The sequence below is a fragment of the Electrona antarctica genome (assembly GCF_951216825.1).
Source record: "Electrona antarctica genome assembly, chromosome: 14".
In the NCBI taxonomy this organism is placed as follows: domain Eukaryota; kingdom Metazoa; phylum Chordata; class Actinopteri; order Myctophiformes; family Myctophidae; genus Electrona; species Electrona antarctica.
Genome location: NC_136795.1, coordinates 43,718,188 through 43,790,276, shown reverse-complemented (window position 1 = coordinate 43,790,276; position 72,089 = coordinate 43,718,188). Strand labels below are relative to the sequence as shown.

Here is a 72,089-nt window from a genome sequence, read left to right as displayed (position 1 = left end):
TGAAGGGGGTTCCAGGGGGCCCCCAGCAAAATGAGGAACAGTTTAAACCATGCAGGTCTTCAACAGGGGGTACTCGGAGTTACTTGGGGGACCAAATATTTGTGTGATAGGAACTTTTTTTTTTGTACATGAACTAACAGCATATGTAATTTGGGGAATGGCGAATGGGCATTCATGTAGCAGATCTACAAGCTCACAACAACTTGTTGCTGCACAATGTGCTGTGAGGTTGTAGATCGCTATTGGTGCATACAGGTTTGGTGTAGAGGGAAAAATAGAAGTTCAAAGTCAGGTTTCTAAATAATAATAATAATAATAATGTATACTTAAGTTAGAGTACTTTAAAGATTATTATTATCATCAATGTATGATTATTTGTCCATTTTTGTTTTACGTCATCACACTCATGTCACCGTGACTCAGCCATACCAATATAAGGAGTTCCCAAAGGAGCTATGCCCAAATATGGAGTGTGTCTTCTAACATTATCATCAATCACAAACAAGTCACTCAGCTCCATATGAGTGATGTCACAGGGGCACACAGACAGCCAGTTGGTGCAGGGAGATCCTTTCACTTTACAGTCTACTCCAGACCAACAGTGTGACATCCAAACAGACACGGAGCTCAAACTACTTTGTGATTGATTTCCCTACTCGAGCTTGCACAGACAACCTCTTTTTGTCTCCACCAGGCCGAAGGCATGGGGAGAGAGTATGTTTTGCACTCCGTCCGTCCGTCCGTCCGTGTGTCCGTCCTTCCTTCCGTCCGTCTGTGTACAGCTAATCTCCGGCACCGTTAACCCGGTCGATGCCAAACTTTGCACACACACTCCCTGGATGGCAACGATGAACCTCTGCCCCGCATTTTCCAGAACGGCCTGTTATAGCGCCACCATGAGGCAGCTTTTCACATTTTTACCTAAAACTGCACCGATCTGCGTGAAACGTTGCATGCACACTCCCTAGAGGCCAAGGACAAACCTTTGACCTGCAATTTCCGCATCTGCCTTTTATAGCGCCACCAGGAGGCCGACTTTTGTAAAACACATTTTTTTACATTACTCCTCCAGATTCTGTCCAAAAATCTCACAAATCGTTACACAGTATCTCTATGGTCATGTGCTCAAGTTGGATCTGTCCCATATTTCATATTCCATCCTAATTGGCTATAATTGGCTTTCACAGTTTGCAAGATTGCCCCGTTTTGAACAATAGCCTCAAATCATGAACGCAGCATGCAATTTACGTGAAATCTTTCACACATTTTCTTACTAGGCTGAGGAATATATCCCACCCTTTTCACATTGGCCTGTTATAGCGCCACCAACAGGTTGATTTTTGCAAAACACATTTTTGGAACAAAATGCCTCAAATCATCCAATTTCCATCAAAGGCAAACATGTTTATATTACTCCTAAACATTTTGCCAAACATCTCACACAGTCCTATCCTCCTGGTGGAGACCTGTGCCCAGAAGGGCACTTCTTCTAGTTTGCTTTTGTGTTTGTTTTGAAGTTGTTCTTCTGGAAATTGGTCTTGCAAGTAAAGACTTGAGTGGGGTTTGAACCCACAACCGCCAGTGTGCTAACTCACTGAGGAACTTGCTACCTGCCACAACACAAACTTCCTTTGCCTTTGAGTAACAACATTGATACAAAAAATAAAAAATAAATATAAAATAACAGGAGATTTGTCTATTGTTTCTTGTGCTGTTGTTTATCTAGACGTTTGAATGTATGAACCATAAGACGATTACGAAAATCATGAAAAAACGGCACACTATAGCCCATGGCCTCCAACGGCATACTACAGCACGCCGTTTTTATACATTTGAGTTTTTGAAAAAAGACGAAAATCACTCCAAGGCCATGGACTATGGTCTCGGAGTGATTTTCGCCCTTGTCTCTGGTCCCACGTGGAAGAGGGAGGTCTGTACAGGGGCAGGTGTTAAACGCCCAATGCATTCTCTATGGCAATAGCACAAACTTTGGCACGCTACTAGTCCTACATACTTACACCTAGAAACCCCATTAAAACCTATTTAGGTTCATCTTACGGTGGAGATGTTTGCCTGAAAAGGAATCTTTGAAATGTTTCATAGTTTTAGAAATATAGTGCTTTCAAATTTGAGACATTTATAATGGGGCTCAATGGCAGCTCTATGGCACGTCAAAAAATCACTTTCACCTAGAAGCTCCATTCACACTTTTTATAATTCAGCTTACTGTGGGTACACATGTGGGTACATATGTATAGGCATATTTGGCAAATTGTCCTTGACTTGCATCGTTACCAATAGGCCGGTGCAAGACAATGAAGTCCCTGCTGGCACACTAAATCTGCATTCAATTTGCACCATGTCTCAGCTCAAACACATTTTCCTATATACAGGTTTAATGTTAATTTTTAGTTCAATGTTTGCTTTAAAAACGCCATTGACAAATGAAGGGAAAATGTACGTCATGTTGTCCCTAACACAAACATTAAATGCCATTAGCAATAAAGAGAATGTATTGTTTGTTTTGACACTGTTTGTTTTACATCACCATTACATCACCTAATCAACATGAGTTAGACTTCACGCGCCCTTCACTTCACACGGGTGTGATTTTTGTGTTCTATATTTAGTTAATACTAGAACAGTACCCGTTGGGGGTGATCAGGTGTGATCAATTGGCTAATAAATAAATATATATATATATATATATATATATATATATATATATATATATATATATATATATATATATATATACACACTATATAATATACACTATATACTATATATAGTGTGATACACCCCCCTCTGTGGGTCACATGTGCAGTGACTGCAGAAGCCATTCCAATCATATAGTAGGAGACTCACACTTCATTTGCTATGGCTTGGTATAAATACTGGTGCAACGCCGCTCACAGCTCATTTATTTTCAGTCCATTGAGAAAGAAATAACGATGCCTAAAGTTGCCACGCCAGCGCTCCAAGAAAGCCGTCAGCAAGACCGCTGCTAAGGGCGGCAAGAAGCGCAGAAGGTCCAGGAAGGAGAGCTACGCCACGCCATGTACAAGGTCCTGAAGCAGGTCCACCCTGACACGGGTATCTCTTCCAAGGCCATCGGCATCATGTCAACGACATCTTTGAGCGCATCGCCGGTGAAGCCTCTAAACTGGCTCACTACAACAAGCGCTCCACCATCTCATCCAGGGAGATTCAGACCGCCGTCCGCCTGCTGCTCCCCGGTGAGATTCAGACCGCCGTTCGCCTGCTGCTCCCCGGTGAGCTGGCCAAGCACGCCGTGTCTGAAGGCACCAAGGCTGTGACGAAGTACACCAGCTCCAAGTAAACGGCATAGTCTTCTATAAAAACACAACGGTCCTTTTGAGGGCCACCCATTTTATCAAGAAAGGGTTGGTTCACATCACTATGCTGCAGGCTCACTTAATGTGAAATACAAGTGCATTACTGACGGAGCATGACATTTTATAACGTATCTGTCTGCAACGAGAAGTGCTCGTCATGAGTTTGTGTGTGATCCGTGTACTTGAGAGTGTGTGTAGGCTAATGGTAACAAAATGTGATCCATTTGCGTTTCACATCGTAGCCGCCGGCAGCCAGAGCCTTCTTGACCGCAGCCAGGGACACGCCGCTCCGCTCCTTGGAGGCGGACACGGCATTGACGACCAGCTCAGCGACGCTGGGGCCGGTCTTCTTTGGTCACGATATCATAAACTATATTATTGTTTTGCAATCAGTTTAGCTATGAATAGAATGCTTTCTGACCGCAGTAAACTAATTCCAGTTCAAGGAAGCATGATGGTGGAGTTGATCTCAACCTCCAATGACAGAATTCCATGCATGGCAGCTGTTGGCAAACTTAGTTAACATATCGCCACTGTAACGGGACGCGGTGGCCGCCGCGCTCATACGAGCTGCCTTGGTGGCGAGCTGCTTCCTGGGCACTTTTCCACCAGTGGACTTAGAATCCCGCTGCATCAAACTTGCAGCGGGCTTTGCTCTCAAGAGACCAAGCTCACTAAAAAAATGGACTCTTTAATGGAAATCGTGGGTGGCTCTTAAAAGAGCCTTTGGTTGGTGGGATTGATTTGGGAGAGTCTATCTGGGATGGTAAAACGGTTGGTGAAACGGTTTTCGTTTGGGCGCGGTATGTTTCATCTTCTTCACGTGCGAGCGTAGAGTCTTGTATTTCTGGCTCTTCCTCTTTTTGGAGGCGGGCGACCTTTTGGTACTCCTTAGGTCCTCTCTGACAATCCGCGCTAGTTGGGCTCTGATCCTCTCGGCATTCTCGATGACTTTGGGGTCTGGTACGGGCTTCCGATTTTCATCATCTATAACGGCGGTCTGAAAGGCGATACCTAGAATCAGACGCTGGGCGTTCTCCTTCACGGTCAGGGGCTTCTCCTTCACGGTCAGGGGCTTCTCCTTCACGGTCAGGGGCTGGGCAGCGGACATCTCTGCAGCCAGGTAAAGATCTGAAGAGATGGATGGTTAAGTCCATGAAGCATTGAAGCCTATGAAGGTGTTCTGAGGACGTAAGGGGGAACACCCCTGGAACAGACGACGCCTCCTGGTGGCAGGAATAGCCAATCTTATACGGGGTGTCACACACTTCATTTGCATTGGCTATGTATAAATATATGTGCGAGCTATCAAATCTAGCTCACAAATAAATATCAAACAGGCAGCTCTTAAACTCGCGTCACCATGCCTTCCAGCCCACCGGCGCCAAAGTGCTCAGGTGTAGGCATTTTGGGGTACATGTGGGGAACCAGGCCATTTTACATAGGCTAATTCAAGGGTGCTGAATCAGAAAAACATGGTTCCCAAGTGAAATCTTGAGTTCTATTCTTCAATAACCTGTAACAAGGCAAGTGAAAAAAAGTAAAGTGTCTATAGCTATTTTCTGAGGGTTAGACAATATTACGTAATTAGTGCCAAGCCTACTCCAAAATGTGCAAATTAGTGGCCACCATTAAAGAAAACGGTTTAGTTCTCAAAGGTGTCCACACTCCCCCTAATTATCTTTTTCTTTTATACTTATCTGTATATTTGGCATCCCTAGCAGATCTAATATAGAAATGTATATGATCTGATGTACAATTCCTGTAATTAGTGGTAAGCTTACTCCTAAAAATAAGAGGCCACCATTACAGAAAACGGTTTATTACTCGAAGGGGTTCACATGCACCCCCCTTATTTTATTTTATACTCATCTCTATTTTTGCCATCGTTAGGACATACATGTATTGTACCTGTACTGTACACAATTACTGTAATGTACCTGTACGGTACTGTACACTAAATGGTCATTTATAGGCTATAGTGCCTTAATTTATCCAAGGCGCTTTACAGAGATTGTGCATTACATTGACCGATTCACACACACATTCACAGTTTCACACACCGATGCTGGAGGAAACCATGCAAGGCACCAACCTGCACATCAGGAGCCGCCAAGAAATAGATCTACTTCATTTTGACCGAACAAAGGCTCTTTTAAGAGCCACCCAATGTTTCTGATGTAAAGAATAATTTCCAATGTCCTTAGAGTTAATGCTATTGAGCTTAGTATTGTAGTGTAAATAAGGTAGGCTACTGACCTCATGTCTGCACTAACATCACAGCAGGCCATTACATAAGTTCTTACAATGGAATATAATGGTGACATGAGTCTACAGTATAATGAATGATGGTAAACATTGTGAGGGTCAAATGGAGTAAATGTGTAATTCAAATCACGTTTTGATATTGCATTGATCCTGCGTGCCATGCTTACTGCCCTTGCTACATGATGAAGGTCTAACTAGTTTAATGCAGTTTGTCTTGCTATGACACCCACATTTCCCATAAATAGTTTAATGCAGTTTGTCTTGCTATGACACCCACATTTCCCATAAATAGTTTAATGCAGTTTGTCTTGCTATGACACCCACATTTCCCATAAATAGTTTAATGCAGTTTGTCTTGTTCATCTTTTTTATCAGCATGATCGTATTAATCAATGATAGAATACAGATGCACTATATGTAATCATGTATTCACAAAAACACCTTTAGTAGTTAACTGTATAAAAACTTTGGTTATAATATTTTAACTATGTGCAATATGAATCTGGAATCATGGACCCCATTTACAGCAGTCATAATTGTGTTGCTTATGAATTAAACCCAATTAAATGCCCATTACTTTGCCTAATTTGTAGTCTCTGCACTGCTATTCACATTAATGTCATATGACTGACCTGGACAAAACTAGTTTACCTGGCTGGCAGGCTCTGTAATGGGCGGCCACTTGGTTATTTGGATAAACTCTTGGAATAGATGGGTCACATGGGTGGTCCTTAAAAGGACTGTTTGTTTTTAACCTAACACGAACACTAGAGTAGGCCTACACCATATTGGACTGTAGAATAAAAGAGACCCGCTATGATAAACATGATTCATTATATGAATTATATGTGGTTGAAAGTACCATGCCGAATGTGCAAAATAAATTCATGCAGATTTCAGACCGTTGGTGAGAACAAAGACAGCAGAACATGGCTGCTATTGTGTGAATGGGGAGGGGGTCTGCCGCTTTGGCACTGCCCAGTGTGCGAGAGTGCGAGAGAGAGAGAGCGAGAGCGAGAGCGAGAGAGACCCGTCCAAATCTACTAGTGGAATATAATTCCAAAATGGATTACAAACCTTATAGACTCAGTGAACACAGTCTTACGACTGAGAAATTCCCCCATAGGCAGACCTGGCTCCCAAGAGAAGACAGACTATGCAACCCTGCACACAAAACGAGGTAGAGAGACTGAGCTACACTACCTAACCGTCTGTCCATTGTACCAGGACATCAGAGACATGTACTTCCCACGGATTACAATCACCCAAGGAGTGTTTGAAAACCACCAAATGTTTAAAACATTGAAATACTGCTGTCAACTTTCAAAAGTATAAAACGTCTCCTCTCTGACCTCTCCTCTGTCCTACGACAGAGGAGTCATGAACGCATAATTTACACATGTACAGTGTACATTATACTGTACATTAATATGACACGCTGAGCTGAGGAGACATAGGAACACGTAGTCTGAAAACTCACCATTTCAGGCTCCGTCTTAGCATAGCAAAAGTGGAGCTTGCGTCTTGAATACATATACATTATCCAACATGCCAGGTTTCTCATCACAAAACAAAAGCTTAGCAGAGTAAGTGCCCTCTGATAAGTTTCCATACCATGGGCCAACAGCTTGTGTTTGCAGACACTGGAAAGTTGTAAATTAAAAACAAAACTCTCTTACTTTAATTCCAAACCCAGACATCTCAGCTTGCTCTGCAGCGAAAATGCAACAGGGTATGTTAAAAATATTTTAAAAGACAAATTACAGAGGAAAGTTGACAAACAACTGTGCTTGTGAGGTTTTAAACGTAAACGTCCCTAAACAAAACACAACGCTCCACATGATTTGATTATCAAGCTAAACTGGTCTGCTATCTGCTCGATTTTTTGTCTGACTTTAATCCATTACTTTGCATGTATTTTATTTAGTTTTAGTTGTAGAGAAAACACAACTGTCTCTGTATTCTGCAGCACAGACTACAGACCTAGTGGGTTGAGTCTACATCGTTCTCATATATCCTTTAAGTTCCACCCCCTACTCTGCTTACAACATTCTCTACTCAGAGTTTAGTTCAGTGCATCTGACTCAAACCTCTACAGAATGGCAGAAGTCGCCCCAGCTCCCGCCACTGCCCCGGCCAAAGCAGCCAAGAAGAAGGCAGCACCCCGATCCAAGAAGACCGGTCCCAGACTGGTCGCTGAGCTTGTCGTCAAGGCCATGTCCGCCTCCAAGGAACGGAAAGGTGTGTTCCTGGCTACAGCCAAGAAAGCTCTGGCTGCCGGCGGCTAGGATGTCGAGAAGAACAAGGCCCACGTCAAGATCAATAATCTGGATTCTGACATAATAAATAAATCAAATCAATCAAAGAGTGTTCATGACCACCAGTACTTTCTCATGTATAAACAGAATATGGACTGTCCTTTACTTTGTGTTCACCAGCATGAGAAGCAACGTCTTCTATGTGATAATTAGGTCATAATAACATATTGTAACTGTGACTCTGCATGTACAGGTGAACCTCTGACAAAGTCAGTGTGCCATTACTCTTTAGCCCCATTTATATGTCATCATACAGCAGCAGCACACAACACAAATCCATGTGTTGCTTAAGTCACGCTGCGAGTTTGTAGATTGGCTATTTCCATTGTGTAACTTTGTCATATGACAAACCATAATTTAGGCTTCATTGGGTTTTATGCTTGTCCTATTCTTACTTTTATTTATTGTCTCCACCAGGCCGAAGGCATGGGGAGAGAGTATGTTTTGCACTCCGTCCGTCCGTGTGTCCGTGTGTCCGTGTGTCCGTCCGTCTGTGGACAGCTAATCTCCGGCACCGTTAACCCAGTCGATGCTACATTTTTGCACACACACTCTCTGGATGCCAACGATGATCCTGTGCCCCAACATTTCCAGAACGGCCTGCTATAGCGCCACCAGGAGGCCGCTTTGTGCAAAACAAGTTTTTGGACAGTACACCTACAGATTTTGTCCAAACATCACGCAAATTGGTAAACAGTCTCTCTAGAGCCATTCAACGAAACGGTTCTTTCAGATTTCTCAGACTCCATCCTGATTGGCTAAGATTGGCTTCCAAATTTCGCAGGAGTGCTCAGTTTCAAACAAAATGCTGCAAATCATGAACACATCGTGTTACGATATTGTTGCACGCACATTCCCACTAGGCCGAGGAAGAAATGCCACGTGAAAATTTTCAACTCAGCCTCAAGGTGGCGCTATAACTCCCAACTCCCTAGAGGCCAAGGAAAAACCTTTGCCTGGAATTCTTCACATCTGCTCTATGTAAAACACATTTTCTAATATTACTCCTTCAGATTTTAGCCACATTTCACGCAAATCGGTACACATGCTCTCCATAGTCATGTGATCAAGACGGATTGATTTCTCATAATCCACCCTCATTGGCTACAATTGGCTTCTAAACCTTTCAGGAGTAGCCCGCTTTGTACCTGTTTTGTACAAATCGCCAAAACTCCTCAATGCAGCGTCCGATTGCGGTGAAACTGTGCATGCATACTACTAGGCTGAGGAAGAAATGCCACTTGACAGTTTTCAAATCAGCCTCATGGTGGCGCTACAACAAGCCACGACACACACACACACACACACACACACACACACACACACACACACACACACACACACACACACACACACACACACACACACACACACACACACACACACACACACACACACACACACACACACACACACACACACACAACTCCTAAACATTTAGCCAAACATCACATACACTCCTATCCTCCTGGTGGAGACCTGTGCCCAGAAGGGCACTTTTTCTAGTTTGTAATGTAATTTTGTCCATCTGCCAATGTGTTTAAAACAAATAAACAAAGGTTAAAATGTTACCAGGTTGACTTACTGTGTCCATGAGGACTTTCTTTTGAAGCATTGCCATCGCCTGGCGTAGCTCACTGTGTAGCTCCTCCTGTTGGCCATCGTGAGTCTTCTCCACTGCTTCAAGGGCCTGTAAACACAAGCAAAAATAGTAAGGATTTACCTTCTACTCTCAATGCAAATAAAAACAATTGTCAAAATGACAATTAGTACAGTGGGAAGAGGGGGGTATCATGCACCCCCCGGAAATATACTTCTAATCAGTGTTTTCTTATTGGAAAAAATGTGCTGAAAATGATGAGCTATGATAAAAAGTTGTCAAAATGTCCCACCTACCTCAAAACCCCCTTTTTGGTATATGGCTCTGGCGAAATTGTGTAAAGGCAAATATTAATTCACTAAAATTACATAAATAGACATGGAAGTCTGAAATTTGTCATGGAGTATCCTGACACATACGGGTAAGTAGATGAATAGGATTTGGGGGGTTGCTACCATTATAGTTTAAATATGACCTACATTATCCCCAGAAAAACTAAAAAAGATGCTGTCCGCTTGACTAATAATAACAAAGATGGTTATTTTCCAACACATTATGGTGAAAATCACTGCCTCACTTGTATATATAAAACTTCCCATATCCCTAAGCTTCAATTTGAGCCCGAGATAACCTTTCTATCTTGAAAATTACTCTTTCTGTAGCCAAAACTCTGAATTATACCTCAAATCGGTGAAAATTGTATATTCAGTCAGTATCAGCTATACATTTGGAATAAATTAATGAATGACTGAGTTTGAACTGACTCCACATCATGTAATATTTCTTACTTGAAAAAGCTATGTTAAAAAGTTCTACAAGTTCTACAATTTCTATGCAAATGAGTGCTTCCATTATCAAAATAATCGATTTTCACTATATCTCAGACAATACTGCACTTAAATGAACAAATAAAGTGTCTAGACCTATGTTTTGAGGGTCGAGGATCTCAGTGAAACTATTCTTAAAGTGACCACATGTGCCCGCGGCATGCTGGTGTGAAAATCAGTGCCGATGAAATCAATTCCTCTATCTCGTCGGCTTCTTGTCCATGCTTTCCAGTGTCAAGGAGATCAAGCAGTGAGGTTGGACTGCACCACAGGACACACTGGATTCAAAAACGATTTGGTTTTCAACCATCCCTGCCCTTCATCATAGGGTTTTGGTTTTTCCACCATAGCTTCATCAGCTCGCTTGTATAAGGCAACGGTGGCTCTCTTCAGAGCAGAGTAGCATGTACAGTGGTGAGCACTCCAAAGTGTCACAAGGCGAGCCAGGTCAACTTTGTCATCTGCCCCCAACACTCTTTCACTGAAGACTCACAATTTAAATAGCATATATTCTGAGCCTAGCCAAGCCATATGGCCCATAGGGCAGGAGCCTAACAAGTACACACCCTGGCATGACTAGTATGTCGCAAGGACTTACCCCAATCCAACCCTTTGGTATTCCCCGGCTGGGGATCGAACCCCTGACCATCCAGTCTCAGGGCGGACGCTCTAACTACAAGGCCACTGAGCTGTTGATGATATCCAGAGCTTCTTACGGGTGTGTAACTCTAGAGTGTAGAAAATGGAACCAAATTGACCTGTAAGTAAGCCTTGTGTAGCCATGAGGCCCATAGGGCAGAAGCCTATCTCCTGTTTCTGTAGTATGAGGCAGCTTGATGTTGAAGTACACCCCCTGGACATGACACTAGTATGTAGCAGGGACATGTCCGACTTACCGACTGAGTCTTTGGTATGACCCGGCCGGGGATCGAACCCCGAATTCCCAGTCTCAGGGCGAACGCTCTGACTACAAGGCCACTGAGCTGTTGATATCTTACTGGTGTGCAATTCTGAACGTACAAAATGGAACCAAATGGACCCGTAAGGGTTATGGGGGACTGGGGGTCCTTGAAATGTGCCTTGTGCTACACTATAGACCGATTCAGAAACGGGTCTCATGGTCGCAGGCAACGTATTTCTCTCCAAAGTTGAACGTTGCCACCACTGTTGAAGCAGCCATACACTACATCAGGTTCATCCTGATGTTCTGGGCATCTTTGTAAAGTTAGTGTTATTAAAAAGCAGGTAAAAGAGTAACGTTTGAGCACTCTATTGGTCACTCTATCCATTCAATGTAGTAGAAGAGCCGACTGTTTACACCGCAGATATGTCGTCTCCGTACACAGGAAATACGTTGCCTGTGACCTTGAGACCCGTTTCTGAATCGGTCTATATGGAACAGATCCTTAATTAGTATAGTTGCAGCAATTCATCTGTCTGCTGTATGGACAGAGTTGTGAGTCTTCAGTATGGTAAATGGTGCATTTATATAGCGCCTTTATCCAAGGCGCTTTACATAGATTGTGCATTACATTCACCCATTCAAACACATTCACACCGATGGCGGCGGAAACCATGCAAGGCACCAACCAGCACATCAGGAGCAATTAGGGGTTCAGTGTCTTGCTCAAGGACACTTCGACACTAACTCTGGGGGAGCCCGGGTTCGAACTGGCAACCTTACGGTTACCATCCGGCCACTCTACCCCTGAGCCACTGCTGCCCCAGTGGACTTCACCCGTGCCAAGTTTCTGCGGACAATGGTGGGGGCAAATGACAAACTCACTTCTTAAATCTAAAGTTGACCTGGCTCGTCTTCCTCCATGCTACTCTGCTCTGAAGAGAACTACCGTGTTGCCTTATACAAGCGAGCTGATGAAGCAATTGTGGAAAAACCAAAACCCTATGAAGGGCAGGGATGGTTGAAAATCGAAGGGTTTTTGAATCCAGTGTGGTCCTGCGATCCAGTCCTACCAACCTTTGATCTCCTTGACTCCTTGTCATTGGAGACCATGGACAAGAAGACGAAGAAGACTCTGACGAGTTCTAACACGATGACTAATTAATGTGACTGTGCATTTTGTTCTTTATGGTGCAGGCTAGTGTATAGGGTGGTCACTGTTGCTTACATTTTTGCCTTTGAGTGTGTATATGATGGAATACTGTTACAGGATTGTGTGACTGTTTGTATTTTGTACTGCATATTGCAGGCCATTCTATAGTGTGTATACTGCCGCCTACTATTGTTCATACTGAGGATGTTTTTTGTGTGTGATGTTATGCTACAGTATATATATTCTAAATTATAAAGCTAGCATAAAAACACAGCACCTGTCTAGATACCTTATTTGTAAAGTTATATGCAATATTGGTATCTCTTACTTGGTATAAATAGTATACTTGGTATAAGAATAGTTTAACTGAGATCCTTGACCATCAAAACATAGGTCTAGACAACGTATTTGTTCATTTAAGTGCAATATTGGCTGAGATATAGTAAACATTGATTGTTTTGATAATGGTGACACTCATTTGCATAAAAATGGTAGATTGGACACTTTGCCAACTTTTTAACATAGCTTATTCAAGTAAGAAATATTCCATAATGTGGAGTCAGTTCAAACTCAGTTATTCATTCATTCATTCCAAATGTTTAGCTGATGACTGAATATACAATTTTCACCGATTTGAGGTATAGTTCAGAGTTTTGGCTACAGAAAGAGTAATCTTCAAGATAGAAAGGTTATCTTGGGCTTAAATTGAAGCTTAGGGATATGGGAAGTTTTCTATATACAAGTGAGGCAGTGATTGTCACCATAATGTGTTGGAAAATAACCATCTTTGTTATTATTAGTCAAGCGGACAGCATCTTTTTTAGTTTTTCTGGGGATAATGTAGGTCATATTTAAAACTATAATGGTAGCAACCCCCCAAATCCTATTCTTATACTTACCCCTATGTGTCAGGATACTCCATGACAAATTTCAGACTTCCATGTCTATCTATGTATTTTTTGTGAATTAATATTTGCCTTTACACAATTTCGCCAGAGCCATATACCAAAAAGGGGGTTTTGAGGTAGGTGGGACATTTTGACAACTTTTTATCATAGCTCATCATTTTCAGCACATTTTTCCCAATAAGAAAACACTGATTAGAAGTATATTTCCGGGGGGTGCATGATACCCCCCTCTTCCCACTAGACTAAATGGCTTAGCAACAGCTTTCAAAAATGCACTACAAATGTGAATTGATGAGATGAAGTCAGACTTCATTATACTCAGTAGGAAAAAGAGGTAATTTAAACAGCCAAGCTATTTATCATCTCTGTTGGGTCATGGAACCTCATACTATGTCCAAAACTGTTACTCCTCAGGATTCAAATTAAAAAGTAGCAGATCCAGCTCAAAATGCAGTTGCAGTTAAATCAACCCGGTCTCCCCCAAATACGGTGAAATAGCACGGATTGGCACACAGCAAATGCGTGCATATGACACTAGATTCCCCGACATTCCGTGGATATGTACTTTATTTCCTCCCCGTTCACTTCTATACGTTTCTCGTCGGTGACGTCACGAGGACAATCCGTGTATATCTACTAGATTTCCTCCCCGTTCACTTCTATACGTTGCTCGTGTCGATTCGTTTGCGATATTAAACAATATCAAATCTCGCTACTGATGATTTATTGATGACTATTTCTATGTATTTGATGTCCCAGGTGTTGTTCTTGCTTACTGCAAATCGCTATGGAGTGTTATTATTATATTCATTAATAAGAATAATTCTTTTTGATATTATTTTTGACCGGAAGTGCCCTGGTCCCGTGCATAATCACCTATTTGGACTCGTACGTTTGCGATATTTTAAACAATACTCAATAAAATAATATTTTAATCGCTACTGATGATGTTTGATGACTATTTCTATGTATTAGATGTACCAGGTGTTGTTCTTGCTTACTGTAAATCACTCTGGATTGTATTTATTTAAAAGAAAAATGTTTACCGGAACCGGAACCGGAAGTGTTTTTGCTGCCAGGCTAATCCTAATGTTTTTGCATAATAACATTCATTGCGTTGTTTTTGTTGTCGTGAATGGTTGTCCTCAGACTTTGCTTACTTAGCCTAGCCACAGCCTATAGTACCCACTACCAGCCAGTCTGTTTATTGTACAGGTGAATATTCGAGCCAAGGTAAGATTTGTTGCTATAAATCACAACTGTATAAATGTTTTTTCAGTGTTAGTAGCATGTTAGCTGCTAGCAGTGGTCCATAGTTAAAGGCAATGCTAACAACAACAATAGCATGCTAACGATCTCTGTAAATAGTAGTTAGTAGCTAGCTAGCCTAAGATTTAGACTCGTATTCTAAATATATTCGTTTTCAAGCAGAATCGATGAATGCGTCTACGGGAGTCTAAATATTAGGCTAAGCTAGCTACTAACTACTATTTACAGAGCTCGTTAGCATGCTATTGTTGTTGTTAGCATTTTTACCTCCCTTATGATGAATTCCTGTTCTGTTCTTTGACTATATAGAAGTGTCTATTTGTACGTCTCTAAATGTTTTGATGAACCCTCTTGTAAACAAGTGTAATGCTTAATTGGGTCGTCCACTCACAGTTAACAGTCTTTGTATTGAGTTTGTGCTCGAAATGTACTGTAATTCTGCAAACTGTTAATATATATTTCAATCAATCAATAGTGTAGGCTATACGGTGCTGCTTGCGTATTAGGCCATGGCTCTTATGGCTCTATAGGATTTATAGGCCCCGGGTTATAGTTTCAATGTACTTTTATTATTATCTATATTCAACCTTTGTACTGATACGTTCTTGGTTTACCTATAGGCTATGATCCTCGATTACGGTTTCTATGCATGTGGTGTATTACCGTATGTTGACATTGCTTATGGTAAATCTAAAGAGTCATTGTATTAAAACAAATACAATAGAATAAAGTTGGCAATAGAGGTAGAAAAATACATGGTAAAAGCTGTTTTCTGCTGTGTTCATGAGCATGGTTAGCTCTGCATTTACGTGCTGGAGTAGTTAGGAATACAGTATGGTGTAGTAGTTATGTATGGTAATTCTGTGTCTGTGTGTCTTCTTTCCAGACAAGCCCGTCATTGGAGTCTCCAGTCATCCTAATTCTCCAGACATCTGACCATCTCCTTAGTGCTTCCCACACCAGCATCTGTCTACGTCCAGATTCCAGAGGTAAGTCTGGGATGTCCTACTGATTGATGCCAGCTTTGTGTTGGTTACCACAGCACAAGCTTTTTTCCAGGGAGTTCTGTCTCGATGACTAGCCTCATCCTCCTGACTGCTATCAATTTTGGTCCCTGTACAGACATGTGTAGGTAATAAGGTCCTGTTAAGGCCCATATCCATAAATGCTCCATAGGGAGTGGACAAAACAAACGAGAGAAATTTCACATGTTTTGTCTGTGTATTTATACTGACTGTTCCCAATATATCTACCGTTCATTTTCACAGAAGAGAAGAGAAGAGAAGAGAAGAGAAGAAAAGAAGAGGAGGAGGAGAAGAGAAGAGAAGAGAAGAGAAGAGAAGAGAAGGGAAGGGAAGGGAAGGGAAGGGAAGGGAAGAGAATTAAGGTAAGGAGAAATATGGAAAACGCACGCACACGCACACACACACCTTCATTCAAAGGGCTTTATCTGTTACGAATTAGTATGTTGGACCCAAAAGCGACAGCAGGCAGAACAAGTAAACTTAGAAGGATGTCTTAACAAAACACAGGAACTTCCATAAATGGGAAAACGGGTAAATAACAGGACTTTCCGAATACAGGACAGACTCACTCACCAGGGAGCTAGAAACCAACAAGAATACAATGCAAATGCGGGGTTTAAATAGACACAGGGATAACAGATGGCACACACAGGTAGGGCCTATACTAAATTGACAATCAACACTGGGATAGGCTGAAGGGGACTAAAAGGAAGGCCAGTGCAAGCATGCTCTGTTGCACTGGCCTAAAAGTGGGTCCTTTAAAACGGCTTCAACTTCTGAGAATGTGATGTCCTACTGATTGATGCCAGCTTTGTGTTGGTTACCACAGCACAAGCTTTTTTCCAGGGAGTTCTGTCTCGATGACTAGCCTCATCCTCCTGACTGCTATCAATTTAGGTCCCTGTACAGACATTTGTAGGTAATAAGGTCCTGTTAAGGCCCATATCCATAAATGCTCCATAGGGAGTGGACAAAACAAACGAGAGAAATTTCACATGTTTTGTCTGTGTATTTATATCTGTTTGGTTGCTGACTGTTCCCAATATTTTTGTTTCAGTAAAATGTCGACACGCAGAAAGAGCGAGCCATTGTCCGCCAAGGAGAGACTGGAAGCGCTTGCTGAGGTTGCGGATGCGTTTGTTGAGACGGAGGTAAGTACATTCTCGTTGTACATGCATGTGAAATAATTTTAACTCCAGTTAGTTGATGCCCATTTCTCTACATTTCATGACATCTCCGTATAGAGAGCTAAAGGCCAAGCTACCAGCCAAGCTACAGCGACAACTCAGAAGCCTGAAGTTAGCTGGTCGATGAGGGATGCTGATGGGATTCGTGTAAAAACCAGCAAACGCAGGAGAAAGGCTTCATCTTATGGTTAGTCTCCATCTATGGAGAGTGATTTTGATGGATTGAAGTGGTTGGAGTATGTATAGGGTAATCATTTGATAGTGTCTGTTATTGTTTTGATTTATGCTGGCAAAGAGTTTGAACATATTTGGTCTAATGTGGTTGCTGTTTCTCCAGTTGGTACATCCACTACACCATCTACGTCCACTACACCATCTGTGTCAACACCATGGCTCGGTTACCAAGAACCTGGTAAGTATAAATGTACTTAAAATAAATTCCTCAAAGAAGACTATGGCAGTGATGTTTTATTTTTCTTGTGTTTCTCTCCCTGAAGATTTTAATAGGCAGATGCTCGAAGAGCTTCTTCAGGACACTGCGTATGATTGTGTAGAGCAGCCAACACAGTCTCACACTTGGAGTCAAAGGCAGAAAGATGTCCAACTAGGCTGGCAACAGGCAAGAGACCACAATGTGGACAACGTGTTGTCAGCGGAGAACATCGTGGAGAGGACGTGTCAACACTGTCACTTGAGAGAAGCTGTCATCCGTTGTGGGGAATGTATGCCTTCAGAGTCGTTTTGTGCAGAGTGTGATCGTTTGGTACATGAACGTCACACTCTGCACAATAGGCAAACCACCATGTGTGGTTATTATAAATACATTCCCCCAACAGAGTCGGTGAATCTCAGTGATGGGAAATACATCATCTGTGAACAAGGTCTCTTTTTCAATTAACAGACAACATTGGCTCATTATAACCTGTTATCCCAGTACCTTCACACAACCCAAACATTTCATCCTGATTGTCCTTTGCCCCTTCAGATTGTTTGCTGCCAACAGCATATCCTGGAAAGATATGCACCTGTGACACGTTTGATGTTTCAGTCTCAGCTGGTAGAGCCATCATACTGGTTTCCATAAATGGTAGGAATTTAAGTCTTCATCTATGTAGATGCACACACCGTATGTGTTTAATAGACATTACTTAAGTTCCTTGCTATGTCTCATTTACTCTCAGGCCGCTATGATCTTCGCCTCCCAGTGCTGTCGTGCAAACAGTGCTCTAAGCAGTGGTCTCCGGAGGTCAGGGACTTTGTCAGAAGTGGCTACTGGCCTGGAACCATGCAAGCCCAGACACTGTTCCACCAGGATGTCTTCCACTCCTTTGAGGCAATGAAGACATCAGCTCCAGCGTTGTCTAGACAAGCCTTCACAACCATGTTGGACCAGAGGACAAAGCAGTTTGGAAGAGTGAGTAATTAGTTTGTCATGTCGTTAAGCCAGTTTATTTAATTTTATTTATGTAGCAGTCATATTAATTATGATATCTTTTCAGACTGGCAAAGTGAATGCAGGTTCTTTTCAGACAAGCTTTCTGCAGTATATGTACTGCAAGTCTGTTGAGAACCAGCTTCACGGAGATGAACAACGCTTTGTCTGTCCTGCTTGCACCCCGGACATGCTGGCTGTTTCAGTTGATGGCAACAGAAAACTGTACAGGTTCCAGCAAAAAAAACAGTTAGTTTGTCTTTCCTATAAACACTATCGTAATGTTTTTTATTTATTTAAGATGACACTTCAGCTGTTGAATGTAATAACTGTTACTTTGTGACCTTGTTTTGAAAATGTGTGTATGTAGGAGTGAAGAGCCAGGGTTCTTTGATGGCTTGTTCTTGGCAAAAGACTCTGAGGTGTCAACTTTTGTTGAGGAGGTCAGAGGAGTTGTAACAAGTGTAAGTTTTAAACAAGTGAAACATGGCTCAGCCAAAAAAAAGTCTTGACTGTATGTTTCAGTATTGAGCCCTGCTATCTATTGTCTAACTATTAATACTGTATATTCTAACTATGTGCTTTGGTAGACTGCGGGAAAAGCGACGTGTGGGAATTCGCACTGGAGAGCTGCTAGGGAGACGTCCAAGCAGGCCAACAGGTTGGACGAAGAAGGCATTGAAGTTGCCGTTTGTAGGCACGGATTCCTTCTTAGAGGTTAGTATTAGTATTGATGATAAATTGAACATACAAAAAGATATCATGATTATCTAAAGCACAATAATATGCTCCTAATCACCCCTCCCCTCCAAAGGTCTGAATATGTACAGAGGAGAAATCTTTGCCTACCCGATGTTTCTCCAGCAAGAGTACAAGAGTGCCACATTCTTGGCCATGGATGTGACCTGCAGATACGTACCTTACCTGGCGAAGGTGTCGGAGAACCTGGCCCATCTTCAACCCCTTCTGAGCATGAAACCGTGCTTGTCTGTCATGCATGCTAAAGCACACACTACAAAATGCGAGGTGATGCGTCATACTGCTTGATGATGTAAATTAGATTGTCACAATGCATGGCAATGTTAGCCACAGAACAATGGTCTGAACTGACCCAAACTATATAACCATAGTAACCTATGGCTATGCATCAATATTGACCATGCGTCTGGCCACACTGTTCATACTTCCTATAGATCCAGTGGAATGCGAGGAACCAGGAGGGAGTTGGGACCACTCTCGGTGAAGAGGTTGAGCAGGTCAACAGTTTCCTGTCCAGATGTGCCCTGACCACCAAGTATATGATGAAGTCAGGTTTGTAAGCTTATTTAACCCCCTGCTACTTTTAGCCTGCAAAGGTACACTAAACATTTTCAACAATCTTATTTGGATTTGTGTTACAGTAAGAACTGACATGCTTGCGGTCCATGCCATGGGGTGGAATCTCCGTAAAGCCATTGGCCTACACTCCGCTTTGTCTTCCAGATACAAAAAGGTATGTTCTTTTGTTAAAAAAACGTAATGTGTAACTCTGATCATGATTCAACTTCAAATGCTATTTCATGAACACATTTGTAAATTACAGTGTTCTGTATTGCAATTTTGCAGACTGTCGAGAAGACTTTGGAGGTAACGGAGGGACTCGGGAAGCTGCAGGAACAGTTTAAGTGCACAGATGACATGCTGCAACAGTGGGTCATTGATGTGAAGCAGTGGGCCAGTACCGGTAAGAACAATGTCCTCACATGGACAACACGCATCAATGTGTGTGGGGAAGAATCAATCTGACGGCTGACAATGAGTACATTTTTAGAACTTGTGTGAACACTTTTTTGTTTCTTAGGAAGTGCAGCAGCCAGTTCTGTGTCATCAGAGATGCATTGTTTGCAGCTCTCCATTGACTCGCTTTTTGTGAGCATCTGTCAGAAGAAACACTACCTCTACAGACAGAATGGTATGTATTGTGAAATTATTTTGCTGGCTCTTGCAGTATGTCAGTTTTGTTCGTTACACAGCAATTAAATTGCAAACCAATTAATCAAGAGGGCAAAACTTACATTGCCTGTAAAACTATAACTATACATAATACATTTCATTCATTTACTGGACAGAGCCCAAATCACAGCTTTTTGTAATACTATTTTGCAGATCGCAACAAAAGGCGTCAGAAAATCACCCAGAAGATTGGCCAGGAGAAGAAACGCTTGTTGGATGATGTCCAGAGGTATGTAATAGATATTTTCGAATCCTAAATCGATTGCCAAATATATTGGTGTATTTCTCTGCCTTCCATTCAATAGTCCAGTCTGAAATGGCACATTGGTGAGAGAGCTTGCTGACTAGACCACAGTGGTCCTCCATGCTTACTATCACTCTGTCAGCGAAGTGTATTTGTCTCATCTTTAGAATATATCCTTTTATGACCAGGTATTTACAGTATAGCACATTAGATTGGGTTTGGGGAACAGGCCAGGAGGCTTGTTGATCTGTATGCTGTTCTGGCTTAATCTTCATTCTCAACACTTCACCCTGCCTGGTATTAATATTTTACATTATAGGTACAACCAACAACCTGATGCAACCCCTGTGGATATAAGCACTGTTGTGCAGAAACTGTCCAACAAAGCTGTGGAGAGCATGATATGGCCATGGCAGGAACAGAACACAGGTGTTTATTATAATACCGGTATCTCTATTAGACTTTGTGAGCTCGTTTGAGATGACTTTTTGTATTTATTTATAATTAATAATTCAATGTTTTCATTATTAATGTTGTCATATCACAGATGGTGTCAACATCCTCTGCAAGAAACAGCTTTTTGACCAGGTGATGCTTCTGTCACGACTGGCAGAGGAAAAGCAGATTCTGGTAAAGGAGATGATGCAACACTGTGCCTTCTTAAAGGACTCTGTAGCAAAAGTGCAAACACAGATGGGAACTGTCTTGTCACAGACGGGAAGTAAGTACAACTCCATCTGTCTTTTTATGAAATTGTCCAAGTGAGAGACATGTTGGTTTTTCGTTACCGTTCATTTTAACATGTGTGGTTTGAATTGAATTCCATTAATGTTCTTGTGTATATATTCTAGCTTTTCCAAATGTATTGACCGAGGAGGGTTCGAGGGGCCTAATCTGTCTGCTCAAGAGAAGATTGGAGGACCTTAAACTCAAGCAGCAGATTGCAGGGAGAGCCTACAAGGCCATTCTGGGGCCAAGTCTCCAACTGTTGGAAGAACAGGAGGCAGAGATGGAGGAGGAAAGAGAGTGTCAACCAGAAAGCTCGGACGATGACGACGACGAGGAGGACACTGAGATATGAGACTACATATTGCCTGGGATGTATACAAGGTTGACCAGTGGATTATTTTATTTGCTTTTTTTCTCCTTTTGGAGTGGATTATTTTATTTGCTTTTTTTCACGGTATTGTTTGACTGGGGGCACCCCTAACGTGCGCACGGCTCAGGAACGTCCTGCGCTGAACGGACTGTGTACACTACACACAAGCGCAATGACATGAAGCGGTGTTTGAAGGTTTTTCCAGAAAGACCTGTTGTAAATGTCATTTTACTTTTTGGCTGTCTCATTTTTAAAATGGTACTTATATAGCGCCTTTATCCAAGGTGCTTTACATAGATTGTGCATTACATTCACACACACATTTATACACCGATGCCGGAGGAAACCATGCAAGGTTTCGAAAACGTTCAAAACGTTTGAATATACCCCCTTTTCCTCATAGATGCAGATGGATCTCCGATCAACACATGTCAGTTCAGTTTTCATTTATGCTTGCTGTTTTTGGCGATTTGCTGCAGTGTTGGGTCAGACGTGCTCCCGTTGCATTCATTCAGCATAATGTCAATTTCAAATTTTAATATTTCCAAAATTATTACAGTTTTGACATTATTATGTCAACTGTTCCTGTGTGTGTGGGGGGAGGAGGGGGAGAATGTTTAGGCCTGTCTCTACAATACAAATCTCTCTACAATACAAACAGCAGCATAATGTAAAAATAAACAACAGAAAAACACATTGGACACAACTGGACATAATCACAACAAGACCATAGACTTCAGACACAGGACCATAAGCAGGCAGAAAGGAGAGTGTATACTGCTCTGTGTTCATTCTCGGATGGAAGGTGAGCCTACGACTAAAGGTCCTCACTGTATATTTATTGATTGAATACTTAACAGGCTTTGGGCTAAGCCCCTATAGGGCCATGGCTTGTTTCCATTGTGGTATTCTGTATAATATCGGAATCAGTCAGAATCTGTATCGGCAAATATGACCCTGTGATTAATCGTAGCTCGGATATCGGTCGTAATTTCATTATTGTAGAGCTATTACACTTATTTACCTTTTTAAAAAGGAGATGGCTATTTGTAGGCCTATTATACAGGGAAAAATGCATCCTTGACTCATTTGGAGCATCAATAGTACTACCTTTGCTTGTTGATCTGTGTAAAGCATGTTGAATTCCCTTGTTGAAATGTGCTATACAAATAAAACTGCCTTGCTTTTTAATAACCTATTTGTAATTTCTTGACTTTGAAATCCTACTAAATACTTCAATCTATAAATTAGTAGCTTAATGACTAGTAATACATTGTCTTCATGTCCAATGTATTAGCTTTTACTTTTCAGGATTTCAATTCAAATATAGTAAAAATAGATGATCTACAAGCTCAAAACGCGTCACAATGTCACGTTTTGAGCTTGTAGATCGGCTATTTTTGCGACGACAGTAACATCCATATGTCCATCTATTTTCTGTGTTTTTGTAATCTGCATTTTTAATATTGATGTAACTTTAGATGTTCTTAATAGCGTTCTTCTCCAATGGGTTCTCAATGTTTTATTGTACTGAAAACTCCTTGTTTTGCAACATAGCTGAGTTGTCTGTTTTTGGCCATAAAATTCATTAATTCATTCAAGTTTTTTTTTATTCTCGAAATTACAGTAATTTAACTCATTAGTGGTGCAAACCACTTCCTTAAGTGAGTGTGTGTGGGTGCCTGCCTGCCTGCCTGCCTGGGTGCGTCTGAGCATGAAAACAGCATGGGGTTTTTTTCACCACCTGTGCGCAACCTAACATGCACACAAACACACACGCACATATTAACTGTATATATGGTGATTTCAGGTGTGCCAGTACAGTAGTGGGTACAGTAGAGAGACCCCCACACGGTAACTGTCACCCTCACCCTGGGTGTGTTCCTGTTTGTCTGGAACTCCCCCCACCCCACACGGAGTTGCACCACTTACTTCACACGGGTGTGATCTTTCTCAGTGTCGAGTAATAGTATGCTAGTATGCTCACCAAGGTTTTAAAACGACCCAGGGGTACCAATGTGGTCAATTGTAATGTAGTTTGCAGGTGATTCCATGTATTAGGGCCACAGAGGCCAAAAGCAGATCTACCAAGTTCAGAGTTAACTGTTGGTACTTGAATTTGGGGACATTTCTTGATCTGGTGTGATAGGGTTCAGAGTCCCATTTCAGAAATGATGTATTTAGGACAATCTCCAAGCATGACTTTATACAAGAACAGGTGCCAATGCAGTTATCGTCTCTCTGTCAGGGAGGACCATCCAACCTTGGTATATAAGATACAATGGTGAGCAGTGCACCATAGCTATCACCTGTAATAAATCGAATCGATAAACAGAGTCTAGGGATTTAAGAGTGGATGCTGCTGCATGCAGAATGTCTTGGAAAAAATTGCATGGTTTTCTCTCTCAACATACAGTACATGTGTATAGGCTGCACATCTCTAAAGTGACAATTTAAGGCCATTAAGAACCTTTGATGACCACTGCTCTCTACTGAAGTAAGACAAGTACATGGGCACTGTTGCTTCTCTTCTAAATCGAGGCCCATTGCAAGTTACCATATGCAATTGTATAATGATTTTGATGTTGGATGTTGTGGATGCTAGGTTGTCATAGATATTGTAATGAACTTTTGAACTCTGCAGTCACCCTATATGCATTATAACAGTGATTATAAAGCTTTATAAATGTTTATAATATGTATTACAACTATGAATAATGAAATTTAGTGCGAGTGACCAGTAATAATAATGATATGTGATCTTAAGTAATTATAAAATGCTTTATAATTATTTATTATAGTTATAAAGCATTATGAGTATAAATATAAGTAAGTAGCCTTGATGAGCCATGAGGCCCATAGGGCAGGAGCCTATCTCCTGTTTCTGTAGCGTGAGGCAGCTTGATGTACACCCCCTGGACATGACACTAGTATGTCACAGGGACTTACCCCCAATCCAACCCTTGATGCTGAGTGCCAAGCAGGGAGGCACTGGGTCTTTGGTATGACCCGGCCGGGGATTGAACGCATTGAATGCATTAGGGGTATATTTATAAAGTATTACAGATGGGATGCATAGCAAGGCCACAATATTGTGCTGCTGGGTGTAGAGGAGTGTAAGGAAGGGAACAACAAGGATTCCTCAGTTTAGCACTGTACTGAACAGTCCTGTACTGTACACCATCCGGCTGAATGCCAAGAGGACTGAGGTTGTCGCCTATGCCGTAGATGTATAGAGCCTCTGTAGTGTACTGTACACCCCACACGTGAGGAAGGTTGACCCTGTCATCAATAATGCTCTTCGGATCCTAACTGGCTGCCTGAAGCCGACCCCTGTGCCCTACCTGCCAGTCCTAGCAGGAATTGCCCCCGCCGGCCTTCGACAGTGTTTCCCAGCACACAGACTTACGGTTCTCTTAATTGGCTAGCGTTAGGGTTCGTTTTCAACGCGCGATAGCTCGGGAACAATAGGTCCGTCAGCCAAGTAATTCACATGGGCGCGTACAGCTCTCCAAGATCTACGCTCCGATAGGTCCGCCATTCTCGTGCGACACCCGTAGCAAGAGTCCAACTCTGACCTGTAATCCACAAGCCTTAGAGACATGATAAACCTTACAGTGTATTGAATGATGAAATGCTAATCCTAATTTTGAGAACCACACGTCCGTGCGCGGGGAGACACATATTGGCGCGTTCGTCAGATTGATAGCTATGCGTGGATGTAAAGCACGCCCATTTTCGACCTTTGTGGGAGGAGCTATCGCGCGTCAAAGTCTAACCCTAGTTTTCTGAACCACATGACCGTGTTTGGAGAAACACATATCAGATTGTTCGTCCTGACAAGCTATATAACATACTAAAAGATGGGCCTCTAATATCCAATGGATTTTGACTTAGAGGCCTTAGAGAGGCTAGAACAATAACAACAATTTTTTTTTCCACGGGACCAATTCCATTAAATCCAGCGTGAAAAAGTGAGTCAGACTAAGTAGTTTTTGTAAAAAAAAAAAAAAAATTGTGTTTGTGGGGTCCAAAAAACGTGTCTAAAAAAATATCTAAAATATTTAGAAGTGTCGTAGAGACTTGAAACCAATTCCATTGGATTCCCCGTGCTTCAGACATGGATAGACACCCTTTGTTTTAGAACATTTGTTTTTTCCCTGTCGACCATAGCTTAAAAGGGGCTCGACGCCGCACAGGGGTCACGGGCGTGACCTTTGATAGTTAGAAGTGTCGTAGAGACTCAGGACCAAGTTCTATGGATTCAGCTTGATGAGACGAAGAAAAAAATTGCCTGCTCAAAACAAACGGACAAATTTAATTGATTTTAACGCGTTGGAGGCCACTAAAAATCCAATTTTTTAAGGATTCCTCTAAATACACTTCCCCCCCTATGTCAAGTAAGGGAAATCTAATGGTGTTAGTTTTAACTGTCTAGAAGACTTAGAAATGGGTCAAATTGCTGTTTGAAAGTTAAAAAAAATCATATTTTGTCGAATTTTAGTCATTTTGCTCCAAAACTCCTTCTACCCCAACTAAACCAATGGTGCTGAATCAGAATATGTAGGTTATATCTCAATCCGACAACCAGAAGTGCCTTAATTGGCCCCTAGTTGGCTAATTATAGAGTTTGCGTAGAAATGTCGTAGAGAAATATATATGAAGAATAGTGATGGGGGATCTGTGTGTCTCTAGTAAAGCACTTTGACCTGCATTCCATGACATGAAAGGTGCTATACATTTATCCATCCATGCAGTTATCCATGCGGCTCACCTCTGTTCACAGAATCTGAGCTGAATTGACATCTGTACCATTGTGATCAAACCAGTCAAGTTGTACAGTAGTACTGGTGCACTGCATTAACCTATTTTGGTGGCCTTTCATTCTGTGATATTTTCTGAGACCAGATCCACCACGCAGTCATGTATAGCCTATACATCTTCATGTAGGCCTATGGCATGTGGATGGGATTAACTATAATTATGTCATTTTGTGGTTTTTTTCCTAAATACTTTAGAAAGTATGCACCAAACTGTACAGGCATTGCTTTAGTGCTTCAAAACAGCTACATTATGAGAATGGGATATTTAAGGAGATCTGGAATGGTGTGATGTACTATGTTGATGTAATAGGCTACATTCTGGGTAAAACAGGTCTATTATTGTTCAAATTGAATACTGACACACATTTGCCCATCACTGTTAGGTCTACCCCTTAAAACTTTAAGTGCCCTCTGACCATGAAGGCTTTGAAACATATGCCCCTCATTTTGTACTAGCATAAGTATAAACTCTGCATATGGTTATATTGTAAGGAATAGGGTTATAAACATGTTATAGAACATGTATTATAACCCTATTCCTGTACTGTGTTTCACCCACTGAGAGAGACGAGTTGTTCAATGGCTAACAGACTAGGCAACGTTTCAAAACAGAACTTCTGATACCTATTTCTGTTGCTATTGTTACACACCTTGAGTTCCTGTTCATGCTTTCGCTAACCATTAGTAGGCTTATTGTACAGTAACAGATCTATAACACAATGATTCATGTATGTGCTTTGTGTATTGTCATCGTGTTGTATTGCATACTAAGTACACGTTAAGGTACAGGAAGAAATAGCATGGTCTTCACACATTTTCTGAAGTTTCACCAATCATTATCAATTTTCAAAATACCTACCAATTCAATAAGAAAATCTAACAATCTGAGCAGTGGAACTGTAAAGATGTTAAGTGCAATACTTTGGCCCCTGCAGCTAATTGTATAGGGTGAGTTCCTTGCCAACACAGCCCTACTGAGCAAATGATGAAACAGTGATTTATAAACAAATACTTTATTTGTACATACAAAATCAAAAAATCAAAAAAAAAATCAGGTCTTCAGGAGGACATCCTTTGTAGGGATCCAGGAGGGCGGGAAGGTTTTATTGCTGAAATGAAAACAGATGATAGTCCTATGAAATACCAAGAAAGTGTAGTATATCACTCCGCATCTCCTTGACAGCCAGCCTATTTATCTCTATGGTAGTTTGCTTCAGCCGGTAGAATTTGAGCTTGGAGAGTACAGAATATTCTCCGTTGTGAATTTCTGCACATGCAATATAAAAAACGAATAAAGCACCAAGGGGTCGATGGCTGTCAAGGAGTTTAATCCTTAAATTGACACCCTGTGTCAAATAATTGATTTCAAAATACTGCTGGTATATTAAACGAAATACAAAATAAATTTCTGATCTTGTACATGAATCACCCAGACACCTCAGGTGCCCATGCAGGTCAGCCTGCATGGTAAACCATCCTGCTCCAGTGAATTCACGCGTCTTCTGTGAAAACGTAGAAGACGCTCAGGTCCCTGTGATTGACAGACTGAATTCACGTGACCGGGATGGTTTACCAGGCTAGGAAAGGTCTGCTTGAACGTGGGGAAGCATTAATTAGTGTTTAGACACCACATATAACAAATAAAACTGCCTTGCTTTGTAATAATAACCTATTTGTAGATGCTTCTTCCAGAAAATATATATATATATAACTTTATGTCAAATCAAATACATCAGAGAAACAAAGTTCAAGTTACCATTTGGGGCATGGGGCCCAATGGACCAGGGACTGTTTCTTGCCCTTGGGTAAAAGGAAAACAGGAAAATAAAGTACAAATTAAATAAAATAATTACTCCCAGCTTCTAAAATGCTGTCAGCATACAACCAAAATGTAATTGTTTTGTTTAATATCAGAGCTCAAACTCTACATGTTCCAAATACTTCATATACAGTAGATACTAACCTTTCTGGTGCGGCTCTTTTTATCAACGTACACAATTGTGTACGGTTCCCCGGGGTTGTTGTGAAAGTCACAATCTGTAAGCACAAACCATACCACTTCAAATTTATTTGTTACACAATTAATTTCTGTATTATACCCTACTCACTCACATACTGTTGAGCCTCCACCCAGAGGACGTAGTGCCTGCCTTCTACTCTTTGCACATTCAACACACCGCTCCGCTGCTGACATGCACTGCCTTACCCCGTAAGTGAAGTGACACATATTACCTCTCTTTCTTTATCAGTCAAGTTTATGTGTGTAGACTCAGGTAGACAACATAAGAAACACTTTACATAGATAAAGAATGCCATTACAAGAGCAGTGTTTTCCAAAAAGTACACCGACATATGATAACTCAGAGGCTGGGGTTAGACAGCAGCATACTAGAATTCTGAGACTCATTCAGTCGACACAGAACACTTTTCAGGCCCTATTGAAAAACCTGATTAGATGTACAAATTAAATGGGTCTGCAGAGACTTCTGGCTTCTCCATTTACCCAAGCGTGGCCTTGAAACTGGTTCAGTTCAGTTTATTTCCAGCTCTTTTGAACAAAATGTGCATACATTGTGCATTTAATGCAATTTGGGCAAGACATGATCACAGTCATAAGTCCAAGGCACAAGTTGCCAAGTTCAGTTGACTTGTCAGATTCAGAGACACCCTCTATGGTGCAAGGTAATGGAGTCTCACCTAGACACAGATTTTGACCAGAAGGTCAAGATTCAATGTATCCCCTGAGCAAGCACCATTAGTGCAATCATATAAATGGCAACATATGCACAGGAATCCAGGATTATAACAATAGTCATTCATACCATCATCCCCGTTCTCCTCACTCTCCTCACTCCTCTTGGCCAAGATGGTCACCACAGGGCCAGGCGTGCTACATGGAGGGGAAAAAAAGGGAATTAAGGCCTGTGGTCTTTGCCTCGCAAGCCAGGTTCTCAAACACCACGCACCTTTCCAGTCTCTGGTCTGGTCCTCATACCCAGAAGTTATGAGGGAATGCCTACTGAGTAGCAAAAAACTACTTTCTGGCCTTGACAGCCCATACATGCAAACAGAAAAGTCCTATATGATTGCATTACACTCACTTTGCCACTCGATCTGCCATTCACTTTATGCATGCGCATACCCTCTATTGAAATGAAATTTAAGTTGCTGAGCAAGAGCAAAAGATTGCCCACCTGTTCTGCATAGTTATGATCACCTCTATTGACTTATGCAGACCGTGGCCATCTTGAGATAAGAGTTTGGAAGCGCTCGCTTTCAGCAAAGCAACGTCCTGCTGCTTTCTGCATTTGGCTATGTGCAAATTCAAAACAGTTGGTATGCAGGGCAGGGCCATTGAGTGATATCGAACGAGCGCTTCCAAACTCCAACACATAAATAATCACCTGCAAGGAATTGCAACTAGTTAGCAACCTGCAATTAACTTAAAAGGAGAATTCCATACTAGAGGCTTTCTTACCTTTATTTGTAGTTGTTACGTCCCCACCAAAGAGGTCCAGGTGTTATTTTGTGCAAAAGTGCATTATTGGCTATTTCCCCTACCATAAACCCTCAATGGGGGTTGGGTTTTTGTGCTAAAATTGGCTTATTTCCATCGAAATAAGTAGTAAAGTGTGCCACTTGGGATACTATTTACATTCTGAAGAGGATACAAAAAAAAAGATTTTTGAGCGATGGAAATAAGCGAATTGGCACAACACCCCATAGCCCCATTCAATTCAATGCAATTCATTGAGGGCTTATGGTAGGGGAAATAGCCAATAATGCGCTTTTGCACAAAATAACACCTGGACCTCTTTGGTGGGGACGTAACAACTACAAATAAAGGTAAGAAAGCCTTCTAGTATTCTCCTTTAATGGCAAGATGGCTGCGGTCTGCATATACTCAATTGCTCAGCATCTTCTATTCTGTATCGTCACTTACCTTGTAGTTGGTCCCTCCTTCTTCTTCTTCTTCTTCTTCGGCGGCTCAGCCGAAGAAGAAGCTTCCTTTGCCTCCACCATCTGTTCCTGCTCCTTCCTGCTCTCTTTCCCGTCCTCTTCTCTGGCCTCACCCATCTCTCCACCCTCTACTTGTCCATCCTCATCACCCATGTCTTCCTCCATCTCTCCACCCTTCTTCTTCGTCTCAACTTCCTCTGCCTCCACCATCTCTTCCTGCTCCTTCCTGCTCTCATTCCCGCCCTCTTCTCCGGCCTCACCCATCTCTCCACCTTCTACATCCCCTACTTGTCCATCCTCATCACCCATGTCTTCCTCCATCTCTCCACCCTTCTTCTCCGTCTCAACTTCCTCTGCCTCCACCATCTCTTCCTGCTCCTTCCTGCTCTCATTCCCGCCCTCTTCTCCGGCCTCACCCATCTCTCCACCTTCTACATCCCCTACTTGTCCATCCTCATCACCCACGTCTTCCTCCACCTCACCCTCTGCATCCCCTGCCAACTCTGCCCCCATCTCTCTCTCCTCTACTCTCTCGCTCTCCTCTCCTTCTCCTATGTCCTGCGTGTCTCTCCCCTCTTCCCTCACAGAATTGCATGCTTTTAAAGAACAAAAACAGAAAAACAAAAAAGGTATAGTACATTTAAATATGCTCCATCTGGACATAATACAGGACCAATGTCATGGATATAGATATCGTGCTCTAACCTACCTTGGAGTAATCCCTCAAAAAGGGCCAGCATCTTGCGCAGTAACACATGCCCCTCTGGGGGAAGCTGAAAGGGAAAGTGCATGTCGGCGTTCCAGCCGGCATTCTTTCCCTTTGTGGGCTTCCCCCAGAGGAGCAAGGGAACGTGCCCCAATGCCTTCATTCTCTCCACCTAAAGCAATGAAAAGCATAACAGCAAACATTGTCATGGCAGGGTCACAAAGCCCAATGAACGGCTATTTCAGCTGGTGTCGTTCACTGAAAAAAGCCCTTTATGCTTTAGCCTGGCATGGCCAGACTAATATCACAATAAAACTTTATTTGGAGCACTTTTCATGACATGTAGCTCAAAGTGCTTTACAGAGCAATGAAGAAAAAATAAAAGCAAAAGCATGATACATTCAAATAATATCAAAAAAGGCAGTGAATAAGGCAAAACATCGAGGACATGAATAACACAGGATTAAAAATCAATTAAAAGCAAGTATTAAGAAATTGCTCTTGAACTTTAAAGCCATCTATCTACTGCCTGTCTTAGGTATAATGGGAGTTTATTCCAAGCCGTAGAGACAAAACCGTTTTTTAAAGGTCAACCACACCTACAGTATGCAACTCCTGAGTTGCACTGGTGTGGTTGACCTTAAAAACGGTTTTGTCCCAACCCTTTGGTGTGGTTTGGGCTTAAGACAAGACATAGGTTGTGCAGGTGCTACATGGTTCAATTTCTAGTCATGTTTTGACCAAATTGACATTTCCACTCTCCATCTAAGACTGCGGATATCCAAATCAGAATGCTTGTTATATTCCAAAAGTTACGCAGGCACTTATGCTATGAGGCCAACTTTCTGACTTAGGCAGAAATTATTTTGAATGTAACAAGCATTCGGATGAAGGGAAACACCATAAGTCAATAAACCAAGTCCCTAAATAAGACAAAAACATTCATAGTATAAAACTACAAAATAAATACAATAGACCAAAAATACAATAATACAAAATAGAAAGAAAAAAAAATGTATTACCATCTCCAATGCACGGTCCACGACTTTTGAGCCATTGCCGGCCTTCTTGGTCTTTGCTGCCCACTGGTCAGCGGTTTTGCGGAACAGAACCAGGTTCCTGGTGTGGCGCTCTTTAAAGCCCAACAGCTGCCCACACTGTGTAAGTGAGAGAGAGAGCAAGGATGAGAGCACTATAAGAGGTACAATTAAGATACAAGGGTTCTCTTAAAACGTAGTCAAATTCTATTTCAAATGCAGTATATGCTAAAGGCATACTGTACTGTATATATTACCTACCTTTTTGCATGTTTGAATGCCACATGGCATCTTTGCCTTGCATTGGTGGCAGGTCCTGGTGTTAGAGGGCATTTCTACAATTATTATTTTAAGGGAAAGGGGGGAAACAATTACTTAAAGCAGCACTAATTAAACATTGTAATGAATATAATGTACATTTCTCCAATCTGTATAGTAGACTACGTTATAATATAATAACCTACTCTTTTTGTGCTTGAGCTTCACTGTGGGGGAGAAAGAGAGAGAGAGAGAGAGAATTAACATACATAACTACACTATATTATACTGTAATCCTAAATAACTATGTAATGTAATTGTCGTCTTTATTCTATCTTATTTATTTATACAAAAAAAAGATGTATTTTGGCTCCTACAATTTTGATGAGATTTGAATTACAATGACCAAATGACTCAATTTGACATAAGGTAATATTAATACACCACATGCATAGAAATAGTAATCTAGATTCATAGTAAACCAAGAACCACTACCTACATACCTATCTCTATCTAACCTAGTGGTTCCAAAAGTGGGGTCCGTGGACCCCCAGGGGTACCTGAGGGAGTTCCAGGGGGTCCCCAGCTAAATTATAGTTTGGAACCAAATGGACCATTATGGGTCTGTAACTCAGAGTCTACACAAATGGAACCAAATGGACCCGTTCCATTTGTACACTCTCAGAGTTAAAATAACATTGATTTTACAATATAAATTGGTGGTCCCAGAGATATAAATGCCATTAAATGGGGGGTCCGTAGACTAATGCATGTCAAACTGGGGGTCCTTGAAATTAAACTGTAAAAACTTCTCTTATGGGGGTCCCTGGCATGTCTTTTCAAATGGGGTATTGCATTGTGGTAAGGGTTTGAGCAACACATGAGGTGATCCTCTTAGCATACCATGTAATGAACTGTATTTTCATTAGCCCCATATGTGCCCTCTCCCTACGCTCATTCTGTAGCTCCGAGCTACAGAATGAGCGTAGGGAGAGGGCACATATGGGGCTATATTTTCATTTGCTTTTTCTGCAAACTGCAGAAAAAAGTACTCATTCAATACATATAGCTGCTGAATAGCCACCGCGGGGCTACAGCGTCATCTAGCATGCTAAAAAATACAAAGATAAATTGCAAATCTGAGACATGGTCCCTAACGTAAACAACATCAACATCAACAACAATGGAGCGTTCACACGGGCAGATAAAACGATGCACCGTTGTGAGTTGATTTGGTTAGCTACATGCATCGTTCCGTCTATCAACGTGATTTCGCTGGCTTCCATTGACAACGAATGGTAGACCGCATCGTTTAATCTGCCTGTGTGAACGGGCAGATCATCCATAATCCATAATAAAAACTCACCTTAAACATACACCTGAAAAGCTGCTCCTTGTTCTCCGGAAGTCGCATGTGGATTGTGGAGCGACTCCCCCCCCCCCCCGTCCCGGAAGTTCCATGTGGAGCGAGCCAAGAAATAACAACAATAATAATAATAATAATAATAATAATAATAATAATAATAATAATAATAATAATATAGAAGCAGTAAATATGTAGGCCTACAGATTGTTGGGCTTTCTATTAATGTATCATTAATATAATAATAATAATAATAATAATAATAATAATAATAATAATAATAATAATAATAATAATAATAATAATAATAATATAGAAGCAGTAAATATGTAGGCCTACAGATTGTTGGGCTTTCTATTAATGTATCATTAATATAATAATAATAATAATAATAATAATAATAATAATAATAATAATAATATAGAAGCAGTAAATATGTAGGCCTACAGATTGTTGGGCTTTCTATTAATGTATCATTAATATAATAATAATAATAATAATAATAATAATAATAATAATAATAATAATATAGAAGCAGTAAATATGTAGGCCTACAGATTGTTGGGCTTTCTATTAATGTATCATTAATATAATAATAATAATAATAATAATAATAATAATAATAATAATAATAATAATATAGAAGCAGTAAATATGTAGGCCTACAGATTGTTGGGCTTTCTATTAATGTATCATTAATATAATAATAATAATAATAATAATAATAATAATAATAATAATAATAATAATAATAATAATAATAATAATAATAATATAGAAGCAGTAAATATGTAGGCCTACAGATTGTTGGGCTTTCTATTAATGTATCATTAATATAATAATAATAATAATAATAATAATAATAATAATAATAATAATAATAATAATAATAATAATAATAATAATAATAATAATAATAATATAGAAGCAGTAAATATGTAGGCCTACAGATTGTTGGGCTTTCTATTAATGTATCATTAATATAATAATAATAATAATAATAATAATAATAATAATAATAATATAGAAGCAGTAAATATGTAGGCCTACAGATTGTTGGGCTTTCTATTAATGTATCATTAATATAATAATAATAATAATAATAATAATAATAATAATAATAATAATAATAATAATAATAATAATAATAATATAGAAGCAGTAAATATGTAGGCCTACAGATTGTTGGGCTTTCTATTAATGTATCATTAATATAATAATAATAATAATAATAATAATAATAATAATAATAATAATAATAATAATAATAATAATATAGAAGCAGTAAATATGTAGGCCTACAGATTGTTGGGCTTTCTATTAATGTATCATTAATATAATAATAATAATAATAATAATAATAATAATAATAATAATAATAATAATAATAATAATAATAATAATAATAATATAGAAGCAGTAAATATGTAGGCCTACAGATTGTTGGGCTTTCTATTAATGTATCATTAATATAATAATAATAATAATAATAATAATAATATAGAAGTATTATTATTATTCTAAGTAGCACAATGGCTGAACTATTATAGCATTTAGCTTCCAGAGTGATTTACACATACATCAAATACATAGAAATAGTCGTCAAACATCATCAGTAGTGATATATATTTTATTGAGTGTTGTTAATATTGCAAACCTATCGATTTTTTTTATTTTCGTGACGTGACGTCACTGACGAGCAACGTATAGAAGTGAACGGGGAGGAAATCTAGTACATATCCACGGATTGTCCTCGTGACGTCACCGACGAGAAACGTATAGAAGTGAACGGGGAGGAAATAAAGTACATATCCACGGAATGTCGGGGAATCTAGTGTCATATGCACGCATTTGCTGTGTGCCAATCCGTGCTATTTCACCGTATTTGGGGGAGACCGGGTTGGTTAAATGCACCACGCCACGCTTTGAGCTTGTAAATGTGCTACGTTTGATACTTTTGTGTGACACTGTAGTATGAGAAAGGAGGACATTAACTTACGAAAAAAGCATACAAAAGTTAGAATATGGACATGAGATGTTTCTGCCAGACGGCAACAAAAAAAAGATGTAGTAGGCTACATTAGAAGTAGCTTCACTATCAACTACATCTGGAGATATACTGTAAAGTGTTCTGGCCGGCTATGCAAAATATGATAATGCAAACACGGACAGAAAATCGTAGTTACGATGCAAATATTCTTTATTTTAGAGTACTAAATGATAATGCAAACAGGAAATAATTCCTACTACCTGGGTGTACTGTTCTAAGAGCTCCTTGAGAGTGTTGAGCCTCTGGCGCTGTGAGACCCTCATCTGCTGAAACAGTTTCTGTTGCTGTTGGAACATCTGAAACAAGAAATGATGACTTTCGTCATATTATTACCAGCAGCTTTTATATTTGCGGCGGTGGTGGTCCACAGTAAAAAAAAAGAAAGAAGCAGATCGAAGCTCCCAACGTGTGAAGATATGAATATGATGCAGTGTGAGCTTGTATATAGGCTATTTTAACTATTTTTGATTATTATATATTTTGTAAAGGAATGGTTTTGGTCATACAAGGTTTTCACCTGACAGCAATATATCTGACTGTATCAGTATCAGTCAGTTTGACCAGATTGCATTCAAATTGGCTACTAATATGAGTATGAGGTTTCCACTTGACAGCACTCACGCAGTTGGTTTGATTGACACCCGAACACATTGACATGTCAATCTTACCTAAAACAAGAGTCTAAAATGTTGTAGTTATGGGTCCATTTGGTTGTATTTGTACACACTCAGGTCACCCATTCTCCAAACCATCATATGTCGCATGATTGGGGAGGTTGGCCGTAATTCTACGGGTGGGGAAACACCAAACAAGGTGAGAGATGCAATGGTCCAGTTGATTAAGGGTAAATCCCCAGGTGATGGCCTGCCTAATGAGTTTTATCTCTCTTGCACAAACAATAGTTGACCTGCTAACCTCTGTGTACATCAATGATGGAATCATAAGGAAGGCAAAATCCATTCATCCTTTTACCATGGTGTTATATCTCTATATCTCTATATAAAAAAGGGTCCTCATATAACTTAGGTTAGAAAGAAATCCCCTGGCTTTTCTGCCGTCTGTCTGTCACTTTGTAAAAAAAACACTCTGATCCTGCCGTCTGAGGCTGAAACTTCCCCTAAAAAATGCCCAAAAAGCTCCATCTGGTGGCAGAATTTATACTCGAGAACTGTCTTATTTTGAAAGAACTGACACCATTAATTTCAACAGAGGAACCGTCTTATTTTGAAAGCCGTTTTACTCGGAACCAGTGCAACAGGAAGTGTAAAATGGAAATGTAACGTGTCCCGTGAAAACATACATGTTGTAAGCAGCGATCATAGCATTTATAGTTATGAGCCTCACGGTGATCATAGCGTTTATATTTATGAGCCTCACGGTGATCATAGCGTTTATAGTTATGAGCCTCATGGTGATCATAGCGTTTATATTTATGAGCCTCACGGTGATCATAGCGTTTATAGTTATGCGCCTCACGGTGATCATAGTATAAAATAGCTCAAGGCTGTATTGCTGATTACTTAGCTTAGGACCCCCGCAGTGGTGTCCGGTTAGAACTTAAACCAGGATGCTTTGACTTCTGCCTTCTCCCTGAAGCCGACCCTCTATATATTCTCCGACCAGGCTTGTCACGATGACTAAGCCAGTTAGATCTGTCCATATATGGTTCTACCATATCTATCTGATATCAGCACTAGGTCGGCTCGGGCCCAAATATAGGGACTGTCATACTAAACATGTCATATGTCATATAGCCCACGTCCTAGTCAGAGTCTTCGTTACAGCCACCCCAGATTTCACGTTGAAATCTATACCGCATCCAATTTTCCTTTCTTTCGGTTAGGTTCTAACAGGCCAGGCCTGGTAGTTATCCAGCAAGGGAAGCTCTCGAAGATGTTAATCTCTCTCCATTAGTCTGCTGACGATCTGTGTATGCTGACGATCTGTGTATGCTCACAATCCAAGCTATTTGGCGATCAATGCTCCCTCAATATTATTGACTTGGTTTGGCTGTACGGCAGGAGATACCTCGGAAGATACAGCCACCCCGTGCAAAACTTGAAGATCTCTCATGATTCTGATACGCAACTCTTCAGGTTGACCCTTCAATCCGACCTGCTTGGCAACTGTGTGTAACAAAATGGTTCGCCCTGAACCATCATCCAGAACTGCATATACTTCCATTACTTTGCCACAATTGCAAATTAGAACTTTGCACACCTTTAACATGACATTTCTCCCTTTAGGCGGTGGATAGCCCACATGCAGGAACTCTCCTGCTATAGTCAAGATTGTAAAAGCTGGCTGCGGTAATTCCTCTTGTAAATCCTGTCCCGTCTCGATCTTAGGTGTCCTAGGGTTCCCCAAATGTTCATCTGCTCTCCGGTTCAACCGGCTCCTATTAATACTGTGAAAAGCCAGGGGTGCCTTCCACCACAGTTCACTCCTAGTCTGTAGTTTACAGTTTCTTGCCTGATGACGACGTCCATTGCTGATAACACAGCTTCATCTGTCATATCAAATCTCGTTTCGCCATTAAACTCAGTCGTTTGAACCTGCCGCATACCCCAAGATGGTGTGTGCCGCTATTACAGTACTGAGAATACGGCTTCTTGCCGTCTTGCTGGTTACTTGGTGTACGATCGGCAGAATTGGGTGCTACTACCATACCATGCATGATGACTGTTCGTCTCTGGTTATGCTCATGGTCATTTCTGCGAGAGTGACCGTCCAGCCTCCTTGCTGGACTACTTCGGTCCCTATGAACCTGGACTTCTGGTCTGTCAGCTTGCACTTTCATCTCGATATCCTATCGGTGAACGAAGCCTCTGCCGTCCTCCGACTGCTCCAACATCTATGGGAGGGTTGATATAGCTCCGATGCCCTTGCATCATCATGCTGTCCAGACAATGCTCTCATGATATCCACCAGAGCCTTCTGGCCCTAATGACATCTAAAGCTCTAGGTGAAAGCCTTCGTTACACTCTGCCACCCCCAGATTTCCCATGGAAATCTGTACCATATCTAGAAGGCTTAAACAGTAGACCCCTCAGGCCACCCCAATACAAGCATACGGAGGCTTGAACATCAAGCGTCAGCCATTCAGACCACCCCATTGAGGGCGTCCAGGCGTCCCGCTTTCTTTCTTTGATGTTACGGTGGGTCATAAAAACCTCAAGATCAAATCACATGCCACCCATTAAGGGCGTTCCCTGTCAATGGGTCAGAGTCAGCCAATCCGTGCAGTTCCAGACCCTGCTGCTCACCTAACGGAGCAGCCAGGACCGCCAGAGCTATCAGGCTCTGGCAGCAACTGGGCGGTCTCACAGCTTCGAGACGCTGCTGCTCACCTAAGGAGCAGCCAGGACCGCCAGAGCGTTCGTGCTCTGACAGCAGGGGGGGATCTCACAACTTCGAGATACTGCGGCTCACCTGCGGAGCAGCCAGGACTGCCAGAGTGTTCAGGCTCTGGCAGCAACTGGGTTACCATCTGGTTAGACATTAGAATCTGGCCACTGAGTCATATAAGCTATTCAAGGTATATGGGTTGTAAAGCCAGATACCTTGGTTCGTATGTGTCTGGAAGACTTCAGCATCCCGTTACTGCGGTAAGCCCTAATCCGTGCTTCCGAAGGACCATATAAAATAGCTCAAGGCTGTATTGCTGATTACTTAGCTTAGGACCCCCGCAGTGGTGTCCGGTTAGAACTTAAACCAGGATGCTTTGACTTCTGCCTTCTCCCTGAAGCCGACCGACCCTCTATATATTCTCCGACCAGGCTTGTCACGATGACTAAGCCAGTTAGATCTGTCCATATATGGTTCTACCATATCTATCTGATATCAGCACTAGGTCGGCTCGGGCCCAAATATAGGGACTGTCATACTAAACATGTCATATGTCATATAGCCCACGTCCTAGTCAGAGTCTTCGTTACACATAGCGTTTATAGTTATGAGCCTCACGGTGATCATATAACGTTTATAGTTATGAGCCTCACGGTGATCATAGCGTTTATAGTTATGAGCCTCACATCAAGCTGGTTTTGATCAAAAACGCACCTGGAAGAAGAATCCCAGTTTAATGGATTCAAAATAAAAATCACACCTGTGTGAAGTGAGGGGTGCTTTTATCATCGTACATTACCATGCCGTAAAATATAAACTATTCTATCTATTTCCTCAGACACTATGACATGACAGCTCCATATGAGTGATGTCACAGAGGCACACATAAAGCCAGTTGTGCAATGAGATCCTTTCACTTTACAGTCTACTCCAGACCAAAAGTGTGACATCCAAACAGACACAGAACTCAAACTATGTTTGTATGATTTCCACAAACATGGGAGGTACAGGAGAGGTGTATTTCAGCAGCCCTACTTGGGCTTACACCGACAACCTCCTGCGCTGGGATCTGAGCCCTGAACAGATCCAGCAGACGACTGACGAGTTCATTACCAAGTCCAATAAGGTGTTTGATGCCGTGGGTTCCCTGGACCTGGACAGTGTCACCGTCAACAACACCCTGAAGGCCCTGGCTGACCTTGAAGCTGAGCACATGGTCCAGTGGACCATGTTGACCTACCTCTTTCTTGTGTCTCCCAGTAAGGAGGTGAGGCGCGCCACGTGCCGTGCACGTATGAAGCTGCCTCACCCTATGTTTGTCGAGGTTGTGAGAACGAGAAATGACGTCTACCGGAGGATTTTAGCTCTGGGATTGAAGGTGGATGAAGTCAATGCTGCTGTGGAGGATAAGAGATACATGGAGAGACTGCTGGCTGGGAACAGTATCCTAGAGACAGAAGATTCCTCATATGTGCAGCTCCAGCACCAGGTCAAGTGCCTTAGTTTGACCTTCAGCAGGGATGAACTGGGAGGTGTTCCTGAGGACGACCTGAGCTACCTGGAAGCAGATGGAGACAAGCTAAAGATCAAACATGACAAATATAAGTATTTTATGGAGAAATGCTTTGTCCCTGAAACACGCAAGAAACTTGGGAAAGCAGACAACCAAAATAGCATGGAGTTGTTGAAGGAATGTTCTAGGGAATTCAAACCCCACATTGACTTTGTCCTGAATAAAAACATGGTAAAGTCTGCCAATAAGCTCTCCATCTTCCTGGAGGAGCTGGCCCACAAGCTCAAACCACTTGGAGACAAAGAGAGAACAAACCTCCTCAAACTAAAGGAGGATGAGTGTCAGCAGAGATCTCTGCCATACGATGGGAAGCTGTATGAATGGGACATGCCATACTACAAGGCACAGGTGATGAAGCAGTATGGAGTGGATCACAACCAGTTGAAGGAGTATTTTCCCTTGGAGGTTGTGACCCAGGGTCTGCTGGACATCTGCCAGGACCTGCTGGGTCTGTCATTCAGCCTGGTGCACGGCGCCCCCGTGTGGCATCCGGATGTCACTCTGTACCGTGTTACCGACCTCTCCTCTGGGCAGACAATCGGACAGTTCTACCTTGACCTGTTCACCAGAGAGGGAATGTACAAGGTCGCTGGGCATTTTGTTGGGCTGCAGCCAGGCTGTCTGTGGTCTGATGGGAGCAGACAGATGGCTATTGGTGCTATAGTGACCAATTTCAGCAAACCCACGGCCGACTCCCCCTTGCTCCTAATGCACAACGATGTCGTGACATACTTCCATGAGTTTGGTCACATGGTGCACTACCTCTGTGCTCAGGTTGACTACGCTGCATTCAATGGACGCGAGGTGGAAACAGATTTTGTTGAGGCTCCGTCACAGATGTTGGAGAACTGGGTTTGGGAGAAGGAACCACTCCAGAGAATATCTAAACACTACAAGACAGGAGCTCCGATTCCTGATGACCTGCTGGACAAACTCATCAAGTCTCGTCTCGCAAACACCGGTATTATCTACCTGGAGAAGATAGTCCAATATAAATTGTACCAGGCTCTTCACGCTCAGACTGTTTTGGACCCGGCTAATGAATGCAGGAGGCTCAGCAAGGACATTCTGGGTTTCCCTGCTTTTCAAAGCCCTATCATATTATCTATCTGTTACCAACTTGTAGCCAGCCACAGTGATGGGTTCTATCGCTACCTGTGGAGTGAGGTGTTGTCTATGGACATGTTCTACAGTCGTTTCAAAGAGGAAGGAATCATGAACCCTAAGGTGGGTTTGGACTACAGGAACTGCATCCTGAAGCCTGGTGCTTCTAAGGATGCCAAAGAGATGCTGAAGAACTTCTTGGGTCGTGAACCCAATCAGGAAGCGTTCCTCCTGAGCAAAGGAATAACACTTTCAACATGTTCAGGTAGGAAGCTCCGTCCCAGATGCTGGAGAAAGGACTAAAATTTATCAACAATAGTGGACTAATGGTTTCAACATCAAAAGAAAAAAAAGAAACGAAGAAAGAAACGAAAGACAAAGAACATTGAAAGAAATGTAAAGAATCAAAGTAAGAATTATAGGGTCAGGATTGTTGGAACATGCTCTCAGCGACCCACAACTACACCAACCTCTCACCGACAAGCATTGTGTTTGTGATGTCAGATCAGACAAGCTCCATATATGGAGATCTAGAGTTGATCAGTTCCCGTTGGGGGATGATCAGGTGTGATCAATTGGCTAATAAAGGGCAAGGTTGTGCATCATTCGGATGTTATAACATCATTATGATGTCAGAACAGGCTAGCTCCATATATGGAGATCTAGGGGTGTTCTGGATTTAGGGCAGAGGCTTTAGTGCTGGTTCTGGACAACTGGCGATCCGACAGACTGGACACCAGGCACTGCACTCCTTGTGGTGGTGTGGAACGGTTTCCGAGTTCCGTGGATTACGTACGTACGTATGTACGTACGTACGTACGTACGTACGGACACTTGGGATAAGTGGGAGGGTGGGGGGTTGTTTTGTCTTGTTTCGTTTCGTTTTGTAACCATCCAAACCAATTCAATAACTACTCTGTTCATGACTTCATGTAGTAGAAAAAACGTCCTGTTTCCTGTTTGCTTTCTGTAATTGTATGTACAAAAAAAGAAAAATAAGTATAACATATGTACTGCATTTTTCCCTGTCTATACCCCTCTTCTATGCTGAAAAAAAATGCCATTGACAATGAAGGGAAAATGTACATCATGCCACAGACGAAAAACAGTCTAAGGCCCGGGCCACCCGTACATGGATCTTTTGCTAAACGCACATTATTTTGTGCGTTTGGGCCTTTCAGCCACACGCAAACGGCGTTTTCGGACACTCAAACGGAGGTTTTTGGAAACGGAAAATATCCGGATCAGTGGAGCTGTGTAGTCATGCGAAATGGAGCTTTTGAGAAACGATGATGTCACCGCTTATTAGCGCATATCATTTTTACTATAATTAGGTGAGAAATACAGCTTGTGCCTGCATGGAAACGACATGGATATCAATCCAATTGTTCATGTTTATAACTGTTAACAACTTTAAAACTTATCATATGTTGCATCAACTGCAGTGAGCAAAGGCTCTGCTCTGCTGCATCCAATAATACATATATCAGCCTACTAGTCCAGTGCGGACTGGTGATTTAATTTGTATTGGTGCCGAGTGCAAAGCTTGAACAATAGGTTAATTGCGGACCGCTACAGATAAACTGTGGATATTAACATACCAATAAGGACCCAGGCCAAATGCCATTGCGCAGTAGCCTACACCAACAAGTCTATGCGTGGTGTGTGCATAGCCGCATGTGAAACTATATCGTGCTGTATTTTGCTCTCCATTTCATGGTCATGGTCATGCGAGGAGAGAGAGAGAGAGAGGGTACAAAGAGAGAGAGAGAGAGGTGTGAATGGAATCGCATCAAATAGTGTGGTTGGTGAGAAGAAAGTATACAGTGGGTCGCCATGCGCATATGGCACATCTCTCTCCTGTTTTGGTAATAAAGGGCGCACCCTTGACTGCATTCCGTTGTCACTGCGCCTAGCCTGGCTAATAAGCCAGACTAATATCACACAACACTGTCGCGGTATATCAGTCTGGGCTGGCTCCACTTGGATTTCATTTCCCGGGGAACATTTTCTCTTTGACGCAATTGGTCAGAGCTACTGTCAGTCAAAAGTCTCAAGCATTGAACGTCACTGTACCAAAGCCCGCCTATATTGCATACCGTGTCCCGATTGGTCCGACCTGTTCTCTGCTGTAGGAAAGAGGCGTGCTACTGAGCCTCGCCAGACCGTAATCCGCTGGTAGGCAACTTTTTTTTGCCAACGGCTGATTCGGTCTGGTTTATTAACCAGGCTACACTGCGCCTGCATGACCAATGTGCGCGTGTGAACTTTTATTAGCCTGCATTATAACGTGACAGTTAGTATACACCTGGAAAATATAGCCACTCTACAAACTCACAACTGGTTGTGGACGCGACACTTCTATAGGTCAGACTCTGCTATTATTTTCTGTGCAGGACTTGCCAAGTCGCCAGAGCAATGGTAAAGTGTCTATCATTTTTGAGTGGTGTAAACCACTCCTACAACTGGCTTTGTTAGTCTGTGCAGAAAAAATGAGCATGGTTGCTATGTTCACCCTGTTCACCCGGGTGTGATTTCATTATTGAGTGGTGTAAACCACTCCTACAACTGGCTTTGTTAGTCTGTGCAGAAAAAATGAGCATGCAGGTTGCTATGTTCACCCTGTTCACCCGGGTGTGATTTCATTACGTCAGACATGATTTCATTACGTCAGCTATGTAAGACCTTACACCACTCAGTTCACACGGGTGTGATTTTTTAATGATATGGAGAGAAAAGTCGAGAGTCGGGATTTGGAGATTTACGCACATTGTGACATGCTGGCAGACAATGAAAGAAACATGTTCCACTTCCACTCACAATTTAGGTGGCTTTTTAAAAAATATATATGATTGGCACCTCATAAGTGTAAATATAAAATCAAATATATGGGCAGGGATTATTTCTAAAACGGAGGACGGAAATATCCGTTTTGCAAAAGATCCAGAGTAGTGTGGCCTGGGCCTAAGTCCACACTATTGATCCATAACGTATAAATGATAGATAAGGGTTCAGGACAACGAGGCCTTTTCGTGGAGGGGTCAGAATGAAATTTGGACTGTCTGTGGTACTATTATGTAGACGAGCAAATCGGCTAACCAATCACACAAATTAAGTTCAATGAAAGGAGAAATTAGGTCATATGGGCCTCATGACGTAGGTTTTGTCCACATACGTCTCAATATTCACCATTTACAATGAAAGGAGAAATTAGGTCAAATGTCTGCCAACTATGACGTGAATTTGTGGCAACACATTAAATGCCATGAAGGGAAAATGTGCATCATATGTAGACGAGCAAATCAGCTAACCAATCACATAAATTCAGTTCTTCATGAGATGATGTATAATGATGAGAGCGCCCCTCACTTACAATTTAGGCATATAGCAGACGCTCTTAATCCAGAGCGATTTACATTAAGCAATAACAAAAGCATGGCAATACATCACATACATAAAAAGTAGTTTCCATGAAACATGTCTAAGCTATAAGAACGTAACTATACTATACTATACTATAAAGATCTACTATAAAGTGCTATGACTACATACAATGCAATTCTAGTGCTGTCTACATCACATGATATACGTCTGTATAAAATGCCATCCAAGTCTACAAAAAGGGGTTAGGGTAAGTACTACGGGCCATGATGGAGTCTGAAAAGGTGGGTTTTCAGACTACGGAGTGAGGCTGCAGTTCAGATCTCCGGCGAAGTCGCCCCCAAAAGTCCGGACAAGTCGCCCCGTAAAACCGTTGTATTTTCGAGGTAACAGCAGAGAGAGAGAGAGATTTTTACATGTACTTTTAAACAGAGAGAGAGATTTTTACCTGTTCTTTGAGATTTGTCCTGTACTTTTAAACAGAGAGAGAGATTTTTACAAGAACACATGAAACATTAACATATGAGGCTAAATGCATATCACACACACACACGCACACAGACCTCTGTATCGTTCCAATTTCAGTTGCCCTCTGGTGGCGGGCGGGGTGGTGTTACAGCGTGACACACAGACAGACAGACAGTTTTGGCAAGCTTCTATAGTTAGTGCTCACTTCGTTCGCAATCACTTTGTTCGTAATGACATTGACTTAACAATAGGCTGCCACTGCCAGTGAATACTAATGAAAAAGCAGTCACCCTTCATTCTCACACACACACACACACACACACACACACACACACACACACACACACACACACACACACACACACACACACACACACACACACACACACACACACACACACACACACCCCTGAGCCACAGTTTGATAACAAGATTAGTAGGAAAGTCTGTGAAAGATTTCACGTAAATTGAAAAATCCACCTGTTGGTGGCGCTATAACAGGCCAATGTGAAAATGATGGGATTATTCCTCAGCCTAGTAGGAAAGTCTGTGAAAGATTTCACGTAAATTGCACGCTGCGTTCATGATTTGAGTCATTTTCAAAAAAACACCTGTTGGTGGTGCTGTAACAGGCCAATGTGAAAAGGGTGAGATATATTCCTCAGCCTAGTAGGAAAGTCTGTGAAATATTTCACGTAAATTGCAGTGGTCCTTGAGGGGGTTCCATGATGGTCCCCAGCTAAATAACAACTCTAACAAGTACTGTACTTTTAGACCGTCCATGCATCATTTGACCAACAACAACAAACTGGTTCTAAATGTTCTAATATGAGAAATAAGGTAAAATAAACATGGAGTGCAGGTTCTAAATGTTCGAATATAAATAAATAAACATGGGGCGAGATATCCACGCTTTTGGGGCGAGCTATCCACGACTTTGGGGCGACCAGTCTTCACTTTTCGAAATTCCGGGGCGACCGTTCTTCACTTTTCGCGGGGGCAAGTTGGAAAAGAGGCATCGTGAATCGTGAAGATTCTTGTAAACCATGTTTTTTCCGTTCTATGGACCCTAGAGGACACAAACAAAACGGTTTACATTTTTTATTTCCGCCCTAACAATATTTTATCACGGTAGCAATATTTTGTGTCCGTCTGTATTTCTGTCGACATAATTTCTCCAAATCTGCCAGGCCAATTTACACCAAATTTGGTCCAGGACCCATACAATTTTCGCCAATATCGGCCTATAGGTGGCTCTATAGCAACCAATTCAAAAGTAAATTCATGACTACAATATCTACAAGCTCAGCTTGTAGATATTTTAGAAGAAATATATGTTTGAGGGGCGCTAGCCCCTCGCTCTGAGGGTTTGTGTAAACACAACCACTGATGACGAAGGTGAGGACGCAAATTGTGATTTGCCGGAATGAGATGTATGATAAGAGCGACCCTCACTTCACACAGGTGTGATTTTTATTTCTCACATGTTTGTTTAAATGTTCTGCAGTGTGGAATAAGTGTTATCGTATCATATCTATTCTGCCTATGACTACACGTCACATATTACCAATTACCAGTGTACAACAGTTGTGAGCACTTTGCCTCTGCATGGAATTGTGGACAAAATCCTATCCGTCAACAAAATATTCTGTCTTGAGTCTGAGAGGCTAAATCACATCAAATGGTGAATAAAGAGTTGGTTATCAAATTTGTTTCTGTGTATGTTTTTTTGTGGCTTTCACCTTTATTTTATATTTTTTATGGAGGGACAGACAGTAGGCGGACAGGAAATGGGGAGAGAGATGTGGGGGATGAGTAATAGCCATCGGGATCTGGAGTCAAACCCCCGGCACACTGCCAGACTGGATTACCAGCCAAGATGCCTGGACCGCTGAGCACAAATTGCAGTCCTAATAAACAAATAAACGGCAGCACAGTTGTGTCAGTGAAGTTGTATGTAATTAAAGGTCTAGGCCTACAAGAAAAAAAGCAGTGGGTAAACACAGGTGTGTTTATAGGTGTTTGACTTTAACTTGACGTAAGAATTTGAGTACAGAGGTCATCTCCATGATGGCTTGTGTTGGACTTGCAAATTAGTGGACAATCACATTTTACCACACTCTTCTATAAATGGACTAATATAGACAATTACAGGTCTAAGTAAGTAGCCTTGCCGAGCCATGAGGCCCATATAGCCTATCTCCTTTTTCTGTAGCGTGAGGCAGCTTGATGTACAAGTACACCCCCTGGACATGACGCTAGTATGTCGCAGGGACTTACCCCCAATCCAACCCTTGATGCCGAGTGTCAAGCAGGCAGGCATTGGGTGCCATTTTTAGAGTCTTTGGTAGGACCCAGCCGGGGATTGAACCCCAACCTCCCAGTCTCAGGGCGGACACTCTAACCACAAGGCCACTGAGTTGGTTCATTACAGGCCACTGAGCTGGTTCATTACAGGTTTACACAAATGGTTCCATCTGTACACAAGAGAGGTGGGTGCTGGGTTAAAGAGACGGATGGAGCTTGCACACCTGTGCAGGCTCCATCCATTTGTACACTCTCAGAGTTATGGTGGTCCTTGAAAATAAATGGGTTTGAGAAACCAGTGGGACTCCTAATGTGCCATGATGTATAGTACACTGAATGGACCGGTCCATCATCACGCAGAAATGTGACGACAACCAAACAGAAGCACATGGCTACTTGTCATCACACACACACACACACACACACACACACACACACACACACACACACACACACACACACACACACACACACACACACACACACACACACACACACACACACACACACACACACACACACACACACACACACACACACACACACACACACACACACGGTTGTGTGGTCTCGACGGGTGTGTTTATTTGCTCCAACACCGTGAAAAGGATATAGAATAAATACAGTTACAATCAGAATAATTTCATAGTTTCACTAATAAAATCTGTGCATTAAACTTGTCACTTCAGTAGTAGTCCTACAATCAACAATAAAAATGGTTAATGTATGGTCAATTATAAATACAGTGATACAAAACTCAAGTCATTTCAATTATAAGACAAGTAACAAAGGAAAATGCACAATAACAAAAAGTACCACTACCAAACAATCATGAATGATACTCCAAATGGAAACCAGACAAATAAATAATCACGTATACCTCACTCCGCATATCGAGGGTGCTAAAGGGCTGCAAAACCAACTAGAACCTCAGGGCACATCAACAGTCAACGATGGTCACATTCACACATAGTGTGACGGACAGGCACTGTAGACAATATAGACAACAGTCAAACATTTCATACCGTGTGGTCTGATGCAAACACACACTGGTGCTCTCTGCCCCTCTTGCTCACTCTGGAGTCTGGCTGTGTGAAATGAGTCTATGCCAAATTCCAATACCGCAACTTTCACACTCGCTCACTCCCCTCGCGTCCTCCACTCGCTCCTCGGCTCCGCCCCCAGCGAGGAGGAGTGGAGGAGGAGAGGATTCAATGCGAGGACAGAGTGATGGAGTGGATTTGCCTCTAGAATCGGAATGTACTCCGCTGTCATTTCAAAGCGACGGCACATTCCGCGATCACTTATGACGTGAATCAATTCAATTCAAAGGGCTTTATTCATAGATATATATCTATGGCTTTATTGGCATGGGAAAACATACGTTTACATTGCCAAAGCAAAAGTGGTGGAACAATACAGTGTCACACAGCTGGATCACTGGAACTCTGAACCCAGAGCCGTACAGTCTACAGAATAGACAATTCATTTTTGTGCATGTAACCGAGGCCAATGTGTATGTATTGGTAACATGTGCAACAAGGCTATTTATTCCTGAAATAGTGAATAAGCGCCAGGATGCGCACACTTTTATATTATATGATTGTGAATGTGAAGGGAATTCCTGACCTGCCCGCAGCCCGCGTTCCTTTTTGCTCGTATAAATAACCCCCCCCCCCCTCCTCGGACAGTCCCTCCTCCGACGGTTTTTGCAAATAACGGACACTATAACAGGAATTATTATAGGTAGTCTCTCTGACTTACATATTCAGTTCAGTCCACATATAAATAAATACATATTTGTCACCGTCATAAGGCGTCATTCATAGCAGTCTGTGCATTCAGGCATGCACAGAGAGAAATTAACTATAGCTTTTGAGGTGCGCACAATATAGCCTACTTTTATTATGCTTATATCACACAACGCAATAAAGCCAGTGGCTTGTTGTGGTCCTTTCACTTTCACATAGGCTATAGGCTACTGTATCATTCTGAAGCTCTGCTCTATTAATTCAGCGAAAATGTGTCTCTTCAACAAACAGCAAAGCTTTTTAGTTTAATGTGTGTGCGTGCATGTGTGTGTTGGGTCAGCGACAGCGTCTCATCAGCCGCAGCGGCCGGGGCGGGTGCATAGTATCGGGTTTCAAGCAGTGTTTTCTGTACCACATGTGGAGGAGGCGGACTTATGTCACTGGAGAAGGAAAAAAACATGTACACGTGATGCGGAAATCCGCAGCGAGGAGACAACATACCCCACCGAGCCTGCACCTGATGTACACTCGCTCTATGCGGTCTCGGAGAGCCCACTCGGCTCCTCCACTCGACTCCACTCTCCTCCTCGATGGGGCACTTTAACAATCGGAACGTTAACCATTTCCGGGTCAAGCTGGAATGACCCCGAGTGATCGAGTGGGAGTGAGCGAGTGGCCGAGATTTGGGGTATTGGAATTTGGCTAAGATATAAAGTGCAGCGGACAAGGGGCACCCTTGTTTCACACCCCTCTTAATTTCAAAGGTCTCTGTTAGAACACCATTTACATTAACTTGAACTGTGGACTGGACATACAACAATTTGATCAGATTAATAAAATCATGATGGAAGCCGTATACCTTTAAGACCTCCCACAAATACTCTCTGGAAATGAAATCAAAAGCTTTTTTCTGGTCTAAGCTTATAATAAAAAAACCCTCATTTGTATACCCACTTGTTATATCCCTTAAAATACCCAAGTTATCCCACATCAACCTTCCCTTAATAGCACATGTCTGTTCTTTTTCAACAAGTTCTTCTAGATCTGTATTTAATCGATTAACTATTATTTTTTCAAGTATTTTATAATCTACATTCATTAGCGTAACATGTCTCCAATTATCTAAATTATAAGATGACCCTTTTTTATATATAAGCGATATAACCCCATGGTAGAACGATGAATGCATTTTGCCTTCCTTGATCCCATCATTATATACAGAGGTTAGCAGTTCTACTAATTCATTTGTGCAGGAGAGATATATCTCATTAGGCAGACCATCAGGGCCTGGGGATTTACCCTTACTCAACTGGACAATTGCGTCCCTCACCTCATGATTGGTGATTTCCCCACCCATAGAGTTACGGCCAACCTCCCTCAAATCAACTGAATCAAGGAAAGCATGCAATTTATATTCATCAATTGTAGTTTTCTGGTACATTTTTTCACAAAGCTTTCTAACCGTTTCTCTTTTCATCTTCTCCCATATCACCATTTTCATTTAAAATTGCGCTGACATGTTTACTTTGTAGTTTCTTTTTATACATATTTATTAGACAAAGTGCATTGCTGGACGCATTTGTGTCATCCATGCCTGCCTGAAGGCGGAGACCCTGGGAGACATCATTTAATTTGGTCAATTCAGATTCCATTTCAGTTAATTTGTCATTTTCCTCATCAGTTTTATTAGCTTTTGTTTTTAGATTTATATAATCCGCCATTAATCTACTGTAGCTTCCATTTAGCTCTTGATTTAATATTTTACATTTATATTTAAAGTAATATCTTAGCCTATCTTTAATAATTTCCCATAAATCAACATATGATTTAGTTAAAACATTTAAGCTCTTGGCAATTACTACTTCCTTCTTTAGTTCTGTAAGCACATCATTATTCTTGCCAAACCTCAAGAGCACTACTACTGCTAGGTGATCTGAATTGACCAAAACACGTGTCTTATAGTATATAGGGGTAATATTATCATTTACATATATGCGGTCTATCCTCGTCTTGACATTTTTGTCAAAGCGAGTATATCCGACCTCGGTTGGATGCAACATCCTAAAAACATCACTCACACCACAACATTCGCTCATTGTTTTAAGTGCGATACCTTCTCTATTGCGAGCACGGGCATTCAAGGGTTGAGCAGAAATCCTATCATTATCATCAGTATATGCATTAAAATCTCCACATAGTATAGTAAAATAACCAACCGTTAACAACTCATATAATTTCTTAAACATTCGTACTTTCGTTGCTGCATCCGGAGGAGTATACACATTTATAATTCTCATTTTTAAGTTTTGGTAAAAACAGTCTACTAATAAAATTCTCCCTGGAATAATTTCTCTTGTTTTAATAACTTCAGCTTTGCTCTTAAAAAATATACCTATGCCATCAGCCTTATCGGTACCAATAGAGATAATTGAAGTGCCTTTTTCCCATTTTAACATTACATCTTCAATATCCTCCTGAGCAGTTAGTCTCAGTTCTTGTGCGCATATAATATCGTAAACAGTATTGTGTAAAATGTTCATCTTCGTCTCCCTATTTTCCATCGCCTTGATACCTCTCACGTTACAAGTGATGATAGATAATGAAGACATGATTATATAAAGTTAGTGGCATTCATCTTCTTTTATACTTTTTGTCCACTTCATTCACCAGAGGCGACGTGAGTCGCTTCTGATTAACACTCACATGCATTGCTCCCGTTGTCTCCTCCGGGCCTGCCTCCTCCCCCGGTACCTCGTCTCCCGGGATCACCAGCAGTGCAGGCTCCGGCTGCCCGGTGCGGCTCTGCCCACTGTCAGCCGACAGTGGGGTGCTGGCGTTAGCCGGTGGCGGCGGTCTGGTGCGCCTCAGTAGGCCGACGATGCGGTTCTGCTGCTCCTCTGCTCGCTCTTTCCTCTCTGCTCATGCCCTGTTGCTGTAGGACTGAGGGCACTGGAAAAACGAGTGCCCCTTCTCTCCACACAGACTGCACTCGGCGTCATTTGAGCACTCTTTGGCTTTATGGCCCAAAGTCCCACACCTCCAGCACTTCACCTCCGTACACTCTCGGACCTGGTGCTCCGTGCTGTTGCACACAAAACACCGCGTCTGCTGCCCAGGATAATATATCCGCCCGTTGTATGGGCCCAGGGAAATAGAGCTTGGCAGTGTCATACGTTGGTTGTTTGCATCGAGCTTGAGCTCAACTTTGTACTTCCGTACTCCATACCAGATCCCAAACTGGTCGACTGGCTTGTATGGCTGCTCTCTGATATAACCGTATCTTTTTAGGTACAGCTCCACGTCATGGTCTGAGACCACGTCATGGTCTGAGACCACGACATTCACTGTTCCTATATTGACCGAGGATTCAATAGACCAGTCCATCCATTTATCCTGCAGTTTGTCAAAGTCATATTGCTCCAGGAAGCGACGGAGTGTCGACTCCTGATAGAAACATAGTTCGAACTCACGTCGGTTTGGCAAGGCAATAAATGAATAAATGTCCTTTGCACAGACTAGGTTCGACTTAAACAAAAGCTCTTTGCCGACATAGTCCCTTGTCGGGAGCTCGGCCTCACCCGCGTACTTTAGCCTTGCCCAGTTATTGGAGAACTGGGAGGCAAAAGAAGGTGCCATACTAGGGCATGTTTCCTCCCTTGCCTCTTCCAGACATCGTTGCTTTAGCAGTAGTTCAAGAAGTGATGGGCATGATGGTCACCCTCTTGGCATGAATGGCGCACAGGTTGGTGTCTTCAAACAGACCGACCAGATAAGCCTCTGCAGACTCCTGGAGAGCCATGACGGCAGAGCTTTGGAAGCGCAGGTCGGTCTTGAAGTCCTGGGCGATCTCCCTCACCAGGCGCTGGAAGGGCAGCTTGCGGATCAGCAGCTCGGTGGATTTCTGGTAACGACGGATCTCCCTCAGAGCCACTGTACCGGGACGGTAACGGTGAGGCTTCTTCACTCCACCGGTTGCCGGCGCGCTCTTACGCGCTGCCTTGGTGGCGAGCTGCTTCCTGGGCGCTTTGCCACCGGTGGACTTACGAGCGGTCTGCTTGGTTCTTGCCATTGTATCGTGTTCTCTTCTGAAGAAGTTGAGAGTAGAATGCTTACTAGTGCACTGAAAACTGCTGCTTTTATTAGCGCCTCAGAGACGCCGTCGTCCTCTGATTGGTCAGTGGTCAGGGTACCGCCTTGTTTGGGGAGGTATCATGCATCACTGGCACCGATTGGAGGGAAACTCTTACAAATGCCATAGCCTACTGCAGGGGTTGCTGGGCAAATAAATACTATGGAATACTAGTTTCCATTGCAAACTGATGCATTGCTGTAGGCATATTTCGTATGACATGGAAAAGTTAAAAGTACTGAAATAAGCCTACACTGCTGTTTAATTGAATCCCGTTTATTTTCCCACTCGTGCGCTCTATTGTAAACATTGCTAGGGCCTATATGCTTTAAAGTCACGTTTGTATTCAGTTTTTGAATTGACCCTGTGTGCCATATGCTGTCGCTATCAAACCTACATATGCCCATATTCCTAATGGTACTATAATGCCGTCCCCGTGTCTTTATTAAGCTATATCATGAGATGATAGAATACAGGTGCACCTACAAATAATCATGTATTCACAACTTGGAACAAAATACACATTTTTGTAATGTTTATAAATTGTTTGGATCATAATACAATTAATTTACAGTCTTAGTGGAGCTAGACTAGTGTAATAGAAAGCTTCTCTAACGTACGTAGATCATACATACTGTATATACGTAGTTGCATATTGAAATTATTAACTGAATGTATTGCCCAATATGAAAGTTTCATGTCATCGGTGACCACATAAATGTTCGATAACCGAACTGGACAAAGTGGTTTAGATCTCAAGCGCTGTAATAGTTGGACATTATGTTAGGAGGATAAACGCTTTGTTTGAGAAGATGGGTGGTCCTTAAAAGGACCGTTGTGTTTAGAGCAGACAGAACAGTTTACTTGGAGCTGGTGTACTTGGTCACAGCCTTGGTGCCTTCAGACACGGCGTGCTTGGCCAGCTCACCGGGGAGCAGCAGGCGGACGGCGGTCTGAATCTCCCTGGATGAGATGGTGGAACGCTTGTTGTAGTGAGCCAGTTTGGAGGCTTCACCGGCGATGCGCTCAAAGATGTCGTTGACGAAGGAGTTCATGATGCCCATGGCCTTGGAAGAGACACCGGTATCAGGGTGGACCTGCTTCAGGACCTTGTATATGTAGATTGCGTAGCTCTCCTTCCTGGACTTTCTGCGCTTCTTGCCGCCCTTTGCTGCGGTCTTTGCGACGGCTTTCTTGGAGCCCTTCTTGGGCGCTGGTTTCGCTACTTCAGGCATAGTTTTCTCTGTGTATTGAAGAAAATAACTAAGAAGTGATCTGTTCGTGGCGTTGCACCAATATTTATAGCAAGCCTATGCAAATGACATATGCGACTCCCAGCAGTGATTGGCTTATGCTGGCACTGCTCATGTGACCCAAAGTGGGAGGTGTCTCACACTGTCTTTGTTTCTGTATAATGTTCTCCCGCCTGCCTGATATATTGTCTTTGATTGATTGATTGAAATATGTCACTCATTCTTGAGATGAGGGACAAAAGTGGAAAAAACATGTCCCACACATAAGAGCCTTATTTATGTTAAAAATAAATAAATTCATAAAAATAAAAGCACTTGCAAAGTTAAATATAATACAGTTGTGTATTAATATGCCATTAATTTCATTATATATTTTTTCATATGCCATCTAAATTAGTTAAAAGCAGGCACTGTACCCAAAAAGGCCTGTATTTAGCCTGTCCCCAGCAAGTTGTCACAATTTCAAACTGCCAAAAAAGTGTCTAATACTGTCACAATCACATAAATATACATACTAAATGAAAGTAGATTGTCAACAACATAGCAAACAATATACACAGTTAATTTTAATTTATATTTTAAATTAAATATCTCATATCAAATGTGTGTCCCACGTCTCCGTCAACTCCGTCAGGTTTTTTGAAAGTCTTAAATTAATCAGAAAATATTGTCGACAGATTTAGCCTGAAGACTCCTTTTCCAAGTCCTGTTTATATTTGTTGCAACAGTGGAGCACCTGGTCTGACAAGCATTCAATTGTTTGATATTTGAAACAAACAATGTTGATATCAATGTGGTCACAGCTTTTACATGTCAACTCCGTCAGGACATTATTATGATCTTTGTTAAGAATTCCAAAATAATGTTTAGTATTTTAGTTTAGGGTTAGGTTTAGCTAACAACTGAAGAAAAACTAAATGGATAAATTGTACTACAGAGGGTTAAGATGAAAACAAATGCCATTTTGTCAACTCCGTCAGACGTCAACTCCATCAGGTTTTGTGTCTGACGGAGTTGACATGTATCTGACGGAGTTGACAAAAGTGTTCCCAAAACAATAAAATGTTAGTTTTTGAATAATGGGAAGTATTCTAATTTGGCAGACAGTTAGAGCATGCCTTAAGGAACATTTTTGGCTATAGGGCCATCACAGATTTGTCTCGTGGTGACCATGGCAGCCATCTTCCAAAATGGCCGCCACCTGATGTTATTTTACAATAACTCAAGTTCTACACCACCTAGGATCTTGATTCTGGTGACTAATATTACATTTTCAAGGATGAGGGATACAGTGGTACAATTTAGATTTTCCCTATGACCATGGCAGCCATTTTTCAAAATGGCCGCCACCTGCTGTTATTTTACAATAACTCAAGTTTTAGACCACCTAGGATCTTGATTCTGGTGACTAATCATACATTTTAAAAGATGAGGAATACAGTGGTACTATTTAGATTGGTCCTGTGACCATGCCAGCCATTGTTTTTTCAAAATGGCCACCAACCTGCTGTTATTTTACCAATAATTCAAGTTATAGACCACCTAGGATCTTGATTCTGGTGACTAATCAATGTAATCATACATTTTAAAAGATGAGGAATACAGTGGTACTATTTAGATTTGTCCTGTGACCATGGAAGCCATTGTTTTTCAAAATGGCCACCAACCTGCTGTTATTTTACCAATAACTCAAGTTTTAGACCACCAAGGATCTTGGATCTGGCGACTAATCATTACATTTTCAAGGATGAACTTTCTCTGGGAGGGGTCAGGGCTTATTTCAGGTGCAGGTTGAGTTGCTACTGACAGGACATTACAGTAGGTGGGCTTTATGGCCTTTGACTTGTCCCTTTCAGGCACAGACGCACAGTTTGACTTCACTGGCCACTGCAGGGAACTGTGGGGGAGAAACTTTGGTCTCTTGACACCCCGATTAGGTTCAGGGTTTTTTTGGTAGAGACTTGCCTTTCATGACATCGTTGCTGCAGCAGTTGATCTCCTTACTGCGAGCGGTGGCACACTCTGGGTCTCTTGGGCGTTGCATCTTGGTGGCCTCCTGCCAGTGTTTCTCCGTCCTCATGAGCTCTGTGTTCTGGGGCTCTTACATTGTCTTGGCTGGAGATTGCTTTCCTGCAGGGTCCAGCCCAGTCTTGTGCAGATGGCTGCTGGCCCACCTGGAGGCCCCAACCTCAATTGTTCGGTTGGTGTGATTAGGTGGGGTGGTCTTCCCCAATCAGGATGAGGGGTTTGACGCTTTCAAACCGTTGTAGCGGCAGTCTGGCCAAGTGTCTGTATTTAGTTGTGAGGCTAGATACAGGATACGATTGCTCACCCAGCCCCAGGTGACTTGAGGTGAAGGCTCCTTTGATTTGGTAACATTGCTTTGGTTGACATGCTGGGGACACAGAGAACGACACTGATGCCTTCAGTGTCTGCACATCCTGCCTGATAGTTCTGAAGGCAGATCTTCAGGTTTTCCGTTGAGGCAGAGTCTTTCGCTCACTGTTCACCTCAAGCAGGACTTCAAGGTGTTTGCCTTTGCACAGGCTATATGGCTAGGACTCGTGCTTCAACCACTCCGAGAACTCCAACAGGGTGTTGGTTGCTCCTGAGCCGCAGAGAATTGTGCGGCGGAATTCAACTCTTATCTCTGGTGGCAGCTTGTTGAGGAGTCGTGCAACTTGTGAGCCACATCTAAGTGCTGTGTCTCCCTCTGGGCCTAGGGTTGTTAGCATGCCTACCAGCGACTGTACTTGAAGCGCAAACTTCTCAAAGGCCACCCCATCGCCTCGACAGATGTTGGCTGCCTCCAAGACACTTGCTATTTTCCGTAACACTAATTCGTGGGGCTGTCCAAACTTGTTGTTTAGGTGTCACCCGGGTCTCTGTTGGTGAAGTCGGGTCTATAGGTGGTCTAGAACATTATTAGAACGTTATTTAGTATGGGGATATTAATAAAATCTGGTAATAAATTCCTTACCAAGAATTTTCTTCACCAATGTGTTTGGAAGGGTGTCTACTAACATATCCCACATTGCTTTATATTCAACCACCCTAGGGGAACTTTTGACAGCTGCTGAAAGTTGGGGTACCATCAACAACCAATATAAGGCAAAATGTTCATTATGCTTATAGCATGTGACATGTCAAACTAGGGGGTTTTCATGATTCTGAATGCATTCCAAGCATTAGCTATGCACGAAAAACACTCATTGGGCTGAAAACGGCCATAGCCGTCATCACAAATGTGATTAGGTCAGCACATTTGGGCACATTTGGGCAAGTGGATATGGCCGAATTTAGCCCAAGGAGTTTGACCCCTAGTTTGGCCATAGACCCCCTAGTTTGGCCATAGCCACTTGCCCAAATGTGCCCAAATGTGCTTACCTCATCACATCTGTGATGATGGCTATGGCCGTTTTTAGCCCAAGGAGTGTTTTTCGTGCAAAACTAATTCTTGGAATGGATTCAGAATCATGAAAACCCCCTCGTTTGACATGCCACATGCTACTTAAAGCATAATGAAAATTAGAACATTTAGCCTTATATTGGTTGTTGATGGTACCCAACTTTCAGCAGCTGTCAAAAATTCCCCTAGGGTGGTTCAATAGAAACCAATGTGGGATATGTTAGTAGACACCTTTACAAACAAGAAAATTCTTGGTAAGAAATGTATTCCCAGATTTGACATTCTGATAATATTCCCTGACTAATTGGTAAAATAATAGCAGGTCCACCTAAATCAGTTCAACTTGTCAACTCCGTCAGATGTCCGTCAACTCCGTCAGACGTTGGTCACATGATGTTTTTGTTAATTTCCAAAGAAATAGATGATTCAATGTCAAATATTTTGTGCTTATGTATTGAAACACCAACTGAAATACTACTTAATGATGCTTTTTTTTTTTTTTAACATGGTTTTTATGTTATAATATTGAAAGTAAAGGTTGAAAATGAAGGATTTGAGAAATGGGATATTTCATAATAGTGTGATATTGGAATAAAACAATATTAAATTAATTGTATTACTTAACTTGACTACTAAAAGCCATTATAAGATAACTGAGGACTTTATAGTATTGTTGAAATTATCAAATTAAAATAAAAGGGATTTTAGTGTGTCTGACGGAGTTGACATAAATCAGTTATAAAGTGCATAAATGTCCCATTTTAGAAATAAATGTTATGCGAAAAACCTGTTCCTTCTCAAGATTGGTAGTTGAGACCTGTGTCTACAAATACATCCATTTCATTTTAATGGTTCTTAAAATAAAAAAGAATCTGATTTCGCTGTAATAGTTGGTCATTATGTTAGGAGGATAAACGCTTTGTTTGAGAAGATGGGTGGTCCTTAAAAGGACCGTTGTGTTTAGAGCAGACAGAACAGTTTACTTGGAGCTGGTGTACTTGGTCACAGCCTTGGTGCCTTCAGACACGGCGTGCTTGGCCAGCTCACCGGGGAGCAGCAGGCGGACGGCGGTCTGAATCTCCCTGGATGAGATGGTGGAACGCTTGTTGTAGTGAGCCAGTTTGGAGGCTTCACCGGCGATGCGCTCAAAGATGTCGTTGACGAAGGAGTTCATGATGCCCATGGCCTTGGAAGAGACACCGGTATCAGGGTGGACCTGCTTCAGGACCTTGTATATGTAGATTGCGTAGCTCTCCTTCCTGGACTTTCTGCGCTTCTTGCCGCCCTTTGCTGCGGTCTTTGCGACGGCTTTCTTGGAGCCCTTCTTGGGCGCTGGTTTCGCTACTTCAGGCATAGTTTTCTCTGTGTATTGAAGAAAATAACTAAGAAGTGATCTGTTCGTGGCGTTGCACCAATATTTATAGCAAGCCTATGCAAATGACATATGCGACTCCCAGCAGTGATTGGCTTATGCTGGCACTGCTCATGTGACCCAAAGTGGGAGGTGTCTCACACTGTCTTTGTTTCTGTATAATGTTCTCCCGCCTGCCTGATATATTGTCTTTGATTGATTGATTGAAATATGTCACTCATTCTTGAGATGAGGGACAAAAGTGGAAAAAACATGTCCCACACATAAGAGCCTTATTTATGTTAAAAATAAATAAATTCATAAAAATAAAAGCACTTGCAAAGTTAAATATAATACAGTTGTGTATTAATATGCCATTAATTTCATTATATATTTTTTCATATGCCATCTAAATTAGTTAAAAGCAGGCACTGTACCCAAAAAGGCCTGTATTTAGCCTGTCCCCAGCAAGTTGTCACAATTTCAAACTGCCAAAAAAGTGTCTAATACTGTCACAATCACATAAATATACATACTAAATGAAAGTAGATTGTCAACAACATAGCAAACAATATACACAGTTAATTTTAATTTATATTTTAAATTAAATATCTCATATCAAATGTGTGTCCCACGTCTCCGTCAACTCCGTCAGGTTTTTTGAAAGTCTTAAATTAATCAGAAAATATTGTCGACAGATTTAGCCTGAAGACTCCTTTTCCAAGTCCTGTTTATATTTGTTGCAACAGTGGAGCACCTGGTCTGACAAGCATTCAATTGTTTGATATTTGAAACAAACAATGTTGATATCAATGTGGTCACAGCTTTTACATGTCAACTCCGTCAGGACATTATTATGATCTTTGTTAAGAATTCCAAAATAATGTTTAGTATTTTAGTTTAGGGTTAGGTTTAGCTAACAACTGAAGAAAAACTAAATGGATAAATTGTACTACAGAGGGTTAAGATGAAAACAAATGCCATTTTGTCAACTCCGTCAGACGTCAACTCCATCAGGTTTTGTGTCTGACGGAGTTGACATGTATCTGACGGAGTTGACAAAAGTGTTCCCAAAACAATAAAATGTTAGTTTTTGAATAATGGGAAGTATTCTAATTTGGCAGACAGTTAGAGCATGCCTTAAGGAACATTTTTGGCTATAGGGCCATCACAGATTTGTCTCGTGGTGACCATGGCAGCCATCTTCCAAAATGGCCGCCACCTGATGTTATTTTACAATAACTCAAGTTCTACACCACCTAGGATCTTGATTCTGGTGACTAATATTACATTTTCAAGGATGAGGGATACAGTGGTACAATTTAGATTTTCCCTATGACCATGGCAGCCATTTTTCAAAATGGCCGCCACCTGCTGTTATTTTACAATAACTCAAGTTTTAGACCACCTAGGATCTTGATTCTGGTGACTAATCATACATTTTAAAAGATGAGGAATACAGTGGTACTATTTAGATTGGTCCTGTGACCATGCCAGCCATTGTTTTTTCAAAATGGCCACCAACCTGCTGTTATTTTACCAATAATTCAAGTTATAGACCACCTAGGATCTTGATTCTGGTGACTAATCAATGTAATCATACATTTTAAAAGATGAGGAATACAGTGGTACTATTTAGATTTGTCCTGTGACCATGGAAGCCATTGTTTTTCAAAATGGCCACCAACCTGCTGTTATTTTACCAATAACTCAAGTTTTAGACCACCAAGGATCTTGGATCTGGCGACTAATCATTACATTTTCAAGGATGAACTTTCTCTGGGAGGGGTCAGGGCTTATTTCAGGTGCAGGTTGAGTTGCTACTGACAGGACATTACAGTAGGTGGGCTTTATGGCCTTTGACTTGTCCCTTTCAGGCACAGACGCACAGTTTGACTTCACTGGCCACTGCAGGGAACTGTGGGGGAGAAACTTTGGTCTCTTGACACCCCGATTAGGTTCAGGGTTTTTTTGGTAGAGACTTGCCTTTCATGACATCGTTGCTGCAGCAGTTGATCTCCTTACTGCGAGCGGTGGCACACTCTGGGTCTCTTGGGCGTTGCATCTTGGTGGCCTCCTGCCAGTGTTTCTCCGTCCTCATGAGCTCTGTGTTCTGGGGCTCTTACATTGTCTTGGCTGGAGATTGCTTTCCTGCAGGGTCCAGCCCAGTCTTGTGCAGATGGCTGCTGGCCCACCTGGAGGCCCCAACCTCAATTGTTCGGTTGGTGTGATTAGGTGGGGTGGTCTTCCCCAATCAGGATGAGGGGTTTGACGCTTTCAAACCGTTGTAGCGGCAGTCTGGCCAAGTGTCTGTATTTAGTTGTGAGGCTAGATACAGGATACGATTGCTCACCCAGCCCCAGGTGACTTGAGGTGAAGGCTCCTTTGATTTGGTAACATTGCTTTGGTTGACATGCTGGGGACACAGAGAACGACACTGATGCCTTCAGTGTCTGCACATCCTGCCTGATAGTTCTGAAGGCAGATCTTCAGGTTTTCCGTTGAGGCAGAGTCTTTCGCTCACTGTTCACCTCAAGCAGGACTTCAAGGTGTTTGCCTTTGCACAGGCTATATGGCTAGGACTCGTGCTTCAACCACTCCGAGAACTCCAACAGGGTGTTGGTTGCTCCTGAGCCGCAGAGAATTGTGCGGCGGAATTCAACTCTTATCTCTGGTGGCAGCTTGTTGAGGAGTCGTGCAACTTGTGAGCCACATCTAAGTGCTGTGTCTCCCTCTGGGCCTAGGGTTGTTAGCATGCCTACCAGCGACTGTACTTGAAGCGCAAACTTCTCAAAGGCCACCCCATCGCCTCGACAGATGTTGGCTGCCTCCAAGACACTTGCTATTTTCCGTAACACTAATTCGTGGGGCTGTCCAAACTTGTTGTTTAGGTGTCACCCGGGTCTCTGTTGGTGAAGTCGGGTCTATAGGTGGTCTAGAACATTATTAGAACGTTATTTAGTATGGGGATATTAATAAAATCTGGTAATAAATTCCTTACCAAGAATTTTCTTCACCAATGTGTTTGGAAGGGTGTCTACTAACATATCCCACATTGCTTTATATTCAACCACCCTAGGGGAACTTTTGACAGCTGCTGAAAGTTGGGGTACCATCAACAACCAATATAAGGCAAAATGTTCATTATGCTTATAGCATGTGACATGTCAAACTAGGGGGTTTTCATGATTCTGAATGCATTCCAAGCATTAGCTATGCACGAAAAACACTCATTGGGCTGAAAACGGCCATAGCCGTCATCACAAATGTGATTAGGTCAGCACATTTGGGCACATTTGGGCAAGTGGATATGGCCGAATTTAGCCCAAGGAGTTTGACCCCTAGTTTGGCCATAGACCCCCTAGTTTGGCCATAGCCACTTGCCCAAATGTGCCCAAATGTGCTTACCTCATCACATCTGTGATGATGGCTATGGCCGTTTTTAGCCCAAGGAGTGTTTTTCGTGCAAAACTAATTCTTGGAATGGATTCAGAATCATGAAAACCCCCTCGTTTGACATGCCACATGCTACTTAAAGCATAATGAAAATTAGAACATTTAGCCTTATATTGGTTGTTGATGGTACCCAACTTTCAGCAGCTGTCAAAAATTCCCCTAGGGTGGTTCAATAGAAACCAATGTGGGATATGTTAGTAGACACCTTTACAAACAAGAAAATTCTTGGTAAGAAATGTATTCCCAGATTTTACATTCTGATAATATTCCCTGACTAATTGGTAAAATAATAGCAGGTCCACCTAAATCAGTTCAACTTGTCAACTCCGTCAGATGTCCGTCAACTCCGTCAGACGTTGGTCACATGATGTTTTTGTTAATTTCCAAAGAAATAGATGATTCAATGTCAAATATTTTGTGCTTATGTATTGAAACACCAACTGAAATACTACTTAATGATGCTTTTTTTTTTTTTTAACATGGTTTTTATGTTATAATATTGAAAGTAAAGGTTGAAAATGAAGGATTTGAGAAATGGGATATTTCATAATAGTGTGATATTGGAATAAAACAATATTAAATTAATTGTATTACTTAACTTGACTACTAAAAGCCATTATAAGATAACTGAGGACTTTATAGTATTGTTGAAATTATCAAATTAAAATAAAAGGGATTTTAGTGTGTCTGACGGAGTTGACATAAATCAGTTATAAAGTGCATAAATGTCCCATTTTAGAAATAAATGTTATGCGAAAAACCTGTTCCTTCTCAAGATTGGTAGTTGAGACCTGTGTCTACAAATACATCCATTTCATTTTAATGGTTCTTAAAATAAAAAAGAATCTGATTTCGCTGTAATAGTTGGTCATTATGTTAGGAGGATAAACGCTTTGTTTGAGAAGATGGGTGGTCCTTAAAAGGACCGTTGTGTTTAGAGCAGACAGAACAGTTTACTTGGAGCTGGTGTACTTGGTCACAGCCTTGGTGCCTTCAGACACGGCGTGCTTGGCCAGCTCACCGGGGAGCAGCAGGCGGACGGCGGTCTGAATCTCCCTGGATGAGATGGTGGAACGCTTGTTGTAGTGAGCCAGTTTGGAGGCTTCACCGGCGATGCGCTCAAAGATGTCGTTGACGAAGGAGTTCATGATGCCCATGGCCTTGGAAGAGACACCGGTATCAGGGTGGACCTGCTTCAGGACCTTGTATATGTAGATTGCGTAGCTCTCCTTCCTGGACTTTCTGCGCTTCTTGCCGCCCTTTGCTGCGGTCTTTGCGACGGCTTTCTTGGAGCCCTTCTTGGGCGCTGGTTTCGCTACTTCAGGCATAGTTTTCTCTGTGTATTGAAGAAAATAACTAAGAAGTGATCTGTTCGTGGCGTTGCACCAATATTTATAGCAAGCCTATGCAAATGACATATGCGACTCCCAGCAGTGATTGGCTTATGCTGGCACTGCTCATGTGACCCAAAGTGGGAGGTGTCTCACACTGTCTTTGTTTCTGTATAATGTTCTCCCGCCTGCCTGATATATTGTCTTTGATTGATTGATTGAAATATGTCACTCATTCTTGAGATGAGGGACAAAAGTGGAAAAAACATGTCCCACACATAAGAGCCTTATTTATGTTAAAAATAAATAAATTCATAAAAATAAAAGCACTTGCAAAGTTAAATATAATACAGTTGTGTATTAATATGCCATTAATTTCATTATATATTTTTTCATATGCCATCTAAATTAGTTAAAAGCAGGCACTGTACCCAAAAAGGCCTGTATTTAGCCTGTCCCCAGCAAGTTGTCACAATTTCAAACTGCCAAAAAAGTGTCTAATACTGTCACAATCACATAAATATACATACTAAATGAAAGTAGATTGTCAACAACATAGCAAACAATATACACAGTTAATTTTAATTTATATTTTAAATTAAATATCTCATATCAAATGTGTGTCCCACGTCTCCGTCAACTCCGTCAGGTTTTTTGAAAGTCTTAAATTAATCAGAAAATATTGTCGACAGATTTAGCCTGAAGACTCCTTTTCCAAGTCCTGTTTATATTTGTTGCAACAGTGGAGCACCTGGTCTGACAAGCATTCAATTGTTTGATATTTGAAACAAACAATGTTGATATCAATGTGGTCACAGCTTTTACATGTCAACTCCGTCAGGACATTATTATGATCTTTGTTAAGAATTCCAAAATAATGTTTAGTATTTTAGTTTAGGGTTAGGTTTAGCTAACAACTGAAGAAAAACTAAATGGATAAATTGTACTACAGAGGGTTAAGATGAAAACAAATGCCATTTTGTCAACTCCGTCAGACGTCAACTCCATCAGGTTTTGTGTCTGACGGAGTTGACATGTATCTGACGGAGTTGACAAAAGTGTTCCCAAAACAATAAAATGTTAGTTTTTGAATAATGGGAAGTATTCTAATTTGGCAGACAGTTAGAGCATGCCTTAAGGAACATTTTTGGCTATAGGGCCATCACAGATTTGTCTCGTGGTGACCATGGCAGCCATCTTCCAAAATGGCCGCCACCTGATGTTATTTTACAATAACTCAAGTTCTACACCACCTAGGATCTTGATTCTGGTGACTAATATTACATTTTCAAGGATGAGGGATACAGTGGTACAATTTAGATTTTCCCTATGACCATGGCAGCCATTTTTCAAAATGGCCGCCACCTGCTGTTATTTTACAATAACTCAAGTTTTAGACCACCTAGGATCTTGATTCTGGTGACTAATCATACATTTTAAAAGATGAGGAATACAGTGGTACTATTTAGATTGGTCCTGTGACCATGCCAGCCATTGTTTTTTCAAAATGGCCACCAACCTGCTGTTATTTTACCAATAATTCAAGTTATAGACCACCTAGGATCTTGATTCTGGTGACTAATCAATGTAATCATACATTTTAAAAGATGAGGAATACAGTGGTACTATTTAGATTTGTCCTGTGACCATGGAAGCCATTGTTTTTCAAAATGGCCACCAACCTGCTGTTATTTTACCAATAACTCAAGTTTTAGACCACCAAGGATCTTGGATCTGGCGACTAATCATTACATTTTCAAGGATGAACTTTCTCTGGGAGGGGTCAGGGCTTATTTCAGGTGCAGGTTGAGTTGCTACTGACAGGACATTACAGTAGGTGGGCTTTATGGCCTTTGACTTGTCCCTTTCAGGCACAGACGCACAGTTTGACTTCACTGGCCACTGCAGGGAACTGTGGGGGAGAAACTTTGGTCTCTTGACACCCCGATTAGGTTCAGGGTTTTTTTGGTAGAGACTTGCCTTTCATGACATCGTTGCTGCAGCAGTTGATCTCCTTACTGCGAGCGGTGGCACACTCTGGGTCTCTTGGGCGTTGCATCTTGGTGGCCTCCTGCCAGTGTTTCTCCGTCCTCATGAGCTCTGTGTTCTGGGGCTCTTACATTGTCTTGGCTGGAGATTGCTTTCCTGCAGGGTCCAGCCCAGTCTTGTGCAGATGGCTGCTGGCCCACCTGGAGGCCCCAACCTCAATTGTTCGGTTGGTGTGATTAGGTGGGGTGGTCTTCCCCAATCAGGATGAGGGGTTTGACGCTTTCAAACCGTTGTAGCGGCAGTCTGGCCAAGTGTCTGTATTTAGTTGTGAGGCTAGATACAGGATACGATTGCTCACCCAGCCCCAGGTGACTTGAGGTGAAGGCTCCTTTGATTTGGTAACATTGCTTTGGTTGACATGCTGGGGACACAGAGAACGACACTGATGCCTTCAGTGTCTGCACATCCTGCCTGATAGTTCTGAAGGCAGATCTTCAGGTTTTCCGTTGAGGCAGAGTCTTTCGCTCACTGTTCACCTCAAGCAGGACTTCAAGGTGTTTGCCTTTGCACAGGCTATATGGCTAGGACTCGTGCTTCAACCACTCCGAGAACTCCAACAGGGTGTTGGTTGCTCCTGAGCCGCAGAGAATTGTGCGGCGGAATTCAACTCTTATCTCTGGTGGCAGCTTGTTGAGGAGTCGTGCAACTTGTGAGCCACATCTAAGTGCTGTGTCTCCCTCTGGGCCTAGGGTTGTTAGCATGCCTACCAGCGACTGTACTTGAAGCGCAAACTTCTCAAAGGCCACCCCATCGCCTCGACAGATGTTGGCTGCCTCCAAGACACTTGCTATTTTCCGTAACACTAATTCGTGGGGCTGTCCAAACTTGTTGTTTAGGTGTCACCCGGGTCTCTGTTGGTGAAGTCGGGTCTATAGGTGGTCTAGAACATTATTAGAACGTTATTTAGTATGGGGATATTAATAAAATCTGGTAATAAATTCCTTACCAAGAATTTTCTTCACCAATGTGTTTGGAAGGGTGTCTACTAACATATCCCACATTGCTTTATATTCAACCACCCTAGGGGAACTTTTGACAGCTGCTGAAAGTTGGGGTACCATCAACAACCAATATAAGGCAAAATGTTCATTATGCTTATAGCATGTGACATGTCAAACTAGGGGGTTTTCATGATTCTGAATGCATTCCAAGCATTAGCTATGCACGAAAAACACTCATTGGGCTGAAAACGGCCATAGCCGTCATCACAAATGTGATTAGGTCAGCACATTTGGGCACATTTGGGCAAGTGGATATGGCCGAATTTAGCCCAAGGAGTTTGACCCCTAGTTTGGCCATAGACCCCCTAGTTTGGCCATAGCCACTTGCCCAAATGTGCCCAAATGTGCTTACCTCATCACATCTGTGATGATGGCTATGGCCGTTTTTAGCCCAAGGAGTGTTTTTCGTGCAAAACTAATTCTTGGAATGGATTCAGAATCATGAAAACCCCCTCGTTTGACATGCCACATGCTACTTAAAGCATAATGAAAATTAGAACATTTAGCCTTATATTGGTTGTTGATGGTACCCAACTTTCAGCAGCTGTCAAAAATTCCCCTAGGGTGGTTCAATAGAAACCAATGTGGGATATGTTAGTAGACACCTTTACAAACAAGAAAATTCTTGGTAAGAAATGTATTCCCAGATTTTACATTCTGATAATATTCCCTGACTAATTGGTAAAATAATAGCAGGTCCACCTAAATCAGTTCAACTTGTCAACTCCGTCAGATGTCCGTCAACTCCGTCAGACGTTGGTCACATGATGTTTTTGTTAATTTCCAAAGAAATAGATGATTCAATGTCAAATATTTTGTGCTTATGTATTGAAACACCAACTGAAATACTACTTAATGATGCTTTTTTTTTTTTTTAACATGGTTTTTATGTTATAATATTGAAAGTAAAGGTTGAAAATGAAGGATTTGAGAAATGGGATATTTCATAATAGTGTGATATTGGAATAAAACAATATTAAATTAATTGTATTACTTAACTTGACTACTAAAAGCCATTATAAGATAACTGAGGACTTTATAGTATTGTTGAAATTATCAAATTAAAATAAAAGGGATTTTAGTGTGTCTGACGGAGTTGACATAAATCAGTTATAAAGTGCATAAATGTCCCATTTTAGAAATAAATGTTATGCGAAAAACCTGTTCCTTCTCAAGATTGGTAGTTGAGACCTGTGTCTACAAATACATCCATTTCATTTTAATGGTTCTTAAAATAAAAAAGAATCTGATTTCGCTGTAATAGTTGGTCATTATGTTAGGAGGATAAACGCTTTGTTTGAGAAGATGGGTGGTCCTTAAAAGGACCGTTGTGTTTAGAGCAGACAGAACAGTTTACTTGGAGCTGGTGTACTTGGTCACAGCCTTGGTGCCTTCAGACACGGCGTGCTTGGCCAGCTCACCGGGGAGCAGCAGGCGGACGGCGGTCTGAATCTCCCTGGATGAGATGGTGGAACGCTTGTTGTAGTGAGCCAGTTTGGAGGCTTCACCGGCGATGCGCTCAAAGATGTCGTTGACGAAGGAGTTCATGATGCCCATGGCCTTGGAAGAGACACCGGTATCAGGGTGGACCTGCTTCAGGACCTTGTATATGTAGATTGCGTAGCTCTCCTTCCTGGACTTTCTGCGCTTCTTGCCGCCCTTTGCTGCGGTCTTTGCGACGGCTTTCTTGGAGCCCTTCTTGGGCGCTGGTTTCGCTACTTCAGGCATAGTTTTCTCTGTGTATTGAAGAAAATAACTAAGAAGTGATCTGTTCGTGGCGTTGCACCAATATTTATAGCAAGCCTATGCAAATGACATATGCGACTCCCAGCAGTGATTGGCTTATGCTGGCACTGCTCATGTGACCCAAAGTGGGAGGTGTCTCACACTGTCTTTGTTTCTGTATAATGTTCTCCCGCCTGCCTGATATATTGTCTTTGATTGATTGATTGAAATATGTCACTCATTCTTGAGATGAGGGACAAAAGTGGAAAAAACATGTCCCACACATAAGAGCCTTATTTATGTTAAAAATAAATAAATTCATAAAAATAAAAGCACTTGCAAAGTTAAATATAATACAGTTGTGTATTAATATGCCATTAATTTCATTATATATTTTTTCATATGCCATCTAAATTAGTTAAAAGCAGGCACTGTACCCAAAAAGGCCTGTATTTAGCCTGTCCCCAGCAAGTTGTCACAATTTCAAACTGCCAAAAAAGTGTCTAATACTGTCACAATCACATAAATATACATACTAAATGAAAGTAGATTGTCAACAACATAGCAAACAATATACACAGTTAATTTTAATTTATATTTTAAATTAAATATCTCATATCAAATGTGTGTCCCACGTCTCCGTCAACTCCGTCAGGTTTTTTGAAAGTCTTAAATTAATCAGAAAATATTGTCGACAGATTTAGCCTGAAGACTCCTTTTCCAAGTCCTGTTTATATTTGTTGCAACAGTGGAGCACCTGGTCTGACAAGCATTCAATTGTTTGATATTTTAAACAAACAATGTTGATATCAATGTGGTCACAGCTTTTACATGTCAACTCCGTCAGGACATTATTATGATCTTTGTTAAGAATTCCAAAATAATGTTTAGTATTTTAGTTTAGGGTTAGGTTTAGCTAACAACTGAAGAAAAACTAAATGGATAAATTGTACTACAGAGGGTTAAGATGAAAACAAATGCCATTTTGTCAACTCCGTCAGACGTCAACTCCATCAGGTTTTGTGTCTGACGGAGTTGACATGTATCTGACGGAGTTGACAAAAGTGTTCCCAAAACAATAAAATGTTAGTTTTTGAATAATGGGAAGTATTCTAATTTGGCAGACAGTTAGAGCATGCCTTAAGGAACATTTTTGGCTATAGGGCCATCACAGATTTGTCTCGTGGTGACCATGGCAGCCATCTTCCAAAATGGCCGCCACCTGATGTTATTTTACAATAACTCAAGTTCTACACCACCTAGGATCTTGATTCTGGTGACTAATATTACATTTTCAAGGATGAGGGATACAGTGGTACAATTTAGATTTTCCCTATGACCATGGCAGCCATTTTTCAAAATGGCCGCCACCTGCTGTTATTTTACAATAACTCAAGTTTTAGACCACCTAGGATCTTGATTCTGGTGACTAATCATACATTTTAAAAGATGAGGAATACAGTGGTACTATTTAGATTGGTCCTGTGACCATGCCAGCCATTGTTTTTCAAAATGGCCACCAACCTGCTGTTATTTTACCAATAATTCAAGTTATAGACCACCTAGGATCTTGATTCTGGTGACTAATCAATGTAATCATACATTTTAAAAGATGAGGAATACAGTGGTACTATTTAGATTTGTCCTGTGACCATGGAAGCCATTGTTTTTCAAAATGGCCACCAACCTGCTGTTATTTTACCAATAACTCAAGTTTTAGACCACCAAGGATCTTGGATCTGGCGACTAATCATTACATTTTCAAGGATGAACTTTCTCTGGGAGGGGTCAGGGCTTATTTCAGGTGCAGGTTGAGTTGCTACTGACAGGACATTACAGTAGGTGGGCTTTATGGCCTTTGACTTGTCCCTTTCAGGCACAGACGCACAGTTTGACTTCACTGGCCACTGCAGGGAACTGTGGGGGAGAAACTTTGGTCTCTTGACACCCCGATTAGGTTCAGGGTTTTTTTGGTAGAGACTTGCCTTTCATGACATCGTTGCTGCAGCAGTTGATCTCCTTACTGCGAGCGGTGGCACACTCTGGGTCTCTTGGGCGTTGCATCTTGGTGGCCTCCTGCCAGTGTTTCTCCGTCCTCATGAGCTCTGTGTTCTGGGGCTCTTACATTGTCTTGGCTGGAGATTGCTTTCCTGCAGGGTCCAGCCCAGTCTTGTGCAGATGGCTGCTGGCCCACCTGGAGGCCCCAACCTCAATTGTTCGGTTGGTGTGATTAGGTGGGGTGGTCTTCCCCAATCAGGATGAGGGGTTTGACGCTTTCAAACCGTTGTAGCGGCAGTCTGGCCAAGTGTCTGTATTTAGTTGTGAGGCTAGATACAGGATACGATTGCTCACCCAGCCCCAGGTGACTTGAGGTGAAGGCTCCTTTGATTTGGTAACATTGCTTTGGTTGACATGCTGGGGACACAGAGAACGACACTGATGCCTTCAGTGTCTGCACATCCTGCCTGATAGTTCTGAAGGCAGATCTTCAGGTTTTCCGTTGAGGCAGAGTCTTTCGCTCACTGTTCACCTCAAGCAGGACTTCAAGGTGTTTGCCTTTGCACAGGCTATATGGCTAGGACTCGTGCTTCAACCACTCCGAGAACTCCAACAGGGTGTTGGTTGCTCCTGAGCCGCAGAGAATTGTGCGGCGGAATTCAACTCTTATCTCTGG

General features: G+C 41.8%; 9 protein-coding genes across 9 annotated transcripts in view; 3 read left to right on the top strand and 6 right to left on the bottom strand.

The window, feature by feature from the left end:
* The window catches only part of LOC306937218 (3',5'-cyclic-AMP phosphodiesterase 4D-like), a gene marked incomplete at both ends in the record, with an annotated part of 5,571 nt that extends 5,305 nt beyond the window's left edge, over window positions 1-266 (top strand). Inside the window, one exon of the mRNA XM_079520884.1 lies at window positions 256-266. Coding sequence (XP_079377010.1) covers window positions 256-266 — 11 coding nt within the window. The remainder of the gene's footprint in view (window positions 1-255) is intronic.
* A 16,420-nt stretch (window positions 267-16,686) lies between these two features.
* Window positions 16,687-21,943, top strand: LOC306936811 (uncharacterized protein). The gene is made up of 18 exons (XM_079520435.1): window positions 16,687-16,779; window positions 16,873-17,002; window positions 17,153-17,227; window positions 17,313-17,696; window positions 17,801-17,902; window positions 17,997-18,229; window positions 18,315-18,496; window positions 18,618-18,711; window positions 18,838-18,964; window positions 19,062-19,273; window positions 19,441-19,558; window positions 19,648-19,739; window positions 19,853-19,970; window positions 20,088-20,198; window positions 20,393-20,468; window positions 20,803-20,912; window positions 21,031-21,204; window positions 21,335-21,943. Exons 1-18 carry the CDS (start codon window positions 16,690-16,692, stop codon window positions 21,562-21,564), a joined length of 2,658 nt encoding a protein of 885 aa, XP_079376561.1. The 5' UTR covers window positions 16,687-16,689; the 3' UTR covers window positions 21,565-21,943.
* A 5,513-nt stretch (window positions 21,944-27,456) lies between these two features.
* Window positions 27,457-33,797, bottom strand: LOC306937217 (uncharacterized protein; the record flags this gene model as incomplete). The annotated part of the gene is made up of 10 exons (XM_079520883.1): window positions 33,733-33,797; window positions 32,573-32,593; window positions 32,370-32,443; window positions 32,094-32,228; window positions 31,075-31,243; window positions 30,349-30,637; window positions 29,228-29,295; window positions 28,369-28,442; window positions 28,162-28,205; window positions 27,457-27,514 (listed from the first exon to the last, which is right to left on the bottom strand). Exons 3-10 carry the CDS (start codon window positions 32,439-32,441, stop codon window positions 27,457-27,459), a joined length of 909 nt encoding a protein of 302 aa, XP_079377009.1. The 5' UTR covers window positions 32,442-32,443; window positions 32,573-32,593; window positions 33,733-33,797.
* Window positions 33,798-40,124: 6,327 nt separating this feature from the next.
* Window positions 40,125-42,107, top strand: LOC306937216 (thimet oligopeptidase-like; the record flags this gene model as incomplete). Its single annotated transcript, XM_079520882.1, has 1 exon — window positions 40,125-42,107. One exon carries the CDS (start codon window positions 40,125-40,127, stop codon window positions 42,105-42,107), a length of 1,983 nt encoding a protein of 660 aa, XP_079377008.1.
* An 11,295-nt stretch (window positions 42,108-53,402) lies between these two features.
* Window positions 53,403-53,780, bottom strand: LOC306937215 (histone H3.2-like; the record flags this gene model as incomplete). Its single annotated transcript, XM_079520881.1, has 1 exon — window positions 53,403-53,780. The coding sequence occupies one exon, from the start codon at window positions 53,778-53,780 to the stop codon at window positions 53,403-53,405; it is 378 nt and encodes a 125-aa protein (XP_079377007.1).
* A 920-nt stretch (window positions 53,781-54,700) lies between these two features.
* Window positions 54,701-55,075, bottom strand: LOC306936546 (histone H2B-like; the record flags this gene model as incomplete). Its single annotated transcript, XM_079520101.1, has 1 exon — window positions 54,701-55,075. The coding sequence occupies one exon, from the start codon at window positions 55,073-55,075 to the stop codon at window positions 54,701-54,703; it is 375 nt and encodes a 124-aa protein (XP_079376227.1).
* A 4,406-nt stretch (window positions 55,076-59,481) lies between these two features.
* On the bottom strand, window positions 59,482-59,856 carry LOC306937607 (histone H2B-like; the record flags this gene model as incomplete). The annotated part of the gene is made up of 1 exon (XM_079521461.1): window positions 59,482-59,856. The coding sequence occupies one exon, from the start codon at window positions 59,854-59,856 to the stop codon at window positions 59,482-59,484; it is 375 nt and encodes a 124-aa protein (XP_079377587.1).
* A 4,406-nt stretch (window positions 59,857-64,262) lies between these two features.
* On the bottom strand, window positions 64,263-64,637 carry LOC306936694 (histone H2B-like; the record flags this gene model as incomplete). Its single annotated transcript, XM_079520300.1, has 1 exon — window positions 64,263-64,637. The coding sequence occupies one exon, from the start codon at window positions 64,635-64,637 to the stop codon at window positions 64,263-64,265; it is 375 nt and encodes a 124-aa protein (XP_079376426.1).
* Window positions 64,638-69,043: 4,406 nt separating this feature from the next.
* LOC306937000 (histone H2B-like) lies at window positions 69,044-69,418 on the bottom strand (the record flags this gene model as incomplete). Its single annotated transcript, XM_079520672.1, has 1 exon — window positions 69,044-69,418. The coding sequence occupies one exon, from the start codon at window positions 69,416-69,418 to the stop codon at window positions 69,044-69,046; it is 375 nt and encodes a 124-aa protein (XP_079376798.1).
* Between the last annotated feature and the right edge of the window lie 2,671 nt (window positions 69,419-72,089).

Excerpts from the sequence above, each read along its gene's own strand:
- LOC306936811 (XM_079520435.1), top strand. The coding sequence starts at position 16,690 with ATGTCGACACGCAGAAAGAGCGAGCCATTGTCCGCCAAGGAGAGACTG. Across the intron at positions 19,559-19,647 it reads CAAGTATATGATGAAGTCAG|TAAGAACTGACATGCTTGCG; the intron begins GTTTGTAAGCTT and ends TTTGTGTTACAG. Across the intron at positions 19,971-20,087 it reads GAAGCAGTGGGCCAGTACCG|GAAGTGCAGCAGCCAGTTCT; the intron begins GTAAGAACAATG and ends TTTGTTTCTTAG.